The sequence below is a fragment of the Cryptomeria japonica genome, chromosome 6 (genome assembly GCF_030272615.1).
Source record: "Cryptomeria japonica chromosome 6, Sugi_1.0, whole genome shotgun sequence".
Classification (NCBI taxonomy): Eukaryota; Viridiplantae; Streptophyta; class Pinopsida; order Cupressales; family Cupressaceae; genus Cryptomeria; species Cryptomeria japonica.
In genome coordinates, this window is record NC_081410.1 from 75169631 (window position 1) to 75241719 (window position 72089).

Sequence of the window (72089 nt, forward strand, 5' to 3'; positions counted from 1 at the left end):
CTCCAGTCCCATGCTATACCAGAGTGGAAGTGGGATACTATATCCATGGACTTCATCATTGGTCTTCCTATGTCATCTCGTCGCCATGATGCTATCTTGGTGACAGTTGACAAATTGACCAAAGTGGCCCACTTCTCACCAGTCCGGACTACCTTCACAGCTCCAGCAGTGGCACAAGTGTTCTTGCGAGACATTGTTAGGCTTCATGGTGTTCCACGCAAGATTATTTCTGATAGGGATTCTCTCTTTACTTCTTCCTTTTGGAAGGCATTGCAGGTAGCATTAGGCACCAAGCTCAATTTCAGCACAGCCTATCATCCAGAGATAGATGGACAGATAGAGCAGGTTAACCAGGTGTTAGAGGATATGCTCCGCATGTACATCATGGATCATCAGACCCGATGGGAAGAGTACCTGCATTTAGTAGAATTTGCCTATAATAATGGGCATCACACTTGTTTGGGGATGCCACCTTTTCAGGCTTTGTATGGCAGACCATGCAGGACACCCTTGAGTTGGGACCGTATTGAGGATAGAGTGGCCATAGGCCCTGAGATGGTCCGTGATATGGAGCAGCAGGTAATTTTGATTAGACAGTGCCTCAGGGAGGCACAGGATAGGCAGAAGAAATATGCAGATGCAAAGAGGATAGACCGGAGTTACATGGTTGGGGACAGAGTTTTTCTGAGAGTGCGACCGCATAAGAGTCCAATCTGCTATGGAAATGGTTCTAAGCTCACACCTCGCTTTGTCGGACCTTTTGAGATCCTTGAGAGGATAGGACTAGTTGCTTATCACCTAGCTTTGCCACCTAGCCTGTCACGCATCCACGATGTATTTCATGTGTCAGTTTTGAGAAAGTATATCTATGATGAGTCTCATATTTTAGATTGGGATGCCTTGCAGGTGGAGTCGGACGGGCAGCTAGCCTTGGAGCCCATTCGCATTTTGGCTCGCCGGACGTTGGCCCTTCGAGGTCGAGAGCTGGACCAGGTTAGGGTCCAGTGGGATTGCTATGATGAGGTCACAGCTTCATGGGAGGATGCAGCACGTATGAGATCACAGTACCCTCATCTTTTTGATGAACTCCAGGAGGACGTTCATGCCTAGAGGGGGAGGGTGTGAGGCCCTACCCTGACCCATCCCATCTCTTCAGTTATTTTCATATTGGAACTATTATGGATGCTAGCTTTGACCCACTATGGATATAGAACTTTATATGGTCCCACGATTTTTGGCAATATTGATATATATTTGATGCTCCATTTCTATGCCTTGTGGATTATAGAATATTATATGATTCTAGATTAGGGTAATATTGTGATGATGTAGGTTATTATCTGAATTTCAGGATTTGTTATAATGTTAGAAATATGTTTGCATATCTTGTAGATGGATCAAATTTTGAGGATTATGATGAATTGCTTTGATTTGTGACAAATCGTATTTTATAATGACAAGTCTTTGCAGAATGAATGTATTGTATTCTGATTATGTGTTGTATATTATATGAGGCTATTTGGGAAGTACTAATGTTTAAATTGAGATGTGCAGGAAATTATCCATGTGACCATGGAAATATTATGGAGAATCAAACCTAGGCCAATGTGTGTTAGTAAAACTAGGGGTTGTCTATTTGGAGAGACAACACCCCTTATGTATTGTATTTTATTCGTAAATGTAAAATGTTGCATGAGTGTAAATTGTATTTATTGAATTGTTTAAATTGTTTAAGGGGCAATTGCCACGTGTGTATTGTGATGTGGAATTATTTTGTAGTGTCACTTGACACCTATGTAGTATGTTGTGTTGGCAATTTGTCATGTCACCTTTTTGGAGAGTTTTATTTTTGTTAATTGTTATATCTCCTAATTATCCTTGAAGGAACCAAGAAATCTAGGTTAGTGAGCCACAAGGAGGGTCAACTCAGAGTTGACCCGTAGGTTAACTTTAGGTGGACCTTCTGAAGGTCAAATCAACTCCTAGAGTCAATTTTAGAGCATTTATATTAGGCCTCATGGGGTACCTATGGGTGAAGGCCAAAATTGGCCATGTGTCTTTCCCTTAGGACTTGTTTAACCACCCAAAAAAGTGGTTTTCCCAAGATGGATGAATTCCATCTATAGGAGTGCCCTCCTTGGTAGGATAACCTTCTTGAAGGGAGTAATCCCTCTTCCCCATTCCATTTCCCTTCTCTAGACACCTAAGTTAGGGAGTGTGTAAGACCTAGGGAAGACCAACCCAATGGGGGATCCCTCACTCTATCCAAGAGGTTGGAAGGAGTGAGAGAGGCCTTCTTAGGCTAAGAATGGAAGCTTAGTGAGCTAATCACCCACTCTCCATCCTTGGAGATTTTTGAGAAACTTGAAGGAAAACCAGTTATTTTTTTTGGAATAGTAATATTTGGGGTCAAGGAATTGCAGAAAAGATTGAGGATTAGGCGGCTCTTCATCAAGATTTCCCCTAGATTTCCCTTGGCAGGTCAAGGTTGGTGTTGTTTTTCCCCTCTTATGTAAATGTAAAAATATGATAGAAAATGTTGAATGGAAATTGTTGTAACTCTTTATGTGTGTTGTAGCTGTAAAATTCTATGTGTTTTCTTGTTCATTCCTATTTTATGTATTGTTGTGTTTGGGGAGTGTTCAAGACCATCCTTTCCTTGGGAGGAAGGATTGGTCTTAGGGGTGGAAGGAGTTTGATAGCCCTTAGGGTGAGAGGCTCTCATTTTGAGAGTGATCTCAAGGGTCTGTCTATGAGACCCTTGCTGCCTTTCTTTTGTGTTATTTCTACTTGGGGGTCATAAGGGGTGCAAATATGGCATGGTTGCCTTTTTGGGGGTCATAAGGGTGTAGGGATTAAGGATGAATTCTGGTTATGCATTCATGGGTACCATGAGTTGGCTGTAAGTTTTATTTAGCAGATTTCTCCCCTAGGGTACTTGGTCCACTTCCACCCTAATAAGGCATCACATTTTGTGATGGAGTTTCAGCTTGGGAAGGGGTGTCTCTGTTGTGTTATTTTCTTCCCCTTTGCTTGTTGTATTGCTTGGTTGTAACCCCATCTAGGTCTTGATTCTCCAAGCTCGGGGGTGGCTTCTGGTAAGCATAGGCTGGGAGGTGAGCATCCCATGGTCACAGTCTTAAAATTTTATATGCAGGTTGCTAGGAAAAGATCTAGGAGTTGCAGATTTTTATTCAGATACAGATTTCCTATTTAAATGCAGAAAAGCAAAAAGAAAATGTAATATTACGAATTGTAGCAAAAAAAAATGTAAATAAAGAGCTTTAGGATGTTTTCTTTTATCCTCTGTACAAAGATTAGGAATGAGAAGACTGGTTAGATTATTCACCCATTTTATATATGGGCCATTGTAAATTAATATTCTGTAAGAAATGTAATTTTTACTTAAATTTTGATGCTTATTAGGTGGCTATAAATTGTATCAAATTCTATCTCAAAAAAAAAAAGAATTCTGTTATCATGTTTATTTCTGCAAATATAAGTTAAGGAAAAAAAAAAGAGAAAAGAGCATGCATTATGTTGAGTGATTTCTTGCAAAGTTTATTCACTATTAATTTGTTACTTTTTACTCTATTTAGGCACAGCTGAAAAAGGATCTAGCATTTATACATTGCTGTAGAAAACATGTTGTAAGACTGTAAAAAAAAAGAGAGAAGAAAAAAATAAGACTCATTCATATTGCTGTTAAAAGACTAAGATTAGAATGTTTAGATGTTAGAATCCCAAAAACAATATAAGGGTTTCCAGCCCTATTGTCTTAACTTTTATTTAAATATATCTGTGAATATATATAAGTATATATATATATTGAAAAAATATATATACTTATATATATATATATATATATATATATATATATATATATATATATATATATATATATATATATATATATATATATATATATATATATATAGATTTCTAAATGTGTTTATCCCTACAACAACAAGAAAAGGGAACATATTTTGTCTTTGTGTATTCCTGTTACAAAAATATATATAAAAGATTGCATGCTGTTGTGTAAAAGAAAAAAAAATAATTCAAACAAGCTCCCTAACCCTATCAGGCATATATATATATATATATATATATATATATATATATATATATATATATATATATATATATATATATAGATAAATGTATACTTAAATATATAAAAAAAGGCGGGGGTGAAATATTAAAATCTACAAAAAAAAATTTTATAGGAAATCGTAGGGTACCGAGTCGAGCCACTGTGTGTTAACACAGTGGACGGCTCACGGCCGAGCCACTGTGTTTACACACAGTGGGCGGCGCCGACACTATGCTACACACAGTGAGCGACGCCTGCCACTGTGTATATACAAAGTGGGTGGCGGTTATGCCGTCCACCACTGTGTGTACGCATGACGGCGTCCGGGAGAACCCGCGCCTAACCCTCTACCCTCCCCTCTTCGAACCCTCTGTCGTGCCCTAATCCACCGTACCTGCAATCTCACATACTCCAAAAACAATGAAAAAAAAAAAGGGTTTAATAAACCCTAACCCATTTCGGGTTAGGGCATAAAATAATAATAAAATGAAACAAAGAGGGAATATATAGAAATGCAACCCTAACCCAATTTCGGGTTAGGGTTAGCATTTTAGGATTAAGGGAATTCTTTATTTAAAAAGAATTTTAAATTAAAGATGGGAAATTAAAATTGGAGTTTTAAAATTTGATTTTAATATATAATTGGGGTTGTTTTAATAATTGAATTATTATATGTTTTTATTCTTTAGGGAATTAAAATTTTAATATAATAAAATTAAAGGGGTTTAAAAAATGAAGAGACAATATAGTTGGATACACTATACATTAAATCAATTAATTTATTTAATTAATCAATAGATTTTCCTCAATTTAATTATGGACATTAGGTTATATTGTAAATTGGGAGAATTCAAAAAAAAAAGGGAATTGTAGATTAATTTTATGAACCATAGGCCTTTGTGCCGATTGGGCCAAAATAATTAAATCACCAAAATTAAGAGGATAGGAAAATTAGAATTGGCTTTAGCCTAATATCGGTTTTAGTGGGTAAATGGTGTTATAAAAATTTAAACCATATCGGTGGGATTTAAATATTAAATTTGTGTGTGCATCAATTAATTAATAGTATTGTCATTGCATGATTGGGAATGATTTAATACATCAAGATAACCCATTTATCCCTTGTTTTATTTTACGACAACTTAGTTAAGGAAATTGAGCTAGCTAACTAATCCGTGATACTAACTAATCTCCACCAAACAAGTCGCTCGTTCGAGTTGGTTAATTAACCCAACCTTAGTAAGTAAATGTATTTACATCCTAGATAAGAAAAAACTCTAAATAAAGTTATGATATTGTAGGCTATGTTGCGAGTTCATGATGTCAAAAAAAATTTTGTTGTTCTGTTTTTGTGCCCAAAAAGTTGGGCTTGACAACCTCTATACAATTAACATCAAATGGTAAGGTGATCTTTTCTAAAATACTTTTCAAAACACCTCTACACATATCTCTATTATGTATAAGATTCAAAAGAGACATTTTCACTAGAATATATTAATTTTAGTGATTTAAATAATATCTTATGTGTTTTTCCTATTAATTTGGATGGATATAATGAAACTAGATTACTATATAGTAAGAATGTCTTATTAGGAATAACCTTTTGTCCTCTTCTAAAAGGAATGTTCTACTAAATGATAGCCCAAAGTAGATGTTATATAAAAATTGGGAGGGTTATGTCAAAGTGAATCGGCTAAGAAATGCATTACCATAGGGGGATAAGTTGGAACAATAGAAGGAACACCACGCTAAGTAGGTTAAGAATAAAAAAATTATATCAAATTAAGGAAAGAAAGGGTAGTATCAAAAGGAACAGCCACCCAAAATGAGAGAGAGGACTCCATAGAGTACCTTAAAGTGTAGCCACTAGAATAATAAAATAATTTCAAGGCACAAATATGCATCATCCTAGGCCATGTGAAATAAGAGAAACAAGAATAAACATGAAGTAATGTATCATAACATAGTAAAGAAAAGAATCACACATAGTTAGGAAGTGATCTATCATTATGTACATGTAAAATAAAAATACTCATCAAATTACATACAAATGTGAATATTATAGTACATATCTTAGGGGTAGAAAGCATAGGAGCATCCTAAAAACCATATAAATTTTAAGAAATATTAGGCAAGATGTCATGCATGGAGTGAATATAGAAATTCAATCAGTACCTATTATATCATCATGAGAGAAAGGGGAACAATTATTAAAGCATAAAGAATAATTCATGCTAAATACCATATTTGTTATAAGGAATCAAAAAATTAGAATGATTGGATTCGAAACATTCATGGAGAAGGATCATACCTAACTTGGACAAATATCATAGGGTGTAAAAGAGCTAGGGTCACCAAAAATGTAGAAAAATGAAATCACTCATTTAAATGTCTTATGTTTAAATAATTAATTAATTACAATAATTAGTGCATACTCGTAGAAAAAGAGTTGGATTATAAATATTTAAAATAAATCCACAAAATAGCTCTTTGTTTGATGACTTAATTGTGACAAGTGTTGCCAATTGATTCACCCTTACACCAAAAAGTTAGGACTAGTTAGACAAGTGTTGTGGTATATAGAAGCTTTTGGTCTAATGCAAGTTCACTTCTACGACTACATATCTAAAATTGGCATATAAATTTTAACTTCACCCACAAATTTGAACTTGTCACCTATCATCCTTTTGCACTTGCAAACTAACATTCACCTACATACCTAGACCTATAATTTGAAACTAGTAGTATCAACAAACACCCTTAACTACCAACTTAATTGTTTAATATAATTATCAAAGATAATAGATAGTCATGCAATATACCTTAGAATGTTAATGTCAATACTCTTATGGTAGTGCAATGTGTAATGGATCTTTCATGCAAGGTCTAAGTGTATGCTATATATTTGCCACATGATTAAAATGAATTAAGGTTTCTCATTTTATACATTCTAACATTCAATTCAAATATCATTATGCTTTGATTTATTTATAACAACTAAATCCCAAAAAAAATGATGAATAATAGCCATTTCCATTAATAAAGATAAGTTAAATTATTCACAAATAAAAAGTAGGAGGATACAGGATCAACCCTAAGGAGTCAAACGGGTCTAGAGCTTGGATAGTCAAAACACACAATAACACAAACTAATTCTGAAAAAAGCATAAAACGTAAAACAATTGTTAAGAAGCTAAAGCAGTGGTCGAAGGAGGTGGATCTTTGCCATCCTTAGGACCCCATATAATAGCAATGTCAGGGTTATTGTCTACAAGGGAACATCCTTATTCAGTAGTGACCTCCTCTTTTTCTTTATCCTAATCCATCTAAGAGGGCAAGATTGTCGAATATAGACACAAAAAGCCTTTGGAAGAATCGGACCATCTATTGTCACCACCAAAAGCCAACCAACTGTTGTCATTGAAGGTGGGGAGCCTAAGACCACAAGATTTGAGAACGGCAAGTGAAACAGTTGCACCCACATCAACAGCCATGAGGCAAGGATCGATCACAAGAGGTTAAAGGACCAACATAGGTACCAGTGGAAGGATCTGGAACCACTTTGGCAACAATACAAGGGGAATTTCCCTAATGATCCAAAAGGGTTTGAAGGCCGGCCACCTCCAACACAACCTTGTCGCCTTTCACTTGAATCTGTAGCATAACATTATTACATATATAAGCTTTAGTAAAGAGCAAGACATGAATATCAATAGAGTTGTGAGAAAACAAAACAACATTTCTATCTTTTCAAATTATGAAGAGGATTTCCACCTTAAAAGCATGTCAAATTTGGGCAAATTTGAAAGGGATACGGTGCAAATCCCCCAAAAGGGCCATTTGCCAAGAAAAAGAATCTGGTTGGAAAGGTCAAAAGAAATCAGGAATCCACCACCATAAATTTTGAGCACAATGGTAGAACTAGAAGAGGCGAATGAAGGTTTTAGGCTAACCACAGTAAGGGAAATGTGGATTAGGGATACCCATATGCCTCAGACAAGAACCCAAAGGCAAGCCTTGGAAAAGACTGCACCAAGCAAGATGAGCATGTTTGGGTTCAAGGGTAGCAAACCAAATTTTATGAAGTCTGTGACTCCAAACAATTTGAGAGGACTACAAATTCCATCAAAGATTCAAAGTTGGCATGATAGGAAAGTGCGGAGAGAGTCAATGGTCTCTTGTTCGAGGTTTGTAACTACAAAAGGCGATATTGGGAACGAATGCCAATATTTCCACCAAGGTTTCATAGAATAAATACCCAACTTGTGTAGCATATTTAGAGGGAGGACAGATATGACAAATTCAAATGTTTGTTGATCTAGTTGCTCAAGATGGAACTGGGTTTGCATATCTTCCCATGAATGAAGACTCATTATAGCTCTAGAAAAAAGTCTCGAGGAGTACAGATGTTGCACTTATGAAAGCATAGAGCATGAACTCCAGGCACCTGGGCTAGGGAGAGCCCCTAAATATGAATAAGTAGAGATGGTTATGCTAGTTGAGTGAGAGACCATCTCTGAAATCATATCCATCCCACTGATGTCAAGGTTTGAGAGCTTCCCAAGAACAGCAAATGCTTTTGGCCACAAAATTGCTTGTTATCTAAACAACATCCTTCACAGTGAGAAGGGTTTGAAAGCCAATCCCCTTCCAAAAAGGTATGTTAGCAGGGAACCCTAAAGAAATGCAATGTCTAAGAAGGATTTTCCAAGCTTCATTGCCAAAGATGGCCTGTATGATCCATTTAAAACATAAGGCAAGACCTTGCTTCTAAATAGAAAGAATCCCAAGTCCACTAGACTCCTATGGGAGGCAAAAAAACTCTGAGGTCACTCTATGAAATCCATGGTGATCAATTGAACAGGCCCATAAGAAATCTCTGAGAAGCTTCTCAAGCTTATCATAAGAACCTCTAGAGGGAGCCCAACAAGAAGAATAGTAAGCATCAATGGCTGCCAAAATCCTCGAGCAAATATGAAACTTCTTGACAAAGAAAGCAGTTTAGTGATCCATTGAGCCAACTTCCTCTCTATTCTAGCTAGGACCGCATTCTAGAGATCCATAGGAGATCCTTGGAAGGAAAAAGGAATTCCAAGAAATTGAAAGATTTCACCATGACCTATCCACTTCCACCCATACTGGAGCATCCAATGGGATTCTAGAAGGAAGAATTGTTGATAACACTAGGTTTTGTGCCATTTGAATTGTCGACCCATAAGCTAAACAAAAAGTGTCAAGGCATTGGAGAACCTCCTAGACATTGTGTTCATCTTCATTGAGGGTGGGAAAAGAATCATCCACAAAGTGGTCATTAACAAGTTGAGAAGAAGACTTAGGTAGGGAAATTCCCCTAACCCGCCCAACGTAGATGGCATTGGCAAGCAAATACCCATATCACTCGATGACCAACACATACAAGGAAGGAGCTAGAGGGCAACCTTGGCAACTAACCCAAAAGTCGAGTACTGTCGGCCACTAATGGTGATGCAGGGAAAAGCATCTTCATAGACTAGATAAACTAGGGGCCAAAACCAAGAGCTCCCAACATGGTGAGAATGAAAGGCCATTCAATTCGATCATAGGCTTTAGCAAAGTCGATCTTAACAATGATATCATTTTGCTTAGATGGATGAGCCCACTCCATTATTTCCCATGCCGCAATGACGTTATCTAGAATGAGTCTAGATCTAATGATGCTAGTTTGTTCAAGGTGGACAATTTGCGAGAGGAGATGGTGAATTTTCAAAACCCACAATATTTAAATTGAAGGGGTTCTTCCTTTTGTGTGTTGGTTAAGTGGTGGTGTTGTTGTTGTGACCATCCAGATTCAAACCCCAATCGCCAATACAATGTGCTTGCCCATTTGAACTTCATCGTCGTTAAAAAGTTTACCCCACACTTTTTAAAAAAAAATATTTAAATTTACATTTTGAATAATTAAATTATTTCCACCCAATATGGTGTAGTGCACAATGATTTTGCTTCGCTGAGGGCTCTCTTTGACTCGGACCCTTACTGGAAGACTAGGTCAAGTGCAAATCGCATTTTGAACTTGGGTTACGGCCTAGCCTTCCTAATCTCAAATCTGACAAAGTAAAATGTATTGGGAGTTAGATGGTTCTATTCAGATTAGGGTGGGATGCACTGGTTATGTGTCTACTTATGTATTTTGATCTTTCTTGTAATGTAGGGCGCTCTCCCCATTTTGACAGCACTTCTAAAAAAAACATTTCCACAAATCACAAAAATAAACGAGTTTAATTTTACAGCTACAAATCTAATCGGATTGATAAACCTAAGGATAAGTCAAAACCCAAAACATTTAAATGTAAATGAAATCACGCCTTTGCACACTAATATTTATCTATTGCATGGAATACAATTTTCGCAATTGAAAACATAAAAAATGGTTAGTGAGTGTAATTAAAACGGCGAGGGATGAACAGTTGAATTATCGTAACCATGTCCGAGCAGCGGCATCCGCTTCGAACATGATCATAAAGAATAAATGCGCCATCTACAGCTGAGTTTGTCTTCCCACAGGGAGCTTCTATGCTTCTTACTTGTGAAGTTGATTTATGATTTAGGATTTCAAACATTATTTCAATCCACAAACGACAGTTGTCCTGACAAGTTTGAGCGCCTAGGGTTGTCATTTCCGAAATGTATCCATTCTTGAGAGGGATCTGATTTTCGGCTTTCGCATTATTTTGATAGTATCGTTTGCTCTGGTTTTTGGTCTCCGCGTTATTTTGATATAGTTCTTGCAAGAGAAAAACTTGTCACTTGAGTTCATTTAGGGAGATTTATTGTTTAGTAAGACAGTTAACACATTACTGTTTTAAAAATCCAGTGCTGGTATATAGCGGCGTCTTAGAATCTTTTGTTTTCCAGAACGGTACATGAAATATACAGTGATAGCTGAAGAAATATGATTAAATTTCCTAGCGATTGAAGTTGACGGATGTTGCTGGTTAATCAATTAGAAGTTTCTGGTTAATATGTTGCCTAAGGACCTTAATATACATTTTCCTCAAAATAATGAGATTTAGAGCCCAGACATAAATCCAAGCTGAAATTTTACTCAATTTACTGTTTACAGTGCAAATCTGTTGAATGGATTTCTTCACAATTTTGTTGTTGAGAGACTTATTCAATCAAAATTCTGTGATCTTAGGTTCCGAAACTAAAGCTAAAGCTATTGAATGGAAAAAATTGTAACTCTCAACAGCAATCCTTAAATAATCTTAACTTTCCACAGTAAACTCCAGAGAATCGAATGCGAATTCAAGATTAAACTTCTGCACCACATCGTAATTGCCTTGTAGATTTTTTATTTAAAAATATATTTTACAGCTGATTTAATTTTATCGGTAGACGTGCTTTATGCTTTACATTTGAAGTTAAAGTTAGGGTTCGGTGAATGAAAAACAAGTCCAACTCTCAAACAACAATCCAAAAACAATCTCACCTCTCGAACGGTGAACTCCAGTAAACTCCAGAAAATCGAACATGAACTGGTGGTGGTAAATCCCTGCGATTCAAAATTAAACTGCTGCACCGCAGCGCAATCGAGTAACTGTCATGTATCAAAATTGATGATTTTTCAATTAAAAAAAAATGCTCTAACTATTTTATTCTATCGCCAGAAATATTTAATGCTTTACATTAAAAGTTGCAGTTAGGGTTAGGGTTAAGTCATTCACGGTACACACCATCAACATCCGTGCCAAGTTGTCAACTCACAGTAAAAATTCTGTATGTTTAGGGTTTGCCCGGCACGTACACACGCAGATCCGCCTTTACCTCATGCTGCACACTACTGCATATTGCAAATAAATCGTTTTAATAAATATTTCGGATCTTTTTGCATCCCGATGGTTATAGTTTTTTTGTTTTCAGACGAAAATTTATGTCGCGAAGTTTCAACTACTAATAACCAGGCACGCCATAACCATTTTTCCCTTCTTAGGTCTTTCTTTTTATTAATTTTAATGCTTTGATTAAATTATAAATTTGAATTTGGTCCATATTGTGTTGCATATCATTATATTTATAATAAAATAAGTGATTTTATAAATTAGAACATATTGTTATATTTATAATAAAATAAGTGATTTTATAAATGAGAACATATTGTGTTTATAATAGAATAAATAATGATATAAGATTTCCACAATCTATAGAATTTCTTGTAGTAGATTTCTATGCATGAGAGCACATGATACTATATCATTCTTTCTTCTTGTGTAATCCTAAAGGTTGATCTAAAAACTCGCACATGATCTAATAGAATAAATAGCATTTGTAATTAGGAATTTGATATATATTGTATTTCATATTATTATATTCATTCGGTAACTTAGAGTTATAAAATAGGACTTAGTTCATATTTGGTTTACATAAGAATAAATAATACTTATAAATATGAAGTGGACACATATTTCATTGTATATTATATTTATAGTACACTAAATGATATTTACAAATTTAAACTTATTCATATTATGTTACCATAAATTAAAGGTATTCATAATTAGTAATTTGATATATAGTATATAATAATAAAAATAAATACTATTTAAAAAATTTGAACTTAATGATATATTATACTTATAATAGAGTAAATGATATTTAGATTATTGTAACAAATTTTTAGACTTATAATATATATATATATATATATATATATATATATATATAAAAGAAAGAACTTACATAATTTTCAATGCATTGAACAAAAAAGAAAATATTTATATAATTATGCCTTTACATTTACTAACATATATATTTTCTCTAATAAATCAAATAGATTTATAAATATATTTTTTAAGTATTAATCTTTATAATCATTTTTTTTTTTTTATATCAATTTATTATAGAAAAAGTATGCAAATTTACTTTCCACTTAAAAATAAATATACATCTAAAATTAAAAAGAAAATAAACATTAAAATCAAAAAATAGTGTTAAATATGAACTTATATTTTAAAACTATATTTTGCACTAAATGGCCATGTTATACAATATTTTAAGGAAATTTTAAGTTTATGTAGAGACCCAAAATCTTCACCAATCTAATTCTAATCATCATTCTAAAATAAAATATTTTTTAATTATTTGATTAATTCTTGTGATGATTCTTGTTAGATTAATTATATAAATCAAGAGTATGTTTAATTAATTAATCATTTCTTAAAGTCTAACTTTAGATAAATAGCTTTAAAATATTTATTTAAATCTATATATATCCCCAAAAATTAAGCAAATGAATTATTTTTATTTAAGTTCATCATTTTCTCTCACATGATTAATTCATTAAGCTCAATTTTATTATTCTAATGAATCATTTACACTAATCCAAATGTAGTTAATTTAATTAATATTGTCCATCCCATCTCATTCATCCATAAAATCCTTCACTTGTCAAATCATGCATCCCTCTACACCTTGTCCATCAAAATGAGCTAATGGTATCAAACCTTGTTCAAACCCTCCCTACATTCCTCTACACCTTATGGATCAAAATAAGCTAATCTTATCCCTCTACACCTTGTTCAAATCCTTCCTGCATCTCTCTACACCTCTCTACACCTTGTTGATCACCTTATTCAAATACTTTTTGCATCTTTTTACACCTTGTTGATCAAAATAAGCAAATCTTATCCCTCTACACCTTGTTGACCAAAATAAGCTAATCTTATCCTTCTACATCTTGTTGTGCATCCCTCTAGACCATACTGATCAAAATAAGCTAATTATATCCCTCTACACCTTGTTCAAATCTTTCTTGCAACCTTCTATACCTTGTTGATCACAATAATCTAATACTATCCCTCTAGACCATACTGATCAAAATAAGCTAATTATATCCCTCTACACCTTGTTCAAATCTTTCTTGCAACCTTCTATACCTTGTTGATCACAATAATCTAACACTATCCCTCTACACCTTGTTCAAATCCTTCTTACATTCTTCTACACATTGTTGATCAAAATAAACTAATCTTATCTCTCCATCATTGCCCATTCCAAATAGGTTTCGCTATCACTAGGAAACTTCCTTAGATTTTAAGAGATTTTTGAAAGGCTTCTCAAATTTAGAAATTTCACCCTCTTCAAATGGAACAAAAAAAGAGACCAAATATAAGATTATTTTCTTTCAATTTAAATCTTTGTTTTCTACTTCATTTCTCTTTATTCACATTAACAATGCACCTATTTATATTAACATTAAAATATCTTTGAAAATGACTAGTACTTTTTAGATCGATTAAACTTTATATAAATAAATAAAATAATTCTTCACAGTTTTATTTTATTTAATATAGTGGCGTCTTAGAATCTTTTGTTTGCAAAACGGTACATGAAACATACAGGGATAGCTGAAGAAAGTAAGTTAAAGTTCCTACAGATTGAATTTGATGGTTAATCAGTTACAAATTTCTGGTTGAGCCTTCATATGATTTTTCCTCAAAATAATGAGATTTAGAGCCCAGACATATCGTCCAACATAAAATGTTACTCAATTTACTGTGAAAAATGCAAAGATATTGAACGGAAATCTTCGCAATCTTCTTGTTGAGAATTGAAACTTGTTCAATCAAAACGGTGACTTAGGGTTTCCAAACGAAAGCTAAAGCTGTTGAATGGAAATTCTAAATCTTGAATGGAAAACAAATCTTAACTCTCAACAACAATCTTCACTCTCAAACAATCTTCACCTTTCCAACAGTAAACTCCAGAGAATCGAATGCGAATTCAAGATTAAATTTCTGCACCACAGCGTAATTGCCGTGTAGGCGAAAAGTAACGTTGTTTTAGTAAAAAAATATATGCTACAGCTGATATTTTTAATCGCTAGATATATTTTATGCTTTACATTTGAAGTTAAAGTTAGGGTTACGTGACTGCAAAACAAGTCCAACTCTCTAACAACAATCCTTAAAAAATCTTTACCTTTTGAAAAGTGAACTCCAGAAATTCGAATAGAAAACTCCAGAAAATCGAACATGAACTGGTGATGGTAAATCCCTGCGAATTCAAGATTAAACTGCTGCACCGCAGCATAATCGAGTAACTGTCATGCAGGCAAAATGATGATTTTTCTATTAAAAAAGAGATGCTATTGCTAATTTTATTCTATCGCCAGAAATGTTTAATGCTTTCCATTTAAAGTTAGGGTTAGGGCTAGGGCTAGGTCATTCAAGGTACACACCATCAACATCCGTGCCAAGTTGTCAACTCCAGTAAAAATTCTGTATGTTTAGGGTTTGCGCGGCACGTACAATACAGGCAGATCCGACTTTACCCCATGCTGTACATAACTGCATATTGCAAATAAATTCGTTTTAATAAATATTTCGGATTTTCGCAGCCCGCTGGTTACAGCTTTTTTCTTTTCAGACGAAAATTCGTGTCGCGAAGGTTCTACTACCAATAATCAGGCACACCATCACCATTTTTCCCTTGCAAGGTCTTTTTCATTATTCTATGAAATTGAACTTGACCTTTTTTTTAACTAATTTTAATGTTTTAAGTAGACTATAAATTTGAACTTGGTGTGTGTTGCATATAAGAATAAATTGTATTTCTAAACTAGAATTTGAATCATATTATGTTTATAATAGAATAAATAATATATATAATTAGAAATTGAAATAGGTTATATTTTTTATAATAAAGCAGTCAAAACAAGGACGCTGACTCGGATTACACAGCAAGCTTCAAAGAGAGCATTAACAGCACAGAGAGCAGCCAAAGGACAGAGTCTCAGTGAATCCCTATCTTAACTATCAAAAACATAATCCACCTACTATTATAGAAAATCACAAGATTGATGGCAATCCTGTCCATATAACGTCTAATGTTGTATATTATAATGACAATAAAATATATTATATTTATAAATTGAAATTTGGTTTATATTATACATATTTAATTGTATATTTATATTTGTAGAAAAATAAATTTGACATTTGTAAATTTAAATTTGATTCATATATTACGTTTACAAGTAGAATATATAGAGAGAGTATTTCAATAAATTTGAACAAAATGATATATTATATTTACACTAGAATAAATGATATTTAGACTATTGTAACAACTTTTTAGACTTAAAAAAATATAAGTATATAATTTTTAATCCAATGATGAAACAAGTGAATATTTGTATAATTATGACTTTACATTTACTAAAATATTAATCTTTATAATAATTATTTCTTAATTTTTTTATATTAACTTATTATGACAAAAGTATGTAAATTTATTAAAGCATTTAATTATACTTCTAAAAAAATGTCTACGGACATGTTGTGTCACGGTTAAAACATAGCCACCAAGGTTCAAACCGCTGCTGGGCCAGCCACCAAGGTTCAAACCGCTGCTGGGCCAGCCACCAAGGTTCAAAGTCGCGTCGACTCACCTTAGAAAAATAAATTTAAAATTATTTATTCTAGTCCACATATATCACCAAAAATTAAACAAATTAATTTTTTTTTTAATTTCATCTTTTTCTCTCACGTCATTAACTCATTAAATGTGAATAATTAATCTAATCAACCATTTACACTAGTCAAAATGTAAATAGTCTTGTTCATTCCATCCCTTATCCATAAAACCCTCTCATAAAATCCTAGCCATCAATTTTATCCTATAACATCTTGACCGTCCACTTTATACATGTTCACCTATATATGAGAGCCCTCTTGTCATATTCTACATTTCATGTGATCCTCAATGTGTGAGAGTATTCACATGTCATAACTTCACATTCATATATGATTCACAATGTGTGAAAGGACTCACATGTCATATTCCCATGGTCCTCATACATGAGTGAAGACCTCATTTTCTAGCATTTGATCCAAATAGGTTAATTGTATCCCTCTACATCTTGTTGATAATTGTCCAATATAGGATGTTACTTGAAGCAACCCTAACCATTGATTTCTACATCCAATATGAACCTTTATCATTCAAGGCTATTTTCATCAACAAGTATTATGTATGCTATTGAATTTTAAAGAAAATTTCCAATCACTTAGTCACACATCTTAGACACAACTACACCTTTGGTGTATAACAAAAGATTTCGAGATATCTTTTGGAAGACTTGTCAAATTTGGGCACTCAACCTCTTCAAGTTTAAACAAAAGTGTAAAGGAAGGTGAAGGATAAATTTCTTTTCTTTGTATTTGAATCTTTGTTTTCTACTTCGTTTCTCCTTATTCACAAGTCAATAATACATTTATTTATTTTTACATTGAATTTTTTTTTTAAATGACTTCTTCTTTTTAGATCAAATAAAAATAATCTCACTTCACAACAATAGTTTTTAAATAATTTTAACTTACATTTTTATATATAAATTTCAAGACATGAACAAATTAAAGTAAATTTTTATAATAATACACTTAATAGTTGTATTTAAATTAATATGTTACTTACTTTTTTAATATAAATTAATTGAATTAAAAACTTATTTTATATTACTTTAATTATTTTCTAATTAAAATATAATCAATAATATATTCTTTATAAAAAGTAGAGTATAATTTACCTTTATGATGTCAACAAAATTGCACATCTTATTTTAGCACGTATGAATCCATAGTCCCATGGTATTCACTAATTAATGTCCTCTTTATTTTTAAGTGTGCTTTCTATTATTAATATAATATAATTAACTTTTTGATATCAACAAAATCGTGAACCTTATCATATAATATTTATAACTAATTAATTATCATAGTTTATAGATATATTATACCAATTATTAATGTAGTGCATGACGCTTAGGACTCTTCAACAATTAAATTATTGGTCAAAGAGATCAATCATAATGCTTTGAATCTTGTTCAAGAATGTTATAATTGAAGAATGTCTTTATTTATAAATAAATGATATTTTCAAATACAATAAAATTTTAAATATTTAATAATAATTTTTTTTTCAATTAATATATATTAATATAATATAAAATTGGTTCAATTCTTGGAGGAAAGAGACAGCAAGAAAACCTCCATTCCTTGCCCGATATTACAAGGACCTCCTTGCCCCCCTCCCAAGACCCAAGACCCTAGAACCAGCAAAATAGGAATCCCACAAATTATTAATTTTATTATATAAATAATTAAAATTTAATATCTTAAAGTAAGAATAGTTATTCACTAAATATAGTTTCCATTCTAATTAAGTATTTTAAGGTTTGAGAATTGTTTTTGTAATTTTTAATCATCATTATTTTGTAAATATTTCATAACTAGAATATCTATATTTTGAAAAAATTATGTAAAAGATGTCAAAAGATGTTATTATGAAACCAACTATTTTACTTAAAAACTTGTTATTATTATTATTATTATTATTATTATTATTATTATTATTATTATTATTATTATTATTATTATTATTTATTTTTTAATATTTCTATTAAAATCTTTTATAAAGAAAAAATAATAATAAGACCAAATTATTATTATTGTTGTATTATTATTTTTAATATTATATCATTATTTATATTTATATTAAACTTTTTACAAAAGCCAAAAAAATATAAAAACTAAATTTTATTTTATTAATATATCATTATATATATATTTTTTTTTATATTCTTTATTATCCTTATCTTTGAAAAAAAAGAGAATTTTATATATAGTCATTTTAAAACCTCATACTATCATTATATAATAATAATTAATATATAATTCAAAAGAAAAAAGAAAAAAAAAATTATATGGCTCTTAGATATTGATTTATTGCTTAGAAGCAAGATCATAACAATAAGGTTCAACCCCTAAACCCGCCCCCTCCATTCTGGGTCTCCCTGAAGGCTCTAAAAAAGGCCTCAAAAAGTCTTCAAAAAAGTCGATGACTCCTTGTCAATCCCCTGACCAAGGTCCCCCCTGCCCCCTCAAAATTGGGGAAAAAAATAAATGCAACCCTTTTGTTGCGAAACCCACCTCCAAGAAACCCATAAAGGAGCCCAAAATCCTCCTTGTTGAGTCTGATGCAAAGGAGGGTATCACCCCGCACAGATCCCACAGAAACAAACCCCGGATGAAGCAAATGGTTGTGAGAAAGAATTATGCTAACGAAGAAGAGGATGATTATGAGAAAGCGGAAAGTGAGAAGGGGGAGGAGGATGTGGAGGCCACGGAGGGCTCAGATTCCTCCAATTTGGGCACTAATGTCCCTGACTCGGAGACCTTCAAGGAGGACATCAAGAACACCTCCCCTCATTCTAACACTTCCCTGCCCCACACCTTTGAGGGGGATGGTAGACATTATGACGGCAAGAAGACTACTGCCGAAGAAGGGGAGAAGGAAGAGGTGGTGCAGTGTTCGGGTTGCAGTGCTATCTTTGAAGATTTAAATGGCGTTAAGAAAAAGTTGGAGCACCTGGAGTCCTATGTCAACAAGATTGGGAAATTCGTTGTCAAAGTGATGCACTCGTCGACTACCTCTCTGTGCTTGCTCCACCAAGATAAGGTTGATCCGAACGGGCTGGGAAGCGACACCACTAAGGAATTGTTCCAGTTCTTGGCTGATGACTGGACAGGGCTTATTCTCTCTAAGCACACGGGTGCTGATAATTAGGTTGTATGGTTGGTTTCCTTCTTTTTTGCTATAGTTTTTGTCGCTGGAATGCCTGGTTCCATGGTGATATTGCTACTATTAACAGTTTTTATTGTATTGACATTGTGATGGTTTACTGCTGGTTATGGTGGACGAGATTGGTTTCGATCTCAGGTTATCCAATAGCGACAGGTAGTTTTTGTTTTTGATTACAGTGTGTGTGCTAGTAATACTTTTTCTATTTCTTTCGGATCAGCCCCTGGTTTTGGCTGCTTTATAATAAAAAACAACAAGGTAAATGTTTCACTCTATTAATTTTATTTCAATTATTAATTCACTGGAACCTATGTCTTGTTACAACGTCAAAACATTTCTTAAAAAATTTACACAACTAATCATTTCCTTTATAGATTTGTTAATTTTAGTACTTTCAGATTGAATAAACTACCCTGGGAAAACCTCCTAGGAGGAAAAACCTAGCCAAAGGATCCTCAGATCGGATTATGATTATGAACTGAACATTACAAACTTATCTGGAGCATAGAGGTTGCAGTCACAAAGAAGAAGAGATAGAAGTCTTCACAAATAGGTTGCTAATGAGGTTATGATTTGCAGTCCTTCTCATCGGAATTTTCTGAGTGTAACAAGGGTAGCAGCACCTTAAGTAGATTATAGTCCTTCAATGAAGTCCTTCAAGGGTTCGCTCACTTCAATTGGAAATCTGCTGCTAAATAAGTTCGATGTCTTCTATTAAAGATCTGCTGCCATTTGGTGAAGTTCGTTGCCTCCTATTTCAAGATCTGCTACCTTCTATTGGAGTTCGCTATTGCCAACTGCCCTTCTATAAATTTCGCCTTCACCGAATATATTTTGCATGTGCATTAAAACTGAAAATGAAGATATTGAGAAGTATATGCCACCTTTATAGAAGTCATATTGCTTTTTATTTATGTTGGCCTTCTTTGCATTTAGATATTTATTTATTTTAATTCCTTTTAGGTGAAGTGAGATAGGGTCGGCCCTAGGCGCACAGAAAGGTATTGGGCCAGGCCCTATATGAAGGAGGCTGATTCCAATGTTGCCCAAGGCAATTGGAATCCGCCAACCCTAATTACAACCAACAAGATTCATCTACTTCTAATCATTTCCTTTATAGATTCATCTACTTCATCAATAAATGATTTGTGAAACAGTCACAATTTAGATTTTCCCTCAACTAGAAAAATTGTCAATAAAACACTATAATGAACTTAACTTTTTAATAATTATTTTCCCTAACGAGCTTATTCATTAAATTCAATAATATTATGAATTCTCAAAATTATAGAAATTGTTATTAAATTTTAATACACAATTTTTTATCATATGAGATTACCCCTACCTTAACAAACTCCTTTAAAATTAAATATCAAAATTATAATTTTTCAAAATCTTTTTTTTTCGAATCATACTTGTATAAATTAAAATCAAAAAATCAAAAATCTATTTTTTAATCACTAAAATAATTTTATTGTATACAACTAAAATCATAAAATCCTTTAAAAAACACGATATATTAATTTAAAGAATAAAAGCTTGCTTACTCAAATGTTTGGACACGAAATTATATATAATACAAAAAAAATTATTATAAAGATTATTCCGTTAAAAAGTTCAAACTAACTCAATTCTTTGCATCAGATTTATATTCTTTTACTAATTACAAAAGTGCCAGAGGCCAACAATTCCAAAAAACATAATCACAATCATCTCTCACCTATCCTTAGCTTACCTGCACAATACCTTCCTGCAAGCTTGTTTCGTCAAGGCACAATTTAAAGTCATTAATTACATTAGCAAGAGCCTCACCGAATTTTGTCTCAGAATGTCCTTGAGAATTTCATCATCCTGAACATCATTTATTTGTGATCTAAGTTTATCATATTCTATTGTTTGCTTTTGCATGGAAGTATTTACTGAAAGTTCATCCAAACTGCCATCCCTTTCCAGTGACCTAAGTTCCAGTCAAGTGTCTGAATCATGTTCCAGTCAAGTGTCTGAATCATGGGTCTAAAACTTGGTGAGTACTCACAGGCCTTGCAGATACTTGCAAGCTTCTCAGCAGAAGACTCACTAGCACCTGTCAAATCTGATTGAGAAATTCGCCCAGCACAAAAGCCCAAAAGAAAACAGTTAAAACCCTAGATTTCTGACTTTTGTCGTCATTTTCACCTTCAGTAATTTGTCAAAGTTTTTGTCAAGATATTTCTGTAATCAATTCTAAGTCAAATTTTTGGGCTCTCATTTTAGCCTATTCTGAGTTTTCGAACCATGAATCAAATAGAAAACTCAATACAAAGAAAGTGGCAATATTTTAAACTGGATATAAACAACCACTAATAAACACAACAATGTAGTTTCCAACATGCTCCAAATGATTAAAACTTCCTTTTTTTTCCAAGTTTTAAGTTTTGGAATTTATGACAACCAATAATACAAGAAACCATGACACAGATCTTTTATGCACTGGTAGTCAAATAACCATATAAAATGTTCTAGCCTCCACAACATGAAATACGAAATGTTGATTAATCAAGTTTTGCAAAAAGGCCAATACAAACTTGAATATGATGTTTTAATTTTGTGCTTTTGATACTAGGTGTCTTATTTGACAGACCTCCAACTTCTATAAATTTGGAATATAAAAAGTTAAAGCGTAGAATAATTTTTCGGTGCACCATTTAGCAATAACTGGGATGCTTCATTTGTCTTATTCGATACAATTATACATGTTTCTTTGGCTTGGGATAATATATAGCATAGCGAAATGAGTTCAACCAACAAAACAAGGAAACGAAAATGAAAAGAACATCAAGAAGTACATTTTTAGGCATATAGATCATGTAAAACTTTTGGCATGTTACTGCTGACACAAGATACGGGAAATATATTACAGGATTATACAGTTCTTCATGAATTAGTTACATAAACAATATTGGAAAAGACAAATGCATTAAATGCATTGACTTAAAAGGGCAAAATGGACACAATTGTCTACAAGCAAATGGCATTCCAAAATAATAAAAAAATGAAGGAAAAAAATGGCCATGTACAGCATCTTGCTTGCAGCGGTATCAAACTGCTCTTACAAGTATCCAATCAGCCAATCAAAGGAAGATGAAATCATTAGGCAGAATCAAAACTGACTGTTCATCATCCACTGCTGCATTTGGTTGGCTCAACTCACAATAAGAGAATCAAGTCTTAATAACCAGACTTTGTAACTTATTAGTACTTTTATCTAGTTTTTTGGAAGTGCTGTGCCCACATTTCTGTTGGCCAGGTCACTTGTGTGACCATTCTCGTAACCAATGAATTCTTGTAGATACTTTGTTTTTAAGGCTCTACGTTTTTTTTCTCCATTAGGAACTTGTGAGTTTCTCTTTCCTTTACTAGGTAAAAGGGCCTTGGAAGGAGAAGGCAAATGCTTATAACTAAGGCCATCCATAATTTCTCCATCATCAATAATGATTTCAGCTGGATTCTGGTTCAATGTGCATATCTCGATATTACAAGACCTTTTGCTGACAAAGGCAGATTCTCTGTTTCCTTTTTTCAGGCTTGACTTTTTTGCTTTCATTGACTCTTCTGCTCGTCTTTGTTTGAGATTTGTTCCTGAGATAGATAAGGCTTGGAGATGATGCCTATTCTGAGAGTATACATCCGCAGCAGCTGTATGATTTCTATTCAAGTGTACATTAGTAGGTGGTCGCCTATATGATCTGGGGCCTTTTGTAGGGCTTGGACCTTTGACAGACTCTGTAGTCTGGGACATTGGAGGAGGAATGGTAGAGAAATTTTGTAGATTGCCATTGTAGCCATTTGCACAATTCAATCCATTTTTCTGCTGCATCATAAACAATGATGCATCTTGAAAAGGAATTTGTTTATTTGCAATTGGCAATTCCATAGCAACATCTGCTTTGTCAGGGACTGTGCAAGAAGAGCTAGCAGCTCCTGGGTGCCCATTTGACACCAGACAGACATGACTGAACTTTGGAACAGGAGGTATAGGTGTTTTAGAACTCTGAGTTTGCTGTTTCACACACATGCTATCTTGGATGGGTACAGGATTCTTAAACATCCTGTTTTCACAAGAAGCCCCAGTTGATGCACAGGTTATGGGATGAAACCAAGGGACATGCTTTTGTGAAGAAGCATGAAGTAGCTCTGAAAAAGTTCCATTATTTTTATTTTCTGGTATATTGTTTTGATCAATTCCACTATTACCTGGAACTGAAACACTTTGTCCCATCAGCCTCAGAACAGGCACAGAAGGAACAGAAACAGGGTAATTATTACCAAAGATTGGTCGTGCTTGGGCATTGACCTGCTGCAATAAAGCTGAGTTACTTTGTCCCACAAAATAAGCAGGAAAAGAAATTACCTCTCTTTTTCCAGAGGGAACTGAAATATCCTTTCCTTTATGATTTTGAAATGGAATATTACATTTTGGGCCAGAATCTAGATTGGAATTCCCACTTGTCGGAATTGGCATCACAGTCTGTGTGATATTTTGACTTGAGTCCATAGCTGAACTTACAACAGTAGAATGACGAGATGATTCAGAGTCTTCATGGAACTTCAAAACTACTGGCTTTCTGCATTCCAATGGTACACTAGTGTCTTTATTGTACAAAGTTTTCATTTGCATATGTTCACCATCTCTTGCCGCTGCCATTGGCACCTGCAAAAAGGCTGGTGACATGCCATTTGTACACAAAGTCCCCTCTTGACTGATAGCTACCTTTGAGTTCAAGCAATCAACAAAGGATGTAGGTGAATTACAAGTGACATTTGTTCCATTAAAAAAGGGCACAATAAAGTTTGAATGTTTTCCCCATGGATTGAACCACTGGGATGATTGCAATGTCTCTGAATGCTCTTTAAGAGAGTCAGATTTGATGGCTTCCGTATCTGAAAAAGATGACTGGCCTGTTGAAATCATCTGAGAAACATTGATTTGGTTATCCACTCCAGGCATGTTGCTGCTCATAAGAGTTCTTAAATAGACCTGCGGACTTACCTGATCAGTTTTTTTGGACTCTGCCAAACTCTTATGCCTAGCAGCTTTCTTCTTAGAATTTGTTCTTTCTTTCTGTGTAGGTTTATTGGCATGACTAACATCTGATTCCTTCACCTTAATCTTCACTCTCCTGTCATCCTTCTTGCTTTTGTGTTTCTTTGAAAGACATTCTGATAAATCTCGTTCACTTTGATTTTTAGCCATTAATTCAATAACATCCATAGGCACATCATCATCCACTTCAGAACACCTCTGATTCATCTGCCCATCTACATGATGAATGGAATTGTCCTGATGCAACTTATCCCCTGCCATCTGTACCAAGTCTGATGCTCCTTGCGGCATTTGAATAATATTAGAAATTGCTTCAAATTTCCTTGCATTTGAGGAATCCTGAAACAAAGAAATCATTTGGCAAAGAGTCATACTGTTATTTATACACTAAATAATCCCCATTTATTTGGTAAGAAAAATATGGCCGCTAGAAACTCTTAATAGATCAATATAAAAATAAGTTCTCTTAATGTGGCCTATAATTTCTTCATATGCATTATACTATATATCCCATCCTGATATCACCAAAAGAAAAAATATTTTCTTAAATGAAATGTTAGTATTCATTAACTAGGAGACAGGCATAGGTGATAAAATTTTCTAAACCCAAGAAGAGTTTGTGCTATGACCATCTTGGAAGGTGTTACAGGAATTACTTTAGTAAAGTACCATTTGATGTAATGTAGAAATACCTTCATTACAGGAAATTATTGAATTTCTTCCATCAGTCAGATTTTTAGATTTTCATAATAAAAGAAAAGCCTGGTAATTCATGGTGATCTTTAGTCATGATTTTTCAGAGGAAACCTGTTATGAATTGATGTTATCAACAATATTGTTGCTAGTGTTGTATGTAATTGAACTATGTAGAAAACAGTAAAATAATCATAATCAATTCATCATGATTATCAAGCATTTATACAAGAATAGGCATCTACAGCACCATGCACAACAAATCCAACTTATACCCTAACACTACTTTATCCCACAAAAAAAACGAACATATAAGCAACTAATACATGCACACACAAATACCTTTCCTATTTAAGAAAATAAGGGATTTTGAAAACAACATGATTTTATAAGTTATTCACAGCACTTCTAAAAAAAAAAGTGGAGCAGTCACAGTAATTCTTTAATCTAACGTACAAAAAAAAACAGTGGAGCAGTCATGGTAATTCTTTAATCTAATGTACAAAATAATCTTGCAATCAGCAAATCAGTAACCAAGAGTTATTGTCACACAGTTAAACTTTTTATGGTTTGTTATTGGAAAAAAGTAAAGAATATTTTTTGCTGACAGTAATTTACTATTTAGTTTAGTTGAATAAACAAATTTTGACAAATATATTAGTAAATGAACATGTACTTGTAATACCTCTTACATGTGTCCATAAAAGTATCCAACTTATCATTTAAAAAAACTAATGAAAAAAAGCCAATTAATAGACCAAAAAGTGTGATTGGTAGTGTGCTAAAACTGATGTACATAATATATCAGTCTAGGTCAAACAATTTTTTGTTTCTGTAGTAGGTAATTACTATACCATTATATTTCATTTTCTTTTAAGTGGTCCCAGTACAAAGGGCAAGCAATTTGTATAAGCAAACAAATATGGACTGCAGTTGAAATAAAAGACGACATGCACGATGATTCAGCTAAGTTGTGTTTCCTTCAGTAATCATAATCACATGCAAATCCTTGTTACTTACAAAATAATGGACTAGTTTGTAGTGTTATTGCATATAATGGGTAAAGAAAAGAATTCAAACACACCTTTAAAGCAAAGCTTGAGGAACCATCCAAAGATTGAGCTCTTTTTCCTTGTTTTTTCTTCATTTTAAAATTTTCTGGTTGTCGCTTCTTGCGTTTAACATTATTGATATCTGCATCAAGATTTACTTCAGCTTTGCTAGTTGTTTCGACTTGTGATTTTGGGGATGTTTTGGCAGCATCTTTGGGAGCTATCATGGAATCAACCGGTACCAGAGATTGATCATGATACCCAGGTCCACATATATTTTCCACCACTGTATCAACCAATTTAGACTCTTCTTTCTCTTTGTTGCAGATATCCAAAGCCATGGAGTCAGAAGCAATTATATCTGCTATTGATCGCTTCTTCTGAGACTTCTTCTTACTTCTAGATTCACTGACCTTCAAATTCTCATTTTCTTTAGCAAGTAGCACATTGCATTTATCAACAGATCCTTGGTTCATGGGAAGATCAACACATTCTTTTCCTTCTGTTATGTTGCTTCTATCACTATCTTCAATGCCTGAGATTCCTATTTTACTTGTATGTGGGACATCATTCTCTTCATCTGTTGCTCCCAGCGAAGGATCCCTTTCTTTGACACTTGATTCCACTGTTTGAACTGTCAATGATTTTATTTCTTCTTCTGAAATTGCTTCCTTATTGTTTTCGTAAGTCAAAGTTTGTTGACCAGGTTGAACATTTTTATCAGAACTCAAAGAGACAGGAGGAGCAGTGCCAATGTTTTCTAGCTTGTTTGTTTTCACACGAGGATGATCAGCATCACAAGTTTCAGAACCCAATGATAATAGCTGTGAGGTAGCCGGCATTGTTCCCGTTTCTCTTACCTTCTTACTTATCTGCTCAAATATGTTTTTGTTCCTTGAAAAAAATTCCCAGGAATTTGAAGAGTGACAAGCATTCTGGAAAGCATTAGATTTGCTTTCTTTTGACACAAATACATCATCCATTTCACTTATTAATGAGGAAGATACTGGCTGTGTTACTGACTGCCCCATGTCAGCACATGTCTTTTTCCTATCGTGTTTGTTATGGCAATGCTTCCCACTCATATCAGCCTTTCCTATAGACTTAGACAAACACTGTGCCCTTGAAATTTTCTCCTCCTTTGCATTTGGAGTTTCAAATTTGCCTTCTTGGAGGTTCAAAGGAGCTATCCCTTCATTCCAGCAATGCTCCACTGTCTCTTCTGTCACCAACCTTCTGTCAATCTTGTCCTTCTCATTTTCATGTACAGATAAACTCAAAACAGAATTTGATTTTAAATCAACTGTTGCACTCTCTGCCATTTTTGTATCATTTAATGTATTTTCCCTACACTTCTCCTGCAGATTGGCATTGGGTGTAGCCACTTGTATTCCAAAAATCTGACGACCAGGATCACAGTTACCATCACATGTCAGTGAGGAATCACAAAAGTTCTTCGTACTGGTTTTCTCAACTAGGATCTCTGAAGTGTTAATGCCATCCAAACATTTTCTACAGTTCCACCATTTATATTGAGGAACTTCAATGGAAGGCAATGCTGCATTGACTTCTTCCTTTGATCTAGTTTCAAGTAAGTGCTGAGGAAATGGCCAGCATATATTTCCATTCACTTCACGAGTTCTTGCGACATAGCCACTGTATGAGGAAAAGGGTGAAAAAAGCAGATATAATCAGCATATTGTAAAAAAATCCATTAACTAACATATTGTCAATGACGGTTAAATAAGGGAAACATTAAAGCGAGAAATTATTAATCGCACATATTCCAAAGAAGTAATAACATTACTCCGATAAATTGGAGACAGGAACTAATGACCTTTACCTAGGATGAACCGTTATTTGCTGATATTTTTCATATATCTTTGCAGTTACTCATATAACAGGAACATAAACCATACCCCATTGGAAAAAGAAATGTTTATAACCTGTGCTATCACTTTCCTTGAGTCACCATATATAAATAAATTACTGAATACAACTCTGAACAATTTTTATCTTCTGCATTTTCACCTTTCCAAATGAAGATCAAATTCCGGAACAAATATACAGGACTGTAGATATACAAATAGCTACAGACATGGATTGTATATATATGCATGTATGCAAACAAGAGAGAAAGAAGTAAATACATAATTGTTGGAAAGGATGCAATTCAAATATATAGAGAATATACAAACCATTCTGAAAAGCATTCACCTAATAGAAATTTCCTTTTCCAACAAACTAATTATAGCGTTCACAAACTATACAAGAAGCCATGATAATAATTTCAGCATCTCCACAAGATAGGGATAGTTTCTTACCGAATGCTAAAGTGTTGGCATTTTGTGTCTCCTGTTTCCATTTTATTGTCAACTAAACGTTTTCCATCTCTAATGGTCCAGCATAATCCATGCCTGTATGCCTCTATGTCCTGAACATTAAATAAGAATCAGTGCCACTGTGATTTGAGTTCTAAATTGCCTAAAATTTTGCTTCATCAGTTATGTCACCTTGGTTTTCCCTTCGACATCATGCTGCTTTAAAACAATCATGATTTCTGCAATATTTACTTGCACAGGAAATGCATGCACTTCAAATCCCACCCAATCACCTGCATATATATATTAGTACCTACAACATTTGCAAAACCTCAAAAAAAATTATTGATGCATAAGTGAACACTTCAAAAGGAAGCTCAAGCAGAGAAGCAATTGAACACTTATTAACAATATTTGAATGCCGATAATGGTCAGCAAACCAGATGAATCTAAATAGACATTTTTCTTAAAAATTTTGTTTCAGCAAAATGATACAGAAATCTGAGGACTAACTTGCTATGTATTTGAGTATCAAGCTAACAATACATGTTTCACATTTAATAATCAATGTAATGCCCATATGTAGCATGCGCAATCTGACCACAGGAGTGGTCCCTAGATGAAATTTCAGAGATTCAGCAAAACATATTTTCCTAGCAACCTATTATCTAAATTTCAAATTAACTTCATAATAAATGGCACTTATCAACAAGATTCCTATCTCTTGGCATGCAACTCTAACTATAAAAGTCATATTTCAAGTTCACACTCATGCAACTGAATTGTTTGACCACTGGGATCTCTACTTCCACCTCATCTATTCATTATATGTTGTTCCATGTTAGGACGCTAATATTTGTTTTATTCACATTTATAAATATTACTGTCCAACACGGCAAAATTGCAAACAAAGCAGCTAGAATGCAATCAGTACAACTTGCCATGTCTATAAAAAACTAGAAATATGAAAATAGAGAAAAAGTATACCATCAGTTAATATCAGGAGGTAATAGAAATGATATATTAAGTGGTTGAGTTAGATGTTTTCTGTCTTCTATGTGACTTTAGATTTATTTTAAATCTCTGTAGCTTACCTTTTTTCTGTTATTATGACTGATATTCAGCAAATCTGGGATGTGCCTAAAAGGTTGCCCAGCCCAGTATGCTTATGAATATGGCCTACAGCACAGTACCCAGCAACACTATTTGAATGCTAATATTGTGCATGCCAGTAATTTTGCAAAATTCAAAGCACAGACTAATTATGTATAAGAAAAGAATAAGGAATCTTGAATAAATCGTTTTATCCATACTGAAAGTCACCACGTACTAACTTCTGCTTCTTGAACTGCTAGAAATAAAGCCATTGCAGCTGTTGCAGGCATTTCAACTACATTGGAACAAAAACCATCCCGCTTGATTCCTAAATGTACAGGAGTACAAGGGACTGTACTGCATTGCAATTACAGAAGACTTAATTACTGCAATTACTGCCTTTCAGTCTTAATACGTTGCAATGGACCCCCTAATTGCTTATATGGCAGAATTACATGAAAAATAACTTAACACGCTCAATTATTTTTGTGGGCATATTCTTTCTTTAATCTAATACAATCCATTCCCACTATTTTCACACTGCAGTGCCCCTATTTCCCGTTACAACAATTCTTGGACTGAAATGCTGCCCGTTTCAAATTATTTCGGTACTGCTAACTGCTAAGCACCCATTAACATTATTTCTCAGCACAGTTGAAAAACTCGATTGCAAAGAACTTTCCGAAACCAAGAAACCCTAATTGAGACTGAACCCAATGTAGCAAACCTAACAGTTAAAATAACTAAGTGACATTTTTAATATGAACTCTATAGCTACAATTGCATGCCAATAAATAGACTACAAGTAAAGATCACGAATACTCGATCAATAGTTTTTACTGAAATTTGAAATGTAAGTGAAAGCGAATAGGTCGTGGGATCAAATCTCGCAAATTACAACCAACAAATTCTGAGCTGAACGAGCGAAGCAAGTAAACATCAAATATGTATTTTAAGTCAACACAACATAAATATATGGCAATTATTTCATTTCTTTTTTTCTTTAATTCAAAGAACTCAAAAGTCAACGAGGGGATCTAAACTCACAGACTTAAATCATCAAAATCATATCTGCAACCAGCGCGTTTGGACTTCAATCTCTCCATATAATTGAATTTGATTGTAACAACAGACCATAAAAAGCTTGGATCTACGGAAATTTCAACAGCACAAATAAATTTGAAGTAATGAAAAACAAACCCTGATATAGCTAGGGTTTCATTCATTTTTAGGGTTTCTTTATATTTCTTTTTTCCTTTTTCTGTTCACGGAGCGTCTGATTATTTACCAACTAAATGTACAAAAAAAATATTTTTTCAGAAATACAATAATTATTTTTTGTTATTCTATATAGTCATTCTAACTGATCCCTTACCCGCTGCATGAAAACGACAGGCAGTATTATTTTAACCAATGGGGTGAGCACACGTCATATATTAAAAAAAATTATTTTTTTGGCAGTCATTTCTCTTGTGATCTTTGAAACCCTAGTTTGTGTAAAAGTTAAAAGTCTCCTATGCGCTTATGACTTGACACGTGGCAGAGTACTTTCTTATGATGGGCTTGTACTTTAAGAAGAATGAAAAATCTTATAAAATTTTGTGTTTATGCTGAGCTATAAACACAAAATATTTTATCTGGTTTGGCTGTTGAAATATTTTACTTTTATCTCCTCCACTACTAACGTCATTATCTAATAAATATTTTTATAACCTTCATAAATTTCTTAAGTTTTTCTATGTTTATTTGGGTCAAATGTTCTCGAGTCGAAAGATACTTGATAAAACGGTTTACATATTGTTTGTAGGTATAACTGCGTTAAGTGTGAATTTCTAATTTAAGAAAAGCATTAAAATTAATTAAACAAAATTATTTTTTAAATTATATGTGTTTATAATTTGATTTTAATTAAATTTGTTATTTTATTTATATTGTATTAATATAAATATTGTTTTTAATTAGTAGTTTGAATTGAAATTTGTAATATTCATGTCATTTTTATTGATTTTTTTAGAATATCTATGATATAATTTTGTATTCACAAGTAGTATGTCTATGTTAGGCTTGGTTTATGTCTTAATCTTCATCTAGTTATGTGTTCTTTGTTTGCACATATACATATACATCTACCATTTACCCTCATTCACACTCACTCAATACCTTCATATTTTGTCTCAAGATTGTTATTTCCCTACCCAAATTATTTTTCACATTGCTTAAGTTGGATCCCAATACATGCAAGAATGAATCTCAATTTTAATTTTTTAAATACAAATCTTAAATGCTCCTACTAAAAAATTCTAGAAATACTTGTATGCACTTACGAAAGATAATTTTACCAATCCTATCTTGTTAGAGGCCTTGTTCTTATCCTTGAACCTACTAGGACTAATTTTAGGATGCGAAACTCAACATGTCCTTGAGTCATGGTTTAGATTCCAAAAACAGGATTAAGGTTGCAACCTTCAATGATAAGTGTTACTTGATAAATAAAAATTGACCCATAAATCCATGGCATATTGGTTGTTATGAGTTGACTTGTTTGTGTGACATGTTACATTTTAGTATTTAAAGAGATTCAATGTGTCAATCAATCATATCAAAAATTAATACTTGAATAAAAGGAGAAATCATTAAAGAACACTTCAATTTTCTAAGGGACAATAAATTGGAATCTATATCATCTACATGTAGGTCACCTACACACTCATGCGTGTATCCTTTGAATCTTCACTCAAAATTGTAAAGTTCGATCTAGGATTTTAATCTAGGAGAAATTGAACCCAGCAATCTAACAAACTCCATCAAGTTGTTTATAAACAATGTAGGCTTTACAATCTTATCAAACATCACAAACTAGAGCAAATAAGTTTCGAGATTATTTTTTTACCTATTCAAACCATACATCAATGATCAAATATGTCGTGTGTGATTGCATTTTAAATTCTTATGTGTCTATTCAAGTTTTGAGACATTCATCATGCAAAAGACGTAATTTTCAAATAATAAGAATAATTCTACCCATGGGGTACCCCATGTAATGCAATTGTTAGAACACTTATTGATGAAACACGTTTTTTTTTAGTATTACAATTATCCAATCTCACCTTTTGTTATTAAAATCACTTTTAGCCAATAAAAATTCATTATTTTTGTTATATAGTTTATCTAAAAACTAATTTCCTTTTGCAAAGATGCAAATTATATAATATGAATTATCATGGATATAACTAGTAGAAAACTTTGAGAATAAACTTAGTACTTAGATACTTATGAATTAATATGTTTGGATTGAAACAATGTTATTTAAAAGTTTTATAAGATTAATAATTAACAATTTTAAGATAAAAGAAATTAGTTTTCCATGATTTATTTCAAAATATTTTATGGGTAGTATTTTTATTATATTTAAATTATTATATGTATATGTACATATGAAAATATGAATAAAAAGATAAAAGCATATTATTTATTTAAAATTTTACATTAAAATTTATATCATTTGTAAATTTATTTTTTAATTAAACATTTATTTTCTAATAGTAATAAGTAAATCATAAAATAATGGATAATTTTTTTTAAAGTAAATTTAAAATAAATTATTTTGTTGACTTATACTTCAAAATTATTAATTTTTTAATATATTTTTATAAAAAAATTAATTTTTCATTAGTTTTTACTTTCAAATTATTAAAAATATAAAAAAAATAAAAAATATTTTAATGGAATAAATAAATTATTGAAGTCACAAAATTATTATTATCCATTTCTTCGAGAGATATCTAGCTATTTAACCTTTTAATTTAATAATGTTATAATATTTTAGTAGAATAATGAAAAAATTAAACACCTCAATATCTCTTGACTTATTTTATATAGATTATTTAAGATACATATGCTAGTAGCACTCAAAAATATAAGAAATTAAATAAATGAATAATAATAATAATTTTATGACTTGGATAAACAAAATTATATAAACTATTAAATTAAATTAACAAAAATTTAATAATTTAACTTTAATAATTTATTTATTTTTATATAATTTTAATGAATTTTTTAAAAATTAATAATATTTTTCAACTTTAATAAATTTACTTTAACATTTATAAAAAAATAAGTTAACCCTTATTAAGAGAAACCCAAATTGAAACGTAGCCATTATAAAACTATAATCCCAATTGAAACCTAACCCTAACCCTAATTCAACAGTAACCCTAATTAAATTCTAACTCAAACCTTTATTGAGCCCTAACCTTAATTGAATCCTAATTGTAATTGAAGTGAATTGAAATTTGTAAGGTTAATTATGGTTCAATTTTGTTTAGGGTTAGAGTTATGGTTCAATTTGGTTTAAGGTTAGAGTTTAATTCGTTTTCGTGTTAGTTTTCAATTTAGTTTAGGATTTAGATCAAATTTCTCTAACATTATGGTTCAATATGGTTTAGTTTTTAATTAAGTTTAGGTCTAGGGTTGAATTTGGTTTAGAGTTAGGGTTTAATTTGATTTAGTGTTCAATTAGGCTTAGGGTTATGGTATAACTTGGTTTAGTTTTAGGGTTAATGTTCAATTTGGTTTAAGGTTAGGAAAATTTGATTTAGTGTTAAGGTTAGGGTACAATTTGGTTTAGAGTTGGGGTTCAACTAGTTTATTGTTCATTTAGGAATAGGGTTCAATCTAGTTTAGTGGTTAGGGTTAAGATTCAATTTGATTATGTTACGGTTACAATTCAATTTAGTGTCAATTTGGATTAGTGTTCAGTTAGGTTTAGGGTTAGTGTTTGGCTTCAATTTTGTTTAGTGTAAGGGTTAGGTTCAATTTAGATTAGTGTTCAATTAGGTTTAGTGTTAGGTAAAATTAGGATTAGTGATAACTTAAAGGGTTATGGTTAGGGATACACTTTAATAAGGATTTGAGTCAATAGTAGGGTCCAATAAGGGTTTAATAAGGGTTCAATTTGGTTTAATTTTTTAATTAGGTTAGAACTTAGGGTTAGCTTCTAATTTTGTTTAGGGTTAGCACTCATTAGTGTTAGGACTATGGTATAATTTGGTTTAGGGTGAGGGTTCAATTATCTTGAATATTGAATTATTAGGTTTAGGGTTAGGGTTCAATTTTATTTAATATCTAATATTAGGTTTAGGATTTGAGTTCAGTTTGGTTTAGTGTAGGGTCAAAGATTAGATATAGAATTTAGTGTTGAGATTAAAACAATGTCTGTGATGTAATATGGGTTAGCTTTCAATTTGGTTTAGTGCTTAATTAGGTTTATGGTTAGCATTCATTTTGGCTTACTGCTCAATTATTTTTAGGTCTGGGGTTTGATTTGGTTTAATGTTTAATCCAGTTTAGTATTAGGGTTCAATTTAGATTGCTTGGTTAGGGTTAAATTAGTGTTAGTGTTAGGACTAACAATTTGTTTAAGGGTTAGGGTTTGATTTAGTGTAGGATTAGGGTTCAATTGGATTCAATTTTTTATTTGGTTTAGGGTTAGGGTTCAATTTTAGTTTTGGTTTAGTATTATGGTTAGGGTTTAAAAAATTCATGCTAATGTCCATCAAAAATCTTATTCAAGTTTTGTTGCAATCTAGAAAATAATTTAAGAACTAATTAATAAAAAATTAAAAATATTGATCGTAAACATTTAAAAATATTGATGCAAGTAGATTTGGAAGCCAATTAAGAAGAAAAATAGGGTTCAAGTTAGTTTAGGGTAAAGGTTACAATTCAATTTAGTTTAAGGTTAGGGTTATTGATTAGTGTTAGGGTTAGGGTTCAGTTTGGTTTATTAAAATTATGTCCACGGTTAGGTTGAATTTGGTTTAGTGTTAGCATCAAGATTCAATTTGATTTAGGCTTATGATTTAATTTGGTTAAATGTTTAATTAGGTTCAGGTTTAGGGTTGAATTTGGTTTAAGGTTGGGGTTTAAATTGATTTAGAATTATGGTTATGGTTTAATTTAGTTTACTATTGATTTTAGGAATAATTAATAATTTATACTTAAGGGTTAGAATTACAAATGGTTTAGAGTTAGGGCTAGGATTTATTTTGGTTTAGGGTTATAGGTTATGGTTCAATTTGGTTTAGTGTTGGGGTTAGGATTTAATTTGGTTTAATGTTTAATTACCTGTTTAGGGTTATGATTATGGTTAGGGTTCAATTTGGTGTAGGTTTAGTGTTAGTGTATAATTTGGTTGATGGTTATGGTTAGGTAGGGTTTCATTTGGTTTAATGTTCAATTAGGCTTATAATTACTATTGAATTAGGGATAGGGTTAGGGTTCAATATGTTTTAGGTTTAGGGTTAGGATTTAATTTTATTTAATTTTTAATTAGGTTTAGGTTATGATTAGGTTTAGTGTTAAGGTTCAATTTAGTTTAGGGTTTCATTTGGTTGAATGTCCAATTAAGCTTATGGAAGTACTTTTCGATTTGGTTTAGTGTTAGGGTTAGGGTTCATTTTGGTTTAGGGTTAGGGTTTAATTTGGTTTATTGTTAAGGTATGGTATTATCTTATTTAGTGTTAGGGTTCCATATGCTTTTAATTTTAATTAGGTTAAGGGTTAGGGCTCAATTTAGTTTAGGGTTAAGGTTATAATTTAGTCTGGTTTAGTGTTAGAGTTAGGATTTAATTTGGTTTAGCATAAGAATTAGCATTCAATTTGGTTTATGGTTAGGATTAGGGTTCTATAAATTTTAATGTTAAGGTCGAGATTAGATATAGAATTAGAGTCAGGGTTTAGACTAAAACTAATCCCATTGTAATATGAGTTAGCATTCAAATTTGTTTAATGTTAGGGTTTATGGTTTACAATTCAATTTGATTTAGTGTTCAATTAGGTTTAGGGTTAGGGTTCAAATTTATTTTAGTGTTAGGGTAAGGGTTTAGTTTGGTTTGGGGTTAGTGTTCAATTTGATTTAGTGTTAGGGTTAGATGTTAATCCGGTTTAGTATTAGTGTTACAAATAATAATTTGCTTAAGGGTCATGGTTAAAATCAGATTAGAGTTACTCATGGTTAAATTTGTCATACGGTTTAATTTAGTTTAGGTTCATTATTGGAGTTCAATTTGGTTTAGAGTTAGGGTCAAGATTAGAAATAGAATTGTAGTTAGGGTTGGTATTGAAACACTAGCCATATTTTAATACATGGGTTAGGCTTTAATTATGTTTGTTGTTCAATTAGGTTAAGAGTTAGTTTTAAATTTGGTTCAGTTTTAGATTTATGGTTTGATTTCATTTAGATTTAGGATTTAATTAGTTTTAATGTAAGATTTAGGCTATAATTTAGTTTAGGGTTAGGTTTAGGGTTTGATTTAGTTTAGTGTTAGGGTTAGAGTTAAATTTGGTTTAATATTTGAGTTCATTTTGGTTTAAAAATAGTATTTGAAAATTTAATTACCCTGAAATATAATAATAATATTTAAAAATTATAATTTTTTTAATAATATTTACACCAAGAAATGGCATACAACATTATGGAATCTCATATAATTATATCTACACATTGTTTTTAGATCAGAGTTAGGGTAGGAAATTCAATAATGATTTAGGGTCATGATTAGGGTTAGAATGAAATATTTACACTTTTAAGAGTAATTTTGTCTTATAGTTTTTAATTAAAAAAGTCAATTTTGATCAATTCATTAGTTTTCAATTAGAAAAACATGTCAACATATTAATCAATTCATTAGTTTTCAACTTTATGATTGTATGTAGTGTTTTTCAAGTTTACGAGGTTGTATTTATTCAATCTCTATAAATTCAATAAGGGTTAGGGTTTAATTTTGTTTAGTGTTCAATCAGGTTTAGGGTTATGGCTCGATTTGGTTTAGTGTTAGGGTTAAAATTATAGTTAAGAATGAGATTAAAACACTAACCATACTATAATATGATTATCACTCAATTTGGTTGAGTGTTCAATTAGGTTTAGATTTCGGTTCACTAAATGGTAGTGTTCAATTAGGTTTAATATTTAGTTTGGGGTTAGTGGTCAAATTTGATTTAGTGTTGACATTGGGTTTTAATTAGGCTTACAATTAGGGTTCAAATAGAGATAGGGTTAACTATAAATTTATTTTTATAGTTGGGATTAAAATAGTAACCCTAATTTAATAAGGGTTGGGGTTTAATATTGTTTATTGTTCAATCAACTTTAAGGTTAGGGCTCAATTTGGTTTAGTGTTAGCGTTTATGGTTTGATTTGGTTTAGGTTCAGGGTTCAGTGTGATATAGCATAAGGGTATAATTTAGTTTAGGATTGGGATATAGTTCAATTGAATTTAGCATACGGGTAAGCACATAATTTGGTTTAGTGTTATGGTAAGGGTTCAATTTGATTGAAAATTTTAGGTTTAGGGTTCAATTTAGTTCAATATTTGCTCAAGTTTAACTTTGTTTAGGGTCAGGGTTTAATTTAGTTTATTATTCAATTAGCTTTAGGGTTATGGTTTACTTTGGTTTAGGGTTAGGGTTCAAATTGGTTTAGTGTGAGGGTTAAGGTTCTTCATAAGGGTTAAGGTAAGGGTTCAATTTGGTTTGGTGTTAGGATTAGGTTCAATTTAGTAGAAGATTTGGGTTCAATTTGGTTTAGGGTTAGGGTTTAATTTAGTTTAGTATTTAATAAGTTTAAGGGTTGGGGTTCAATTTGATTTCAGGTTTGGGTTCAACTTGGTTAAGGGTTAGGGTTCGATTTGGTTTAGTGTGAGGGAACTAGGATTATATAAATATAATTAGAGTGAATATTGAGATTAGCATTTAGTTTAGTTCAACATTTAGCATTCGATTTGGTTCATTATTTAATTAGGTTTAGGGTTTGGGTTGAATTTGGTGTAGTGTTCAATTACTTGTTTAGATGTAGGTTAAATTTGTCTTGTTGTTCAATTAGGTTTAGGGTTAGCTTGTTCTATCTGGTTTGGGGTTAAGTTCAAATTTGATTTAGTCTTTTAATAATAAGTTTCAATTAGGTTTACAATTATGGTTCAAATTGGTTTAGTGTTAGGGTTAGGGTTCAATTTGGTTATTAAGGCTAGATTAGGTCTCAATCTAGTTTAGTTTTTAATAAGGTTTAGGGTTAGGGATCAATTTGTGTTAGGTTTAATTATAAGGGTCGGAGTTCAATTTCTGTTAAGTTTAATTATATGGATTAGGGTTCAATTTGCATTAGGGTTTTATATAGGTTAGCTTTCAATTTAGATTTTGGTTTAATGTTATGGTTGTGATTAGATATATAATTGGGATTACGATTAAAATATTAGTCCTTATTTATTAAGGGTTAGGGTTCAATTTACTTTATTATTAGGGTTCAATTTGGTTTAGTGTTAGAGTCAACATCAGATATAGAAGTATAGTTAGGGTGGGGAAAAAAATAGTAACCTTAATTTAATAAGGGTTAGGGTTCAATTTCTTTTACTATTTAATCAATTTTACAATTAAGGTTCAATTTGGTTTAGTGTAATGGTTATGGTTTCATTCGTTTTAGCGTTGAATAAAGTTCAAGGTTAGGGCTCAATTTGGTTTAGCACATTCTAGTTATGGTTTGATTTGGTTTAGGCTTAGTTTTTTATTCGATCTAGCATAAAGGGGGTAAGAGTTAAATCTAGTGTAGGATTAGTGTTGAATATAGTTTAGTATTTAATTAGGTTTAGGTTTAGGGTTCACTTTGGATTAAGGCTAGGGTTCACTTTGGTTAAGGGTTAGGGTTCAATTTGATTTAGTCTTCAATTATGTTAAGGATTATATTTTAATTTGGTTTAGTGTTAGAATTAGGGTTTAATTAGATTTACAATTATGATTCAATTTGTTAGAGTTGGAGTTCAATTTGGTTAAGGTTTGGGTTTATGGTTAAATACAATTTAATGTTAGGGATAGGGTTTAATTAGGTTTATAATTAAGGTTCAATTTGGTTTATTGTTAGGGTTAGGGTTAAATTTGGTTAAAGGTTGGGGTTAGGGTTCAATATTATTTAGTGTTTAAATAGTTTTATTTTATGGTTCAGTTTGGGTCAGGGTTTAATAATGGTTAAGGTTCAATTTGTGTTAGGGCTTTATAAGGGTTATGGTTCAATTTAGGTTTCATATGATCCCTAACCCTAAACTCAAATCAAAATTTAACAAAAATGAGCCTTGACCCTTATTAAACTACGGTTAGTGTTTTAATCCAAATCGTAACTATAATTATATATATAATCCTAACCCTAATTTTAAACCAAACTTCACACTAAACATAATCAAACACTAAAACAAATTAAATTCTAACCTTAAAATAATTGAATAGTAAACCAAATTGAACACTAATGGTTACTAAATTAGGGTTAATATTTTAATCATAGCCTTAACTCTTATTCTATATCTAATCCTAAACCTAACACTAAACCAAAACCCAAATTGAAACCTAACCCTTGTAAAACCTAATGCAAATTGAACCCTGACCCTTATTAAACATTAACCTAAATTGAACTTTAACCCTAAACCTAATTGAACACTAAAGTATATTGAGCCCTAACCCTAACCCTAAAACTAAACCTTGTTGAACCCTAACCCCGACCCTTAACCAAATTAAACTTTAAACCTAACAGTAAACCAAATTGAACCTCAATTGTAAACTTTAACCATAATACTATACCAAATCAAATCCTAGCCTTAGACCTAAACCAAAGTAAACCCTAACCCAAGTAACCTAACTAAACATTAACCCTTATTACATCATGGTTAGTGTTTTAATCCCAACCCTAATTATAATTATATATCTAATATTGACCTTATCACTGAACCAAATCGAACCCTAATAATAACACTACATTAAATTAAAACCTAACACTAACCCTAAACCAATGAGTCATAACCCTAACCCTAAATCAAAAAAAACCCTAACCCTTAAACAAATTGGCAATCCTAACACTAACATTAAACCAAATTGATTCCTAATCCTAAACCTATTTGAACAATATAAACCAAATGGAATGCTAAACCATATTACATTTGGATTATTTTTTTAATCCCAATCCTAGCTCTAATTCTATATATAATCTTATCCTTGGCTATAATTATATATTTAATCTTAACCTTAAAATTAAACCAAATTTAACCCTAACCCTAAGACTAAGACTATACCAAATTGAACCCTATCTCTAAACCTAATAGCTAAAGATCAAACCAAATCAAAGCCTAACCCTAAACCATATTGTACCCTAATCCAAACATTAAATCAAATTGAGCCTTAACATTAAATAAAATTTAACCCTATCCCTAAACCTAATTAAACATTAAACCAAATTCAACCTAATACTAAATATTACTAAAAATAATTCAACCTAATCAAGATAAAAAAAAATTATCCCTAATGCTTATTAAATTAGGGATAATGTTTTAATAATAGCCCTTTTCATTATTTAAATAATTTACCTTGTTTAACTTTAACCTTCAACCTAATTGAACATTAAACAAAATTAAACCCTAATTCTATCACTAAAATAAATTGAGCCCCAACCTAAACAAATTAAATCCTAACCCTAACACTAAACCAAATTAAACATATTTTAGCATTAAACTAAAGTGAATCCTAGTCCTAAACATAATTGAACAGTAAACCGGAATTAACCCTAACCCTTATTATATTTGGTTCATTTTTTAATTCTAACCATAGCTCTCATTTTATGTGTAATCCTGACCTAAACACTAAACCAAAATTAACTCTAACCCTTATTGTATTAGGTTAGTATTTTAATTCCAACCATAACTCTCATTCTATGTGTAATCATAACCCTAACACTAAACTAAATTTAACTTGAACCATATATTTAATTGAAACCTAACCCTAAAATTAATCTAGAACCAAAATTTTAACCCTAACCCTAAATACAATTCAATAGTAGACCATATTGAACCCTTAACCCAACCCTAGACTTGAATTGAACCCTAAACCTAACATTAAAACATATTGAACCCTAATCATGAGCCTAATCAAACTCTAATTATAAAAATAAACATGAATGAACCCTTACCCTAACACTAAACATAATTGAACCCTTACCATAACACTAAGCCAAATTCAACCATAATCCTAAACCTAATTTAAGACTAAACCAATCTAAACCCTAACACTAGATCAAATTGAGCCTTAACCCTAACCCTAAACCAAATATAAAACCTTACCCTAACACAATAAAAAATGAATCCTAACCTTAAACATATTCAAAAACTAAACCAAACTGAATGCTAACCCTTAAACATAATTGAACACTAAACCCAATTCAATTGTAATCATTATTAAATTAGGTTTACTATTTTAATCCCAATCTTGACTCTAATTTTATATATATAATCCTAACCCTAACACTAAACTAAATTGAAACCTAATTCTTGAACAAATTGTTCACCCTAGAACTAATACTAAACTAAATTAAACTATAACCATAAACCTAACACTAAATAAAATTGAACCATAACCCTAAATCATGTTAAACTGTACTCCTAAACCTAATTGAAAATTCAACCAAACTGAATTCTAATCCTATTTCATATTGAACCCTAACACTAAACCAAATTCAACCCTCACCCTAACACTAATTCAATTTTAACCTTAACCCTATTAAATCTAATTAAACACTAGAACCAAATTGAACCTAACCCTTAGCCTAATTGAACATTAAACCAAATCATTTTTTGTAAGGACTAGGCTAAGGATTCAATAAAGATAAAGGTAAGTTTAGGGTTAATGTTAGGGATCAATTACAATTACAATTACAATTTAATTAGACTTCAAAGTTAGAGATAAACTTGAATTAAGCTTAGCAATCAATCAAGTTCAACTACGATTAGAGTTTATTTTTAAGCTTAGGACTCAATAAAGATTACAATTAAAATTTAATTATGGTTACCATTGAATTAGGGTTAGGGTTAGGGTTAGGATTCAGTCAAGATTATAGTTCAATAAATGTTAGACTTGTTGCTTTAATATTGTAATAAAAGTAATAAATGTAATAAGAAAAGTATCTAATATTTTAATTTTGTATAACTATTAATATCTTTTAATGTGATGAATAAGAATGGTTGTTTGAATTACTTGATTATTAGTCTATTAGTAAAGCTTTATAAAAGTGACATCATAGCATTGAAGTTATATAAAATAGAAATAAAAATAGTCAATGTGATTCAAATTATAATTGTAAATTGGAAGACATTGTAGATTAAAATTATATATACTATAATTTGATTTTAATTTTGATTTTCAAAATAAGGTTGTATTAGAGATAATAAGAGATATTATAATATTATCTAATTATATTCCACTTATAAGAGTGCTAGAGTATTAAATTACTAGAATGGCCTAATCTAACTAAAATAAATAATTTTTAATATTATAATAACTAGAATATTGTCATTCTAAATATTATATTATTATTATTATTATTATTATATTAATTTATTATCAAATTTTTATATTATTAAATTGTATGAGGATAGCCCCAGTATATATAAAGTTTTTAAAGATTTAGATTGAATTTAATCTTTTAAATTTATTAATTTATTATTTCAATTAGATATAGGATTATAGTTAAGCCAAGGCTATGTTTAAAGTTGGTGTAAGGTTAGACTTAGGTTAAGTCTTTAGTTTATGGTTATGTTAAGGTTCAATTAGAAATATAGTTAGATTAAAGGTTAAGCTAGGGTTAGTGTCATATAGATAATTATTAGTATTCTTATATTATATTGTATTTTTTATTTTTATTTTTAAGGCAAAAGACCATAGGACTAGATAATTATATTAATTTTAAACATTAGAAAAGATACATATATATGGAATAGCCAATTTAAAGTTGCAGCTAAATATATTTAGTAGACACATAGCTATGCTAATGTTTGAGACTAGACGAGGGGAATGGTTCCTTTCTCAACCAATATGTACAATTGACATTGTGAAATATCACTCTGTTGCAAGGTGTGCGCCCTTGGTCTCCTTGTGTTGTGCATCGCAACGCTCGGGTTTGTGACATGGCTTAACCGCCTCCTGTGGATTCTATAAGTCTAGTGGTTGTATCAAGCATTAATAGGTCGATCTTTTGGTGCAATGACAATCACACTTGTAACAAGCAAGGTGTGCACCCTTAGTCTCCTTATGTTGTGCAGTGCAGCGCTCGGGTTTATGACATGGCTTAACCGCCTCCTGTGGATTCTATAAGTCTATTGGTTGTATTGGGCATTAACATGTCGATCTTTTGGTGCAACGACAATCACACTTGTATATCAATAATTTTAAAATATTATATTACTTTACTATAAAAAATAATAAAAATTAAAGACATGTATTTCATATAAATTTAATCTTTAATTGTTTATCATATGTTATAGCATTTGCATTGCATAAAGCATATAAATTTATTAATTTATATTTCTAAAATTTGGTTATATTTTGGTTTCTAAACATCTCAATACTTTTATAATGACATCCTTCTATCAATTTCCTTCCACAATTTTTTTTGGAAATAAAATATTTTAATATTATCAACTTAGGTTAAATTAAATCAAGTTTTAGAATTGAATATGTATAATTATCATATATAGAATTTTATTTTTTAAATGAATAATTTAATTTGAAAGGGAAATTATTTTATTTACTATACATAATTATAATTTTAATAGTATTTTTTAAAAACTAAATTAATAAAAATGATATATAACTTTATTTTTATAAAATTAAATTGAATAATAAAAGTATATTATATAACTACTCATTAAAATAGATTATGTTGTTTTAAATTATACATAATTAAAATTTAATAGTATTTTTTTATTGAATTGAATTAATAGAAATGATATATAATTTTATTTTTATAAAAATAAATTAAAAGATGAAAATATAGTATACTTTTTTATTTAAAAAAAAAGAAAAGAAAAATTGCATTGACATAGTGGATCCTTGAAATTGAAATCAGGAATAAGATGTAAAATTTTTGAGCCAATTAGATTTGAGAAAAATAATTTTTGTAATTTAGAAACTTAAAAATCATGCATCTTAACTTTTAAGAAATGAAAAAAAAAATATCAAAAGAAAAAATCCACAATTCTTATTGATTGAGAAACAATAGAATAATAATGAGTTAAGAAAAACTAATTTGAATGTACTAATAAGAATTTAAATGTTAAAGTAACTTTATTAAAGTTAAATTATTTAAATAAAAAATATTATTATTTTTTTTAATATGATTTAAATAATTTATAAAAATGAATTAAACTATTATTATTCATTTATTTAATGTTTTATATGTTACAGTGAGTGACTGTTACTAGCACATATATCTTTAATAATCTATATAAACTCTATATAAACTAAGAGAGAGAAATTGAGACGTTTAATTTTTTCATTATGTCAATTAATAATATAACATTTTTAAATTTAAAAATAATGGCTTACTTTATATAGAATATCAAAGATATATATGCTAGTACAATTGCATTTTTACACTTAAATTTTGATTTTGATTTTAAATAATTAGTATGATATATTCACTTAAATGTAAAAAAAAATCAATAAATTTTTACTTACTATTTTATTAAGTATGCACTTTAATGTAATATCTACTTTATCTTGTTGAATTAAATCTAAAAATAAATTTATTTTGTTAACTATTTTACTTAATTTTTTTTTTTGATAATTAAATAGCTGCTAGGGGCAACACCTTTTGTATTAAACTAGAAAGTTTTAGTTACATTCAAGGATATTGTCAGAGACCACCAACTGCAATATTTGCATCCTTACATACTACTACCTGTGACTATCTATCTGCTAAGCCCATAATCTTACAAAATTGGACACACTGAAGATAGGATACATAATACAGAGGGCAACCACATACAAAATCTATCACTCATAGTTCATAACTATAAATTTTTAACCATATGAGAAAAGGGGCAAACAGACCTGTTACCTATCAACCATATAAACTATAACAACTATATCAAGGCCAAATTCAAAAGGGCCTTAGCCTATTTGAAACATAAAATTTGGGGGTTATATGTCTCTTGCCTCTGCCTCTACATTTGCATCCTAGTTTGTGATCTCCCCATCTGAGTCTTCTTCTAGTTCCTCCATTTTTCACGCCAACATAGTTCTTGTGACCACATGACACTCCATATTGCAATTCACATGTGCTTCAGAGTCTACCATTTTCTCAACATTTCGGTAATCATTTGGAATCCACTCTTCTCCATGGCCCAAGCTCCAATAATTATCAAGGGCCTCTTCTCCATTCTCCAGAAGACCAATGTCTTGACGACCATTCAAACCCTCAACTTCTATATATCTCTTTTTCCAAGCATTACCAAAATCAAATAGAATGCTAGTGACCCACAAGAAAAAGGCTATGTTGCAGTCTTTCACACCCCACTCACCCACCAGCCTATGCTTCTGTAGGGTCTGCACAACAACATATTTCTTGACCTCAACACCTCTACCAACAAAAATGTAGTAAGTTTTTTAAAGGGGGAGGTGTAGATTATTAGCCACATTATCTAGAGTAGCATCAATTTCTCCTTGAAAAGAGTGCCTAAAAACCATTTGGAAAACCTTTTTGGTTCTAAGTTTGCTCACACCCATCTATATCAACATAGCAACAAACATTGTTTGGATAATAGTTTACCCGATAGCAATGCTAAGCCTTTAGAAAGTCCTCACCGAGCACCCTCTTAGTGGCATGTAGAATAAGCGGGTGCTTCATTGCCAAAACAAAGAGAGAACTTTTGTTTATAACTTCCCTCATAAAGGCCATCTGGCATTTCATAGCCTCCAACAAGATGGGTGTGTCCATGTGAAGCAGTCATTGGTTAGGAGGGACCTCAAAGAGATCAATCTGGGCCGATCAGAAAGAGTAAACATAATGAAAACACAGATATATGATGGAGGCAATGTAGAACACATTGATTTATTTCATGAAAATTGATTACAACCAACTGATAACAACCAGGTTACAAAAATTGGCTCACAGGCCCGCTAAAACATGCTCAAAGTACATAATAGGTCACAATTGGTACCTTCCATCTTAAGATCTATCTTCTACGCTTAGTCTAACTACTTGATTGTCTGATTGTTACATTCTAATGCTCAATTACAATGATTTATATGATCCAAGAGATCTAGTCAGCCCAAAAATGGATCAAAACCCAAAGAACAAGACCTAACGTATAAAATCAACAAGGTTGGCCTCCGCCAAGAGATTCCTCCAGAAAATCCAAAGGATAAAGTGTAGATCGTGGGAAAAGGTCGGTCACATGCCAAGGAACATCAGAGTCAACGCTCATGAATCTGCAAGCTATGGAAGGGGTTTGATAGATCACAATGCAAATAGGTCTAGGCAATCGGTAGCAGGAAACTGTCATAGAAACCGATAGCAATAACTTGCCAAAAAAAGATCCAAATGCTTTGCGGTTTGGGAATAAGGAATATGATCAAGTCTTCAAGTAGAATCCAACTCCACAAGATCTGATGAGCCAAAACTAGGACACATAGAAAGAAATGTTGAAACTACAAACAGAAAGGAAAATATATTTGGTTGATGCAAGATTGCTATGAACCGTGGATGCTCCTGTATCACCATGTTTGAATACTACAACTTCTCCCTCTCTCCAAGTCAACAAGACAAATCTAAATTAGAGTGTTAATGCATCAATATTTAGCCAACTTGCCCTATATATAATCACTTTCCATTAAGTAATCCGATTACCATTAGCGAATGAATCATTCACCATATCACTTGCTTTAAATTATGCATCGTTATTTCACACATATCCCCATATGCATGTTGCACTTATCAAGGTGTGATTTGAAGGTTTTTATCATGTCTAATGTCCTTTCCCTTCAAACCTTAAACTACCTCACTACAAAGGCTAATTTCTATTCATAACAAGTGCACAAGTGTAATCATGTGAAAAAAGGGGGGGGGGTGAGAAATACCAAATAAAACCATTATGATTGATTGCCTCCAAATTTGGCCATGATATAATCATAAAATCTTTCTTGACATCATTCAACTCTATGTTTTCCCTTTCATCGCAGCCTCCTTAGCCAACTTATCTGCCAGCTCATTGCCCTCCTTGTATATTATGGCTTACATTAAACTCATCCCAAACGTCTAACATGGTTTTAATTGGGCGAAGCATTCGGTTTAGAACCCAATTCATAGTCTCATTCTTTTGGATTGAACCCAATTCTATGCCAATTTGAAGTCCTCTCATGGCCACTTGAAACTTTGGAACGTTGTTGGTTGAATGTCCTACATGTTCTGCCATCTCCTTCAAATTAATTTTATTGTCATCCCTGATTATACATCCAATACCACTCAGACTAGGATTACCCAGAGATCCCCCATTGAAATTTATTTTCACCCATCCTAGTTCTTGAGCGCACTGGTGCATAGAGGATATAGGATCAATGACCTTGTCATGCCTACCTTAACTGAATAATGGAGGGATTGAGACACTAGTGAAGATCAATTTAATCTTATTATCCCAACTAGTGTAAAATTTCTTCTTAAGTATTTTCAATTTGGCTTCTTCATTGACAAGTTCCACAATTTGTGCTTCAATCTTTTGGCATAATCTTTGTGACTCCATATGTTTATCTTGAAAGATTTTGCGGTTGTGTTCTTTCCAAATTTCCAAAATTATTACTGAGGGTAGCATATTCCATATGTCTCCAAACACAACCTTTGTTGGTTTCCCAAGACACATTCTAAACCAGTTATCAATTCCTAGCGACATTGGATAAAACTAGTTTAATTTGTTCATGAAGTGCCACCAACATTTGGAGGAATAATCACGTCTTAAGAGTAAGTGATCCATCGATTCAAAGCTATTCAAACAAAGGACACATCTTCCTGGCCCTTGAATTCAGAATCTCATTAATCTATCTCAAGTGAGAATTTTATTCTACACTATCATCCACGTAAAAAATCTAGCCTTTGGAAGGTAGTGCCTATTCCAGAATAGTTTTTCAGCTAGTTATGTGATGCAATAGCCACTTCCTTTAGTTTGTAGTCGAGGCTTACCTTGTATTTTCTATCTTTAGATCCACACCATCTAATGATGTCCTCATTTCCTGAGGGAATGATAATTTGGTCCCTTAAGATATTCTTTAGAAGATCCTTCTACTCGTACCTAATATTAAGATTGTCCATTGACCGCCAAACCCAGGTTTTTACTTTTTTGTGGTTGTTGATATATCTATAATCACAAAATTTGACTCCCCATTGTCTTTCTAAAGCCTTCTTTCCTTCATCTAGGTTATGTTTGTGCCCGAGAATATCCCCACCCCCAAGAGTAATTCCAAAAGGAAGCCTTTTAGTCATTGCATATCTCCCATGAAACATTCTTGCTAATGATGTCTTTGCATTCCATCACATAGTTCTTGATTGTTGATCCCCTTTGCAGGTTTAGAGTTGTGAGTATCCTTGTAGGTTAAACAGAGTCCAAGTATTTGTTTCTAAGTATCCAGGCCAATTTTTATTCGCTATTGTTGCATAGTGCCCAAACCAACTTAGCCCCATAGCAAGAATCATAATTGATAGTTGTCTGACTCCAGCTCCTCCCACTTCCTTAGGTAGACAAACTTTATTCTAGGCAACTAAAGGCAACTTATTTTGTTCCCCCACACCATTCCAAAAGAGCTTCCTCATGATCTAGATTAGATCTTCCTCCACCGCCTTTGGTATTTTGAGACAAGTCATGGAGAAAATAGGCATAGATGAGAGGACAAATTTGATCATGGTGAATCTTCTTGTTGAAGGCAACCACTTACCTTTCTGGTGTTAGTTAGATGAGAGGGGGGGGGGGTGGATCAGATAAACTTACAATTCTATATATTCTTTAGATTCAACCTCGGTAGAACTTACTTGATATGCAACTATGACTGTAAATCATTCAAACTCATAAACAGATAAACTTGAAACATCAAAACACATTTTACACCAGATTTAAAGTGGAAACCCAAATAGGGAAAAACCACTATGGGATTTCAGACCCACTAAGAAAATATACTCTTCTAGAGTATGCTCGGTTAAAAGCCAATCATGTTAAAGATTATATAAACACATTGCTAGATGTGACCCAGTCAAGGGATTTCCCTCAGATTTATCAAAATCTTGCACTTTGTTAGAAGTGACCTTGTCAAAGGATTTCAAACACTCATTCAGAATGTTACCTTGCTAGAGGATTTATAAATAAGTTTGTTAGGTCCACTCGGTTAAGAGATTTCTTGTCACTTACAAAAAAAAATAACAATAATAAAATATATCTGCAACTTCACATCTGAAATGTTAAAGCAGACTCCATGTGCTCAAAATAATCTTGCCATAAGACTTATCTTCCTCCTTGCTGGGCTTCTCAATCTGTTCTTCAGTCAGATCTTCAATCTTCTATACTCGGTAATCACCTCTGCAGTATCACTGCTCTTCTATTTGCCCGCATACAGTGTTCATCATCTTTTCCTTATTTATAAGCAATTCCTAACCACTTAATCTCCTTAATCACATTTCCCATGATTAATCTTAGCCATCAAATCTTCAAACTTGACTAGGTTCATTGAATCCTTCAAACTGAAAAAATGTTTTATCTTGCCTTGGAACTTGTATACCTTCCTTGGTACTTGTGCTCGGTTATGACCGTTCAATCTGTGTTGTAGATCCAACTCTTGAATTTTCATTGCTGTTGATCCTTAACAAACTTCTTGCACGACATTCCAATCTTCTATAAATCTCCAGCTCATTGGCATCCTTCATTTAATAATGTATTTATTCATCCAATGCATTTTGTTACTACTTGGTTGATACTTGATAAATACTGAACTTTACTTAGTAACTTCTTTATTCTTTAACCGACACTGATAACCTTGGTGTTTACCGACTAGCTCCTTGCTCGGTAAAATAGAACAGTATCAAACCTTTACTCATTTTATTACATGAAATATTTTCTCCTTCTTATTCAGTCTCTGAATACACATATATAGGATATCAAAACAATCAAAATAACATAATCTCATCACTGTCTAACTCGGTAATAGTTGCCCATTGAATAACTTATTACTCCCCTTCATTTTCACATTCTTTCTGTGTCACTTACCGACATCTTTATACTCATCAAAACATACTCTTTAAGATATGGCAACATCATACTGAATCAGAAAATCAATTGCTTGACATCAATGACAAAATAATATTATTAAGATAGTAACCATCCTTTATCAATTATATCATCAATCTCCAACAACCTTCTCAATATCCTCATACCAACAAACTCATTGAAATGCCAACAATCTCCCCCTTTGGCATTGATGGCAATACCAACTTGATTTCTTCCAATTGATTCGAACTGTTTTTATTCTTCTCCTGATATCCTTGAGCTGTAAACTTCTCCTGTGATCTTCTCCCCCTGTCATTAGTCTTCTCCCCCTTTGACAACAATGCCAAAAGTAAAACTAATCCATGATTACTTCCCCTATGAAGTAATTTCCATGCTTGTTAAAACATATACAAATGTATCATCTTAGTCTCGGTCAGAGCATTTAGTCTTGGTCAGAGCATCTTGTCTTCATTCACTATTTCTTGCACAACTTTAGACAACATCCTAAAGTGTGTAAATCAGCATCAACTCACAAATAGTATTCTGTAGAGTCATAGAATTGATGCTTTCACCGAACTTTGTCAGTGAGTACTAGATAGGGGTAGGACCCCTAACTTACTTCTAAGATACTCAAAAGTGTCCCTTGGTAGTGGCTTTGTGAAGATGTCTGCTATTTGTTCCTTTGTGCTAACATATTCTAGCACAACTTTCTTTTCTTGAACTTCTTCTCTCAGATAATGATACTTTATAGAGATATGCTTTGTCTTAGAGTGCATCACCGAATTCTTTGAAATGTTAATAGCACTTGTATTATCACAAAATATAGTTACTGGCTCGGTAACTATCTCATTCATACCTTCCAACAGTTGTTTGATCCATGCTATATTGGTACGATTCAATGCTGCAGCGACATATTCAGCTTCAGCTATTGACTGTGAAATGCATCCTTGTTTCTTGCTAAGTCAACTCACTAGTCTTTCTCCCAAAAAGAAAGCTCCACCGTTTGTGCTTTTCCTGTCATCAATATTTCCTGCCCAATCAACATCAGTATGGACTTTTAAGTCAAAATCATTCCTCTTTTTATATAGAAAACCATAATCTTCAGTGCCTCTTAAGTATCTGAAAATTCTCTTGATTGCTGTCATATGGGTTTCTTTGGGATCTGCAGAAAATCTTGCAGCTATGCCTACTGCATGTGCTATATCAGGCCTGCTATGAACTACATATTGCAACTTTCCAATCATAGATCGGTAAAGTGTCTCATCAACAGATGCAGATTCATCATTCTTTGATAGTTTACAATTAGTAGTCATAGGAGTACTTACAGGTTTAGAATCCTCCATTCCAAATTTCTTCAAGATTTCCTTTATATTCTTGGATTGAGTAATGAAAATCCCATTTTTCATTTGCAATATCTGTAAACCTATAAAATACTTTATTTCACCGATTAATGACATCTCAAATTCTTTGCACATTTCATTTCCTAAGTTCTTGCATAAAGAATCATTTTCACAAAAAATAATGTCATCAACAAATATGGCTGAAATCAGTATTCCATTATCCTCATCATTCTTCATATACATGTTGTTGTTTTCACTAGTCCTTATAAATCCATTCTTGATTAAGTAGGAGTGCAACCTTTCATACCATGCTGTAGGTGCTTTATTTAGGCCATATAAAGCTTTGTTCAACTTACATACCTGATCTTTATTCTTCTCTTCAATAAATCCTTCAGGTTGTTCAATATAAACTTCTTCTTCTAGTATACCATTCAAAATGCAGATTTAACATCCATTTGATATACCTTGAAATTTTTGAAAGCATCATATGCCAACAATGTTCTCACTTCCTCAAGTCTTCCCACAGGTGCAAAAGTCTCACCATAGTCTATTCCTTCTTCTTGAGCATAACCTTTGCAAACTAGTCTTGCTTTATTTTGAATAACCTCGCCTTTTTCATTTAGCTTATTTCTAAAAATCCACTTTGTACTGATTACATTTTTCTCTTTTGGTCTTGGGACCAGTGTCCATGTTTCATTTTTATTGATTTGTTCAATCTCTTCTGTCATAGAATTCACCCAATCATCATTGCTTAATGCCTCTTTTACTATCCTCGGTTCAAACTCAGATATTAGACATGTGTTCTGTCTTAGTTTGTTCCTTGTCATCACTGGAGCATGCTTATCTCCTATAATATGACTTGATTCATGATTTCTTCTAACATATTTTGCTAATATAGGCTCGGTAGGCTCTGTATGATCTTCTTCATCACTCGGTAACTGAGTATTTTCTTCATTGGCTTTCTCAGTTAGACTTCTCGGTTGTACATATACAAACTCTTCATAATCTTCTGGTTCTTTGTAGTTTCCTTCATCATTCCTTTCTGCAAATTCATCAATTTTCACATTTGCACTTTTCACTATTTTGTTAGATGATTTGATCAGACATTTAAATGCTTTACTCCTAGAGGAATAACCAAGAAATGTTCCTTCCTCGCTTTTCTAATCAAATTTTCCATTTCTGTCATCTTTGTGAACATAACATCTACTTCCAAATATTTTAAAATAACTTACATTTGGTTTCTTGTCATACCATAGTTCATACGGTGTCTTCATAGTTCCTTTCTTCAGTTGTACTCGGTTCAAGGTGTAAACTGCAATGCTTATTGCTTCTCTCCAAAATATTTGAGGTACTCTCTTTTCTATCATCAAGGTTCTAGCACAATCTACAATTGATCTGTTTCTTCTTTCAGCTATCCCATTTTGCTATGGTGTTCTTGGTGCAGATACTTGTCTCTCTATACCATGATTATTGCAAAATAAGTTAAATTCATCTGAAATGAACTCTCCTCCTCTATCAGATCTTAGACATTTCAACTGTCTTCCTGTTTCTTTTTCAACTCTTGCCTTATACCATTTGAACATTTGAAAGGCTTCTAATTTCTCTTTTAAAAACATAACTAACATCATCCTTGAGTAATCATCCACAAATAATATGAAGTATTTATCACCATAATAACTTTGAACTTTCAAAGGACCACAAAGATCAGTGTGTACAAGATCTAAAATTCCTTTAGAAGTGTAAGACTTACTTGTAAAGCTTGATTTTGTCATCTTACCCATCTGGCATCCTCGACATATAGCATTCTCAAGTTTTTCAAGCTCGGTAGACCTCTTACTCGGTGCTTCTTACTTATTTTGATTGGGTTATCAAAATTTACATGACAAAATCTTTTATGCCATAACTAGGTATCTTCTATTTTTGCATACAGACAATTGTTTCGAGTTGAGTCAAGATGAAATGTATTACCTCTTGTTTGAGTCTCGGTAGCAAACAACTTTCCATGTTTGTCATGAACTTTGACAATTCCTTTCTAAAATTCTATTCAGTATCCTGTATTGTTTAGCTGTGCTACACTCAACAAATTGTATTTCAAACCTTCAACCCAATATATATCATCACATTTAGAATTGTCAAGAAGTGTGATAGATCCTTTACCTTTCACAGGACATGGTGCATCATTACCAAATCTTACATAACCTCCATCATAATCTTCTAAATTAACAAACTTGTGTTTATCACCTGTCATGTGATGTGAGCATCCACTATCTATGATCCAAGAATCATTTTTATTTATGTGTGATATTAAGGCTTTTTCTTCATACCTTTCTTCATCTGATCCATCTTTGATAGCCACATGTCCCATTAGATTTATCATCATTGGATTTCTCATCAGCTATTAGGCATGTCTTTCTATCTCTCCTTCTGAAGTCTCAGTGCCCTCTATATTGATTGTCTTTCTGTCTGTCATCTCGGTATTCTCTCTTTTCACTAGATTCTTTGTCAGGACAATTAGAAGCCATATGTCCTATTTTATCATAGTTAAAACATTTCAAAGGTAAATTTCCTTTATACTTGCCTTTGCCTCTTAGTAACCTCCTGGCCAATAATGCTTCAAACTCTTCTTGCTTTCTGATTTCCTCATATAGTTTGTGTACTTCTTCCATGTTTTTGCGAAATCTCTCACTTGCTCCACTATGATTTCCTTCAGCATACTTATACATTCTATCATTGTAATCATTATATTCATCAAGATGAAAAGAATTGAATGCAGATTCAACTTTGTTAACCGAAGACCCACTGTCATCAAAATTACTCAACTCAAAAGCATGTAGCTTACTGATAGTAGCATCCAAAGAGACTGGCATGTTTGGTACAGACCTTAATTCATTAATTGAAAAGACTCGAATGGCATAAGCAGGTAGAAGTGTTCTAAGCAACTTACTTGTTACATCCTTTTCTTCAATAGTTCCTCTCGCTCCTTTGATTTGATTGACAGATTCCTTTAACCTTGTACTGTATTGGATTATGTTCTCACCTTCATTCATTCTCATGCATTCAATTTGTCCTCTTAGACTATCTACTTTTTCTCTTTGAACATGTTCATCACCACCATACACAGATATAAGCTTATTCCACATAGTTTTGGCATCATTACAACCTTATAGATCATTAAACTCTGAGTTGGTCAATGCTGGTGTTATTTCAATCATTGCTTGAATATGTTCTTGCTTTTCCTTTATCTCTTCCATTGTCATCGGGTAGGTGCTAGGTGCTGTGTAATCATTCTCCAGATAATATGTTGCATATTCTCCAATTCCTGGTAAGTGCAGCTTCATCCTTTTCTACCATGTGGAGAAACTTGACTTGTTCAGCTTTGGTGCATCCCTTTTATACATCTTTGGATCTTGCCTCAAGTTCCTTTAAACTTTTCTTTCTGAGTCTAAGCTCTAATACCAATTGTTAGTTAGATGAGAGGGGGGGGGGTGGATCAGATAAACTTACTATTCTATATGTTCTTCAAATTCAACCTCGGTAGAACTTACTTGATATGTAACTATGTATGTAAATCATTCAAACTCATAAACAGATAAACTTGAAACATCAAAACACATTTAACATCAGATTTAACGTGGAAACCCAAATAGGGAAAAACCATTGTGGGATTTCGAACCCACTAAGAAAATATACTTTTCTAGAGTATGCTCGGTTAAAAGCCAATCCTATTAAAGATTACATAAACACATTGCTAGATGTGACCCAGTCAAGGGATTTCCCTCAGATTTATCAGAATCTTGCACTTTGTTAGAAGTGACCTTGTCAAAGGATTTCAAACACTCATTTAGAATGTTACCTTGCTAGAGGATTTATAAATAAGACTGTTAGGTCCACTCGGTTAAGAGATTTCCTGTCACTTATAAAAATAAATAACAGTAATAAAATATATCTGCAACTTCACATCTGAAATGTTAAAGAAGACTCTATGTGCTCAAAATAATCTTGTCATAAGACTTATCTTCCTCCTTGTTGGGCTTCTCAATTTGTTCTTCAGTCAAATCTTCAATCTTATGTACTCAGTAATCATCTCCGCAGTATCACTACTCTTCTATGTGCCCGCATACAGTGTTCATCATCTTTTCCTTATTTATAAGCAATTCCCAACCACTTAATCTCCTTAATCACATTTCCCATGATTAATCTTAGCCATCAGATCTTCAAACTTGACTAGGTTCATTGAATCCTTCAAACTGAAAAATGTTTTATCTTGCCTTGGAACTTGTATACCTTCCTTGGTACTTGTGCTCGGTTATGACCGTTCAATCTGTGTTGTACATCCAACTCTTGAATTTTCATTGTCGTTGATCCTTAACAAACTTCTTGCATGACATTCCAATCTTCTATAAATCTCCAGCTCATTGGCATCCTTCATTTAATAATGTATTTATTCATCTAATGCATTATGTTACTACTTGGTTGATACTCAGTAAATACTTAACTTTACTCGATAACTTCTTTCTTCTTTAACTGACACTGATAACCTTGGTGTTTACCGACTAGCTGCTTGCTCGGTAAAATAGAATAGTATCAAACCTTTACTCATTTTATTACATGAAATCTTTTCTCCTTCTTATTCAGTCTTCGAATACACATATATAGGATATCAAAACAATCAAAATAACATAATCTCATCACTGTCTAACTCGGTAATAGTTGCCCATTGAATAACTTATTACTCCCCTTCATTTTCACATTCTTTCTGTGTCACTTACCAACATCTTTATACTCATCAAAACATACTCTTTAAGATATGGCAACATTACACTAAATCAGAAAATCAATTGCTTGACATCAATGATACAAATAATATTATTAAGACAGTAATCATCCTTTATCAATTATATCATCAATCTCCGACAACCTTCTCAATATCCTCATACCAACAAACTTATTGAAATGCCAACATCTAGTTTTCTAATTTGTTTTTGCACCTGCTAACTAGTTTCTCCCAATAATTTGCTTTATTATAACCCACAAAGAAAGGAGTTCTTAGAAATTTGGCAACTCTTAGATTTAGAATCCTTGATAGTTCTCTTTGTAATTTGGATTGGTTGTTAAGGAAGAAAATTTCAGATTTTTTCCAATTTATGTTTTGACCTAGTGCCATACAGTATTCATCAAGATGTGTTTTGATTTCTCTAGCTTCCCTCCTACTGGATTCAGCGAAGAGAATAGTGGCATCTTCAAATTGAAGATGAGGAGTATACTTGAATCTAGTTGCCACATTCACCCCAGGCCAAGTGCCTTACTAATACATTTTTCTAATTGTCTTGTCCAAGGCTTTTGCCATAATAATGAAAAGAAAGGGAGATAAAGAGTCTCTCTGGTGAATGTCTTTAGTATAGGGGAAGAAACAATGAGCAACACCATTGATTAGAATTGAGAATTTAGGTGTCGCTAGACAACTCTTGACCTAGTTTATCCATCTGACATCAAAGACAAATTTCTCGAGGACTTATATTAAGAATTGTCTATCAACTAGGTCATAGGCCTTTAGGATGTCCAATTTTAGGATCAGGGTAAGTGCAAGAAGTTGTGTCCACTTAATGTGGAAGTTTTGGACTTAGTTAAAAAGTGGAAATCGGGCGGAAAGAATAGGAGACGAATCAGGATCATGTTTACTCTCGAGATCCCGAGCCTAAAAACAAATGGGATCCTGAGCCTAGAACACAAAACGGGATCTCGTGTTAAAAATGAAACAGGATCCCGTGTTGAAATGAAACGAGATCCCGTTTCGAATATATAAATTTTTTTTAAAACAAAATGGGGTTCATTTTGCCATACGGGATCCCGATTGAAGGAGTGCAGCCCTCCTAGAAATTGCCAGCAACCCGCCTGCAAGTCTTCTAGGTACGCCCAACACCCATTTTTATTCAATAATTCATATTTAGATTAATGTTTTAGTTAAAAAAATAGATTTTTAGTTTAAAAATTGTTTTTTTTGTTAATGATTTTTAGTTTTAAATTTATTTATTTTGTTAGAAAAAAATGTTTTTTAGCTTAATAATTTTTTTTTCATTAGAACAGTATGTTTTTAGTTTAAAAATTAATTAAATTTAGTTTGAATTTTTTTTATGAATTGATTAGATTAGGATTTTTTTTAAACGAATAAATTTAATAAAAATGTTGAAAACCTTGAAACGAAACCAAAACAAACAAAAAAAATCAAAACCAAAACATTTAATTTACAAGATCAAAACAAAAATCAAAATCAAAACCAAAACCAAAAAATTACAACAAAAATGAAACTATTTAAAACATCTAAATTGTATACAACATACCCCCTATGACCACATAGGATCACATCACGTCCAACCCCTTACGACCACATATGACCCCATAGGATTAGCCATAGTTTCCAAAGGGGTCATGTATGTGGTCCTAAGGGGTCATGCATGCACATTCTAATGTACATGTGTGACCCCTTAGGACCACATACATGACCCCTTAGGACATTATGCACAATCCTATGGGGTCATACATGTACATGGTCCTAAGGGGTTGAACGCATGTGTGATGGGCCTTTAGGACCACATTGTGTTCTAAGGAGTCATATATGTGATTCTAAGGGATCACACATGTGTTAGAACACATGCGCAACCCTTTAGGACCACATATGAGCCATATTAACATCCTAACTAAGTTGGGGTATACAATTATACCCCAACTACTAGGATGTTAATTTAGCCCACTCATATGTGGTCCTAATGGGTCACACATGTGTTCTAACACATGTGTGCTCAATCCCTTAGGATCACATATATGACGGTCCCTTAGAACACAATGTGGTCCTAAAAAGGCCTATCACACGTGCACGCGTGAACTAACTCATGTTTTCAACCCCTTCTATGACCATGTATATGTGTAATATGACCTCATAGGATCACATAGTTCACCCTAAGGGGTCATATTTGGTCATAAGGGGTCACACATGTACATTGTAGAACACATGCGTGTATCTCCTTAAGCCATCTCCTATTTTCAAATTCATTCCCCTTTTAAGCCACATGTGTCCTATAATTTAGTTTGAGCCATGTCCATATTATACCATGAGTTAGAATGCATGCATGTGTGTGACGAGCCTTTACTAGGACCACATTGTGTTCTAAGGGGTCATAATCTGGTCCTAAGGGGTCACCATCCCCTTTTACCATCCAAGTAGTTGGGGTATATTGTATACACTAAGTATAGGATGCTAAAAGGGCTCATATGTGGTCCTAAAGGTCCGTCACATGTATGCCACCTTTTTAACATTTATGTACACAACATGTACCCCTTATGACCCAACTTGACCACATAAGATCTCATATATTATGTACATACATCCATCCCATTAAGTCGGGTGTCTTAAATGATTAATTACAAAATTTGTAGATGTGAAATTTAAAATTCCTATTCTAAGTACATGAAATTAACTAATTAACTAATTACGACTATACCCCTCTTAAAACATACTATTACGATCATACCCGTTTTAATGTATATTAGGACCTATTAACTATATATATTATTAAGTGCCATATATTAAATAGCATAATAGGTCCTATTAACTATATATGAAATTAAGTAATTACGATCAAATTAAATAGAATTACTTGACCAAGTCTACTTTTAAGACACATGTAATTAGGACATGCACGTGTCTTAAGGGGATCCTTGTCGTAATTATTTATTTAAAATGATCCCCTTAAGCCACATGTGTGTCCTATATTTAAAGTAGTTCTTCTTTCCTTTACTTGCCACATACATCTTATAATATAGGCCTATCCCCTTAAGCCACATACATCCTAATTAGGCCTATCATCTTAAGCCACATACATCCTAATTAAGCCAATCCCTTTAAGTCACGTGTCTTAAATGATTAATTACAAAATTTGTAGATGCTAAATTTGAAATTCCCATTCTAAGTACATGAAATTAACTAATTACAACCATACGGGCCTCTTAAATACAATGTAATAGGTCCTATTAACTATATATTCAATTTATTAAACTTAATTATGATCAAATTAAATTTAATTTCGACCATGTCCCCTTTAGACACATGTAATTAGGAAATGCACGTACATCCTATAATTTAGGCCTGTCCCCTTAAGCCACATACATCCTATAATTTGTAGATGCTAAATTTGAAATTCCTATTCTAATTACATTAAATTAACTAATTACAACCATACGGGCCTCTTAACATACTATTACGACAATTCCCCTTTTAACATACTAGGACCTATTAACTATATATATTATTAAATGACATATATTAAATAGCATGTAATAGGTCCTATTAACTATATATTCAATTTATTAAGTAATTATGATCAAATTTAATTTAATTTCGACCATGTCCCCTTAAGACACATGTAATTAGGAAATGCACGTACATGAAATTACGAGTATATACATGAAATTATAAGGTCATGTACACCCCTTTTAACATCATGATGGTCCAAACCTTGCTTCGAGTTCACATCATCGTCCATCCTCTTCAGTTGCATGGGGAGCATCCAGTGATCATGATAATATTGGTTCATATGTCAATTTTATTTGTACCAATGATCATCCCATAGATCATGATTTACATGGTAAACAGGTATGGGGATCTATCCAGTACATACATATAGTTTGCACTATATATATATATATATATATATATATATATATATATATATATATATATATATATATATATATATATATATATATATATATATATATATATATATATGTTTACATAATTTATATAGATCTCTCTATCTATATTTCTTCACTATTTACACGTGTACATGTCTCCAGCCCATTTTTGGGGCCACTACGACACCGGCTTCCACGTCGGATTATCCACCTGCCATTGTGGTGAGTGCAGCTCCTCCAACATCAGTTGTTGCGGATGAGCAGAGAGATTCAATACGTTGACACTATATCTTAATTTATACATATATTTAGAGATTTAATTAATTTTGTTCACCAAACTTACATGATATTTTAAATAAATAAATAAACATCATGCAGTTGATTTAATATCTAGATTTAATTAATTTTGTTGTATAGGTGGACACGACCATCGGGATGAGTTTACATTTAGATGGGCCATATGATCATCCTGATCCTCTTGTTAGTTTTTGATTAGGGGAAAAGAAGGTTTTGAGGGGATCTGAAACCCCATACAACAGGTTTTGGAGGGACCCGAAACCCAATAGATTTTATTGGGATCTAGAACCCAATAAAGCAGGCTGCTAAATGAAATAAACAATGAAAAATCGTAACCAAAATCCAGCAAAGATGACTAAAACCAGCAACAACTAGCATAGTCACGCCACACCCAACAAAGCTATGACTCCAAAATATAGCATGAAAGAGTAATAATCGAGGGTATAACAAGCACCCTCAGCCAACTTTCAGGGTTTTGAAAGATACCCCTAACCTTCAATAACAACACCAAATTACAACAAATATTCATACAATTTGAATCTGGCCAGTAGGGGTTTTGAAAGGCTCCCCCAACCTTCAAAATTGGTTTTAAAATGGAACCCAAAACCAACAACCAAGGGTTTTTCCAAGCACCCTCAACCTTAAATAATGAGCTCAAAACACCAGACACAAGATTTTCCCCAAACCAAAGACAACAAAAAGACCGATTGGGCCCTTTAAAAGTAATAGCAACTGGCCTACCTATGGGATAAACCAGGAACCCACCACTAGAAAAAGGGGGAATAAAGACCCCAAAAACCAGAAGGAAGGAGGCCAAACCAAGAAACAACAAAAAGGAACCAGTCTAGGAGACAAGCTAGGATTCTGGGAAAAAGAACTTCCAGACCCACCCAATGAGACACCTTTAAGAGAAGAAACAGGCATCCATAGCCAATAGCAAGAGGAGCACCAAAAGTCAAAAATCCCCAACATTCCATCTCTCCACCTCAATAGGATAGATCTCCACCTCTACAAGATGAAGAATGAAGCAGAAAGACAACAACCAACACTCTCCAGCAGCAAGCAGAAACTAGCCCTTTCCCCTCCACCAAATATCCACCTCCATAAGAAATATGGTCACCTCTAATAGACAAGGAGGGGAAAAGAACAAGAACCAAGAAACCCCTCTCAAAGGTTCACACCAAAGACAACTCTCTACCTCAATAGAAGAGTAGCCCAACAAAGAGGAACCAAAAAAAGAAGCTCCTTCGAAGAACCAGAGCCCCAAAGGCTAGAACAACAAAAAGTCCTCAACACAGAGGAAAGGAGAGAACACAAAGAGCCTCTCCACAAGAGATCCACCAAGGTCCTAGATCTTCCCAAACACCATCCCAAACACAGGCAGGAGAACACCACCCACCAAAGAAAGAGCAGAAAAAAGGCCAATGACAGAAACCACCGCACACCCCTTAAGACCAAAAATAGAGGCCATAGAAAACCCATGCCAAAACGCTTCCATCGCTGCCATAGCCTCCACTCCTTCCTCTGCACCAAAATCCTCCACCCACTAATCCAGCAAAGAAGAGCCACGAAGAGCCCCATTAGACAGTCGCGACATGGAAGGTGAAAGGAGGATAGGGAGGAAATCATCCTCATCTGCAACACCATCTTCCCCATCTTTTGCAACTCCTTCGCATGAAACCTCTCCCGCTCTGACTCCCGCTCTCCCGGTCTCCATTTTAGAGTAGTCGATCCTCTTGTTAGTTTACTGTAGACATCGTCTACATTTCAGGTATTTAATGTTGATTTAAATTTTTAAAATTTAATACAAGTTTCAGAGTTTTTATTTAAAAATTAAATTAATTTGTATATATAATATATGTACATGCATGCATATAATTGACATGTGCAACTCTTTTTTAAATACCTTGTAGGATCTTGTTGATAGTGGAGTTTTTGTTGATGTCGCCCTGGATACATTGCATAGAGGAGATGATCTGAGTTAGGTACATGCGTATGAACATTGAATTATCTCTAGTTCAAATTGAACATTTTAAATATAAATTTAATTTAAATTTCTATTTTAAATCATTTATTTTGATCTATATATATGTGTGTACATGTACTATATAGCATGAGATACCAGTGCCATCGATTGCCCCTATAGCACCTAGAGATGCAAAGCCCTCATTGGAGTCTAGAGGAGATGAGCCTACTCATGTACACGTATGTGCTACTGAAGTTATAATTGAAAATTTTAAATTGTTTCTAAATATATATATATATATGAACATGAACTATGTAGAACTCTCACAAACTTGAACATTTTTTGTCTTGCAGAGTGGATCTTTTGCTTCTCTTCATCTGTGTGGCTTGAAGAGGAATCTAAAATGATTTTGCGCACTTTGATTATATATTTCATTTTGAGCATGGACTTGATGTACATGTGTACATGTGTACACATGGACTTGTTTATTTTGCATGTAAACTTTGATTATATTTCATGTTGACCACATGTGGACTTTTTGAACATCACACATCTAGACTCGATATACATATATGCACGTGTACATGTGATCTATGTGTGTGTGTGTGTGTGTGTGTTTTACATTCAAGTGTTCACTTCTAGTACACATACATACATGTTTTATGGACATTATATTTATACATTTATTTATTTATTTATAATCATCTGGAGCTATGTAAATTTCATTTATTTTTAATCTAAATCTATATACATGTGTATGTGTACGTACATGATACTAAAAATAAATAAATTAATTAAAAATAAACGAAGCTTGCAATTGTTTAAGTAGAGATAAACTAAATAAATACATTAAAAATAAATGAAGCAAGTGCAATTGAACACATATACACATGAGCAATTGATATTTATAAAAATAGCACACTTGTACACATTTACATATATACATTAAAAATAAAACACTTGCAATTTTGATATTTTTCAAAATAACACATGTACACACACATTGTATACTTTAAAAATTTAATTCAAAGCAATTGATAATTTCTAAAATAACCATGTACATGCACACATATATACATACTAAAAGCTTATATAAAAAAGTTTAATCCAGCTGCATCTCTTGAATATATAATAATTTAGCTTCATCCACATCTCAAATTTAAAAGTTTCAAGATCCACACGTGTCAAATCTATATATTAAAGTCTAACTCAATATTTTGAAATCTAAAGTATTATATAAGTTTGATCCAATCTAAGACATTAAAAGTAGTTTCAAAAGTGATCTAGATAAATTAGATCTCCACAATTTCAAAAGTGATCTAGAGATTTTAAATACAATTAAAAGCCTGGTTACAAGATGTACCTACATGCACACAAAAAAAAATTAATCAGAACTTAATTAGAAATAAATTATTAAATGCATGTATATTAAGTAAGTCAAATTTAATTAAAAATACAAAAATAAATTAACTAAGTCAAATTTAACCAAAAAAGTGATGCATACATACCAATTAGGACATGGCTTAAAAGGGGAAATTATTTAAGCAATTGAACAATTTATCATTGAAAAACATCAAATATAAAAATGAAAACTAAACATTTAACAAAAAAAATGATGCTTACCAATTCATTAGAAATCTTCATTTAATTCTAAAGATTCATGAACTCGTTTCACATGCCACCAACAACAAAAAACTACTTTAAGATAAACCTAAAACAACAAAAAATAGTTAGATATATATTATATATAGGATTTAAATCTAGGGGGATGAATTTAAGTTAAAACTAGGACATGTGGCTTAAGGGGAAATTAACTAATTAGGATGTGCATGAGGCAAGCTAAAGGTGATGGGCATAATTGGGATGTGACTTAAGGGGATCAAACTAGAAATAGGACATGTGGCTTAAAAGAGGATCATTTGAACTAAATTATAGGACATGGCTTAAGGGGAAATTAATTGATTAGGACATGACTCGGCTTAAGGGGATGGGTGTACAATTGGGACATGTGGCTTAAGGGGATCAAACTAGAAATAGGATGTGGCTTAAAACAAGATCATTTTAACTAAATTATAGGACATGGCTTAAGGGGAAATTAATTGATTAGGACATGACTCGGCTTAAGGGGATGGGTGTACAATTGGGACACGTGGCTTAAGGGGATGGGTGTACAATTGGGACATGTGGCTTAAGGGGATCAAAATAATAAGGACATGGCTTAAGGGGACAAAAAAAATTAGAATCTAGATGGAAGTGCAAAATAATCAACTTCACATTTTAAATGAATTATGAAAACCTATATATATTTTAAAAGCAATTTATATCAATTTAAATAATTTCAAAAGACATGTAATTCAAAAAATAAGTATACGTAGCTCTATATATTAAATACTTATTCCATTACATGTACCCCAATTGTGTAAGAGCTCTCAATAAGGGGATGGACCTATATATATCAAACAATAATATTTAAACCATCTACATGATCCAATGGTATGTAATAAAAAAAAATAAAAAATAAATATATATATATATATATATATATATGTATATATATATATGTATATGTATATATATGTATATGTATATATGTATGTATATGTATATGTATATGTATATATGTATGTATATGTATATGTATATATATGTATATATACATATACATACATATACATACATATATACATATACATATATACATATACATATACATATACATACATATATACATATACATGTATATATGTATATGTATATATGTATGTATATGTATATATACATATATACATATACATACATATATATATATATATGTATGTATATATACATACATATATATATATATATGTATGTATATATACATACATTTAATGTATACATACCTCTTTATTTAAATACTTATTCCATTGTACCATTTGCATCCTCTCTTTTTTCCAAAGCATCTATAATTGTCTCGTGATCTTCTATAGAAATTGTCCACAACTTTTTATTACTAGGTCTATCGCGATATCTCACTAGTTGTATATTTGTTGCAACAATCAAATGTGAGTAGTGTATTATCTTCTTATGTGTTCCATAATCTTCAAAAGCAGGCAAACCATTCTTCCTTATCAAATATTTCCTTATCCAAGTTCCAACAACTACCACTGAACTAGTCGGATAATGAAAACCATCGTCATCTTCTCGAGGATTAACTAGTTTGTGTTTAGTCTCAACACACCAAGCCAACCAATATTTTGTTTCCTCTTCATTGTCCTCAGGTGCAACAATGGCATACACATGTCCTACAAACAAAAAATTAATAAATTATCAAAATTTAGAATTAAAAATTTACCATTTTTAATTTACACTAAATATAAAAAAGTTTGAAACTAATTTTATTAAATGGCCAACAAAATAATAAAAAATGATTACCTTTCTGTACAAGGTCTGAAATGCGATCATAATCATCTGATGCAAACAGTTCATCATTATCTTCAATTATGTTAATCTGATCTTGTGCTTGAGTAGGAGTCAATGATCTTTGATTCCAATCTTCAACCCATTCAGTATTCTCACATACATCAGAATCACCTGAAATATAAAACTGACAAAAACATGCAAGTTCCCTTATCCATATAGTCCATGTGCTTGCATTTGAACTCTTAAATGAATGCCATTTTGCCGATCCACTAATTGTCTCACAATCAAGTTTCGGCACAATGTTTTCCTCTTCAACTAACTAAAAGAATCGCTATATTGTAGAGTTCACACTTGATCTAGTAGACAAGGTTGTGTTGCACCAATCTACAATTGCACGTGCATCTTTAAATTTTACATTATCTTCAAATTTTAATTCCTCTCTAGCAAGAATTCTTTTAACATATGCACCAACTCCATCATGTTCTCCTTTACCATATCCAGCTTCAAAAAAAATCCATATATGTTGGATATTGTATTCCTTGTGAGCCTTGCTTAACCAATAAAACATTCGAGCATTCTTGAATTGTCCAGTATAATTATTTGACCATATAAGATGTTCTGTCATCTGGATTCCTCTTTCTCTTATATTTCTATAAAATATGCTAAAACAATATTGAACAAACTCTGACGAGTGCATCCTATTATCACTCACAAAGAAATGATACTCCCTTAGGATTTTTCTATCATCCTCTGTGCTATCATCTGCGTGTCTATAAACAATACGAACAAAAGTAGGAACTTTAGTGGAATTGTAATATTGAGATTGAATTTCCTCTTGTGGCTTAAGAGTATATTTTTCTGCAAAGTCCACCACTGATAGTATACTTCCAAATGGAAATGTATTTCTACATGTGAGAAATTGAGAATCAAGCCATCTAGCATGTTGAGAGTGTGTCACATATTTTGGTACAATCTTACTTTTAAACTCTAACATGAATGCATGTACACTAACCTTCTTTGTGATTAAATCGACACGCTTTCCTGTTTTACCATCCTTTAAGGGATACTCAACATTCTTAAATCTTCTAAATCAGTTTCACTACTCTCATGCATAAATTCTACTAGTGATGAAAAATTTCCACAACTAGAACATTGTCCAGAGATACATGAATGTAAATAAAATAATTCCCCATCAGTTATTTGACAAAATAAACTTGCTACAAATTCCTTGATTGATTCAAGTGGCATATCAATACCACATTCCTAGATAAGCATGTTACTATGCAAAACACAATGTATGTATCGAAAAACATCATAATAGTAATGAAATTGTGCATGCATTTTACAACAACAAGAGACTCTTTGCTTATTAATTTTCACATACCAAGGCTTGCATTTTTCAAATGATCTTTGACTTATAGTAATATTTCTAGGTAACACAACTTCATCCAAAAAATTTCTATAAAATTCAGTTTGAGTTGTGTCTAATAGGTGTTTTGGATGAGGGTCGCAAATTTTACACCCCACTCTCAACTTTAGAACATCTCTAGCATTAGATGATACCCTTGTATTATCATGCCAAAAAATTTTAACCAAAGATTTCACTTCAATATTCAATTTCATATCTGACCTGCGAAGTCTACCACTAAAACTCCAACTTTCGTTGATTGGATCACTTTCAATACTTTCTCTTCTTTTAGCTGCTCTAACCAATGTTTTAGGATGCATCTTTAAAATTCCACTAATGTTTCTTACCATCCTTTTATTCAAGGTTTCTTTATTCACTATGGCAATTGTTATAGCTCGTCACGCCACATTCTTATCTTTAGATCGACTTGTTGTACCAATAGATTCAATGGCACTTGCAACAGTAGACATAGCATGCTTAACATATTCATATTTTTTTTTATGGTTTCACATAGATGCCTATTTTTTTCATCACTTTTCTCATTTTCCACATTCTCATCAATTGCATCATAAGTTGACATTGAATTGCAAGTTTTTTTCAATAAAAAAATTCTTTGTATATTCTATTGGCATATGTTCTTATCTGTCTCCAAGAAATCTTACCAGGAGATTATCCAGAACCTTTTTTTCATTTTTTTATAAAAAAAATTCCCCAATCTTCGAAAATTGGAGGATTTTCATTTTCACCATGTTCAAAAGGATTTTCACTTTCAACATTCAAAGAATTTCATCTTCACCAACATGAAGGTTTTCATTTTCATTGACAATTCTATCAATCTCAACATTGGTATATCTAGCTTCTACTAAATCATCAATATGAATATCACCTATAATCACATTATCCATGTCTTCCAGAGAAGGATTTGAAGACGTGCCTGGATAATTTGAAGATGTACCTAGATTTGAGAATGTTGCACTTGGAATATTCTTCATAATTGTTTCATTCACATCAACATCATCCATAATTGCATCATCTACGTCCATCTGATCCCCCAAGGCATCATCTTGAGTGTTTGACTCATCCATTGTTGTGGATCTAGAAGCATCAGGATTATTCATTTGTCGAATCCTCATTCTTCTATCCCTTTGACGTTTGGCTTCCTTCTCTCTTTCTTCTGAATTTCCTCGATGGTCAATTCCCTCCTTTGTTTCTTCTTCTGACGTTGTTTAGACCCCATGACTAAAAACTTATGCAATAAATGCCACCTTGAAAAAATGGATCTAAAATTGCAACAAAAGAGCATCCAAAGGACAACTAAATCATAATATATCATGTAAAAACTCACACATTTGAAGACATGTTTTATTATGTTAAATGATCACTTATTTATACAATTTCAAAAAACAAAACTAATGAAAAAACAAAACGGGATCCCGTGTTGTTTTTTTATTTTTAAATAATTTGCAATATAGAACGAGATCTCGTTTTCAATACGGGATCCCATTTTAGATACAGGATCCCATTTGTAAAAAATAGTTTTTGGGGCCTGCTTGTAGGTTCGGAATTAGACTTGGAAAATGGTTTGGAAAGCCGAACCTGAGGCTTGGAACTGGTTTGACCTACAACTTGAAGCCCAAATCAAGCTTCATACAAAAAAATGACTTAAAAAATATATCCGAACACCTAATTTTCAGATTTTTTTACCCTTTATAGTACAGACTGTCTAGATTCCAAATATTTAATCTTTTAAGAGAATGGATCAATATTTTTAATTTTAAAATAATTTCTAATGAAAGAGATCCATAAACTTGAAATAACACGGTTTTTAAAAATTTTAATAACTTTTTCGTCTTCAAGTTTTTTGAATTTTTTTTTATATGGCATCAAACTATAGACAAATCTATACAGTTTAAAAAAAATAAAATTAAAAGATGTTAAGTTTAGGTCAAATTATGCTTGTCGTACACACGGATTTTTCAAAACAGTGATTATGCCCAATTAAACAAATAACAAAAAAAATATATAAGGAAAAAATTACAAAAAAATATCCTCATCAAAGGTGAGTGAGTTATAGATCTTTTCCAAAAATGATAAAGAAATATACTTTCATTTAGGTCAAATTATGCTTGTCGTACACAAGCATGGTATGGTCCTAAAAAGTGACTTTTAAACTATAGGTTTTACTAATGCCTATTCAAACTTCATTTTTAAGATTTGGGTATTAAAATAAATTACATATTTGGAAAGTAGAATTCGAGCACTACATTTTCTACTACTGAATTTTTCCAAGAATCATTCTTTAAGTGCCTCAAATATTTAGGTCAAATGGGACGAAATCGAAAAAAAAGGGGAAAAACTTCCACTTTCTGGCCAAAAAGTGGACACAACTTCTTGCAGGCACCCATCATGCAAGCATCCCTAGATTTTCTTGCTGAATGTAGTGTTTCATAAGATGTGATGATCCCTTCCACAATAGACCTTCAAGGAGCAAAGTCGCTTTGTTCATCTAAAATGAGGTTGTTGAGAACCAATTTAAGACTATTTGTTATGACTTTGGTCACAATCTTGTAGACCGTGTTGCATAGAGCAATAGGCCTGAAATTTCTCGTCTCCTATGGACAACAATGTTTTGGAATGAGAGTAAGAAAAGTGTGGTTTAAGGCCCTCAAAATTATCATTTTTTTCCTTGATTCTTCAACTACCAAAACCAAGTCTCACCCAGCAATATCCCAATATGTTTGGGAAAAGGCAGTAGGAAATCTATCCGGACCTGGAGCCTTGTCTGGATTGAGTTGGGAAGTAGCCTTCTTGACTTCCTCTTTGTTTTCTTTCTGAAATATTATCTTATTATGTTCATCATCTATAACTGATGGGATAGAGTCCACGATTTTGTCTCTAATATGCCTATTTATCTGTTTGTCCCTATTTAAAATAGATTCAAAAAAATACACTACCTCTTTGTTGGCTTCCTCTATGTTTTGAGTCATTCTCCCATCCATTTTTCTAATTTTTGTGATCGTCTTCTCCTATCTATTTTCTATTTTTGTTCTGTGATTTTTTTTTGTGTTTTTGTCTCCTTCCTTTAACTAGATTTCTCTAGATTTTTGTCTCCAATGGATCTTTTCTCTTTTCACAATTTCATTGAGTTATTCCTTCAATGCTTTCTCTCTCTAAAACTCCACACTTCTCATACCTTATTGAACAAACTTTTTATTTAAAGCCACAAGATTTTCTTCCACTCTTTTCTTTTCTGCAAAGATGTTCTTAAAGTGTTCTTGATTCCACTCCTTGAATTTGGTCTTGATGTATTTTGGTTTATTGCTTATCTTATACAAATGAGAATTGTTGCCTAGGTTGATCTCATTCCACCAATTGGCAATTAACCCTACCAGATTGACATCCCTATTCCATTCAAATTTGAAAGGATTACCCACCACAGGACAGTCTGAGGTTAGTTTTAGTTGAGCAGGAAAGTGATCCGAACCAGTTAATGGTAGAACAATCGCTTCTTGGAGAATGCCCTGTTGGTTCTAGTCCCCATACATCATAAATTTGTCTAGTCTCTTAGCTATGTTTGTAAAACCATCTCTTCTATTAGTCCATGTGAACAAACCATTCTTTGGAATGATATCCATTAGCTGATTGTTGTCCACAAAGCTTTGAAAATCTCTTTGCACCATTGTAACTCTCTACAATCCACCCATATTTTCTTGAGCGTTCAATGTGGCATTAAAATCCCCTTTAAGAATTCCCTTCTCATCTCTGGTGAGCTCCAACTTACCTGATAATTGCTGCCATAGCCCCCTTTTATCTATTGTAGACATCGGTCCATATGTATTTATGATGAAAAAGTTTTCATTATTGTGCAAAAGATTAAATTTTGCATGCAACCAATTCTTCCCTTCCTCCAAAATTTCCCC

At 32.4% G+C, this 72089-nt stretch overlaps 1 protein-coding gene and 1 long non-coding RNA gene across 3 annotated transcripts; both read right to left on the reverse strand.

The window, feature by feature from the left end:
* Window positions 1-14524: 14524 nt before the first annotated feature.
* Window positions 14525-15557, reverse strand: LOC131064162 (uncharacterized). Its single transcript, XR_009111214.2, has 3 exons — window positions 15315-15557; window positions 15056-15176; window positions 14525-14871 (listed from the first exon to the last, which is right to left on the reverse strand). It is a non-coding gene; the product is annotated as an uncharacterized LOC131064162 (long non-coding RNA).
* A 7000-nt stretch (window positions 15558-22557) lies between these two features.
* Window positions 22558-31250, reverse strand: LOC131064187 (uncharacterized). 2 transcript variants are annotated; one of them, XM_057998226.2, is made up of 5 exons: window positions 31009-31250; window positions 29059-29138; window positions 28870-28979; window positions 26578-28201; window positions 22558-25139 (listed from the first exon to the last, which is right to left on the reverse strand). In XM_057998226.2, exons 2-5 carry the CDS (start codon window positions 29098-29100, stop codon window positions 22962-22964), a joined length of 3954 nt encoding a protein of 1317 aa, XP_057854209.2. In that variant the 5' UTR covers window positions 29101-29138; window positions 31009-31250; the 3' UTR covers window positions 22558-22961. The 2 variants fall into 2 exon arrangements, with proteins under 2 accessions (XP_057854209.2, XP_057854207.2); XM_057998224.2 differs by having other exon boundaries at window positions 29059-29159.
* Between the last annotated feature and the right edge of the window lie 40839 nt (window positions 31251-72089).

Bases quoted from the DNA above. Each gene is read 5' to 3' on its own strand.
- LOC131064187 (XM_057998226.2), bottom strand. From the start codon at position 29,100: ATGATTGTTTTAAAGCAGCATGATGTCGAAGGGAAAACCAAG. The intron at 28,202-28,869 runs GTAAGAAACTAT...TTCCTCATACAG, and splicing joins TGCCAACACTTTAGCATTCG to TGGCTATGTCGCAAGAACTC. The intron at 25,140-26,577 runs GTGTGTTTGAAT...TCTTTGTTTCAG, and splicing joins CCTCAAGCTTTGCTTTAAAG to GATTCCTCAAATGCAAGGAA.